At 44.2% G+C, this 70,865-nt stretch overlaps 5 protein-coding genes and 1 long non-coding RNA gene across 9 annotated transcripts; 4 read left to right on the top strand and 2 right to left on the bottom strand.

Annotated features, from left to right (window-relative positions):
* The first annotated feature begins 31,261 nt into the window (after positions 1 to 31,261).
* On the top strand, positions 31,262 to 38,465 carry LOC125525976 (type 2 DNA topoisomerase 6 subunit B-like). Its single transcript, XM_087537553.1, has 12 exons — positions 31,262 to 31,920; positions 32,012 to 32,123; positions 32,211 to 32,294; positions 32,751 to 32,777; positions 33,046 to 33,157; positions 33,238 to 33,319; positions 33,586 to 33,606; positions 34,517 to 34,710; positions 36,074 to 36,215; positions 36,361 to 36,556; positions 36,672 to 36,793; positions 37,985 to 38,465. Exons 1-12 carry the CDS (start codon positions 31,870 to 31,872, stop codon positions 38,285 to 38,287), a joined length of 1,446 nt encoding a protein of 481 aa, XP_087393679.1. The 5' UTR covers positions 31,262 to 31,869; the 3' UTR covers positions 38,288 to 38,465.
* On the bottom strand, positions 34,717 to 37,976 carry LOC147960629 (uncharacterized). Its single transcript, XR_015612151.1, has 3 exons — positions 37,093 to 37,976; positions 36,547 to 36,745; positions 34,717 to 35,446 (listed from the first exon to the last, which is right to left on the bottom strand). It is a non-coding gene; the product is annotated as an uncharacterized LOC147960629 (long non-coding RNA).
* Positions 38,466 to 38,680: 215 nt separating the features above from the next.
* On the top strand, positions 38,681 to 41,238 carry LOC125525977 (protein RER1A). The gene is made up of 3 exons (XM_048690983.2): positions 38,681 to 39,132; positions 40,298 to 40,478; positions 40,937 to 41,238. Exons 1-3 carry the CDS (start codon positions 38,780 to 38,782, stop codon positions 40,982 to 40,984), a joined length of 582 nt encoding a protein of 193 aa, XP_048546940.2. The 5' UTR covers positions 38,681 to 38,779; the 3' UTR covers positions 40,985 to 41,238.
* A 12,399-nt stretch (positions 41,239 to 53,637) lies between these two features.
* Positions 53,638 to 56,210, top strand: LOC125525974 (peptidyl-prolyl cis-trans isomerase CYP19-4). Of its 2 annotated transcripts, none has more exons than XM_048690978.2 (7): positions 53,638 to 53,858; positions 54,092 to 54,164; positions 54,485 to 54,532; positions 54,624 to 54,647; positions 55,469 to 55,651; positions 55,747 to 55,822; positions 55,919 to 56,210. In XM_048690978.2, the coding sequence occupies exons 1-7, from the start codon at positions 53,760 to 53,762 to the stop codon at positions 56,055 to 56,057; spliced, it is 642 nt and encodes a 213-aa protein (XP_048546935.1). In that variant the 5' UTR covers positions 53,638 to 53,759; the 3' UTR covers positions 56,058 to 56,210. The 2 variants fall into 2 exon arrangements, with proteins under 2 accessions (XP_048546935.1, XP_048546934.1); XM_048690977.2 differs by having other exon boundaries at positions 53,667 to 53,873.
* Positions 56,211 to 56,977: 767 nt separating this feature from the next.
* On the top strand, positions 56,978 to 58,459 carry LOC125525975 (protein METHYLENE BLUE SENSITIVITY 2-like). Of its 2 annotated transcripts, XM_048690980.2 has the most exons (2): positions 56,979 to 57,473; positions 58,158 to 58,459. In XM_048690980.2, exons 1-2 carry the CDS (start codon positions 57,130 to 57,132, stop codon positions 58,171 to 58,173), a joined length of 360 nt encoding a protein of 119 aa, XP_048546937.1. In that variant the 5' UTR covers positions 56,979 to 57,129; the 3' UTR covers positions 58,174 to 58,459. The 2 variants fall into 2 exon arrangements, with proteins under 2 accessions (XP_087390258.1, XP_048546937.1); XM_087534132.1 differs by lacking the exon at positions 58,158 to 58,459 and having other exon boundaries at positions 56,978 to 57,776.
* Positions 58,460 to 59,136: 677 nt separating this feature from the next.
* LOC125525972 (WAT1-related protein At3g45870) lies at positions 59,137 to 62,131 on the bottom strand. 2 transcript variants are annotated; one of them, XM_048690976.2, is made up of 8 exons: positions 61,623 to 62,131; positions 61,447 to 61,509; positions 61,239 to 61,355; positions 60,787 to 61,072; positions 60,553 to 60,708; positions 60,309 to 60,460; positions 59,603 to 60,038; positions 59,137 to 59,484 (listed from the first exon to the last, which is right to left on the bottom strand). In XM_048690976.2, exons 1-7 carry the CDS (start codon positions 61,877 to 61,879, stop codon positions 59,870 to 59,872), a joined length of 1,200 nt encoding a protein of 399 aa, XP_048546933.1. In that variant the 5' UTR covers positions 61,880 to 62,131; the 3' UTR covers positions 59,137 to 59,484; positions 59,603 to 59,869. The 2 variants fall into 2 exon arrangements, with proteins under 2 accessions (XP_048546933.1, XP_048546932.1); XM_048690975.2 differs by having other exon boundaries at positions 59,137 to 59,481; positions 61,623 to 62,130.
* Positions 62,132 to 70,865: the final 8,734 nt, after the last annotated feature.

Below are 70,865 nucleotides of genomic sequence, written 5' to 3'. Positions count from 1 at the left end.
ACTCATGGCATCGTATCGTCGTGAGGTGGATATTGTTGCAGGTCACTTTAAATGCTATCAGGTGGACCACGTGGACCGATGGAAGAATGAAGCGGCAGACGCTCTAAGCCGGCTGGGCTCTCAGCGCAAACCGGTTCCGCCCAATGTTTTTTTGGATGTGCTGCACAACCCATCGGTCAAGCTCCCTAGTGAAGCGGATTTGGCTATTCCTGATCCGGAGGCTCAATTGGTGGCAGCTCTTCATGTCATTCCGGATTGGACGCTTCCTTATCTGGCGTACATGAACCGGGGCGAGTTACCAGAGGATGAGACTCTGGCTCGACAGATAATCCGGCGGTCCAAGTCCATGACTATTGTCAATGGCGAGTTGCATCATTGCAGTGTATCAGGGGCATTTCAACGTTGTGTGTCTCCTGAAGAAGGCTGTGAAATTTTATGTGAGATCCACGAAGGAGATTGTGGTCACCACTCCGGTTCGAAATCTTTGGTACCTAAAGCGTTTTGCCATGGCTTCTATTGGTTAACTGCTCATGCTGATGCGGAGGATCTGGTCAGACGATGTGACGGTTGCCAAAAGTTTTCAAGATGTGCTCATGTGCCAGCTCAAGAATTGAGAATGATTCCAATTACTTGGCCGTTTGCAACTTGGGGGCTGGATATGGTCGGGCCTTTCAAAAGTTCCAAAGATAAGAAGACTCACCTCTTGGTGGCGGTTGACAAGTTTACAAAGTGGGTGGAGGCAGAACCTGTTAGCAAGTGTGACGCAGCCACGGCGGTTCAGCTCATCAAAAACGTGATTTTCCGGTTTGGCTTTCCACAAAGTATCATCACAGATAATGGTACCAACTTGTCCAAGGGTGCCATGAAGGAGTTGTGCGACCGGGAGCACATCCGGCTTGACGTTTCATCCGTAGCACACCCACAGTCCAATGGTCAAGCAGAAAGGGCTAATCAAGAGATTTTGAGAGGCATCAAGCCCCGGCTTATGGTTCCTTTGCAGAGAACACCGGGTTGTTGGGTAGAAGAATTACCATCTGTGTTATGGAGCATCAATACCACACCCAACAGATCAACATGATACACACCATTCTTCATGGTCTATGGAGCGGAGGCGGTTCTCCCCAGTGATATCCGTCATGATTCACCTCGTGTGACGGCTTATGTTGAAGCGGACAACGAGATAGCACGGCAAGATGCTTTGGACCGGTTGGATGAAGAGCGTGACATAGCAGCTGCTCGCTCAGCGATTTACCAACAGGATCATCGTCGTTATCACAGTCGCCGAGTTAAAACCAGAACCTTTCAAGAGGGAGATTTGGTGCTTCGGCTCATCCAAGACCAGACTGATATGCATAAGCTATCCCCACATTGGGAGGGACCTTTTGTGGTTAGCAAGAATCTGCACAACGGGTCATACTATCTGATCGATATTCAAGAGCATAAAGACTCACGTACATCAGAGGAAGAGACCAACAGGCCGTGGAACATAGCTCATCTTCGGCCTTACTATACCTGAGCCATTGGCTACACTTATGTACATATTACGATGATGTATATATTATGATTAAATATAATAAACCGGAACCTCAGCTAAAGCGGGGTATCTGTTCTTTTACATCATGCGTGGTTACACGGAGTTGTTCTAAAGCGGCCTCCGGTTTACCCCTTGAGTTAGCTTTTCAAAAGCATCATGTTATATCACTTGGGGGCTTAGTCATGTCCAAACCAATGCAATACCTCTTGATAGGCGAGAGCCACCAGATCACTTGGGGACTTGGTCACGTCTGAACCAGTCATGCCTCTTGATCGGCCTAAGGCCACAGAATCACTTGGGGGCTTGGTCGAACCCGAACCATTGCCATGCCACTTGATCGGCATAAATGCCACGGTTTAATTTGGGGACCTAGCTGACTTGAACCATAGCTACACCTATCGGGAGCTTGGTCGTGTCCGACCATGGTAACGCCATCTGATCAGCTCAAATAAGTCTCTTTTTGCAAACGGTTTTGTCATTGCCTTTGCTTCACATTTTTCTTTGAAAGATATTTCTTTCTTTTTATTGCATTTTTTAAACCGACAAAGTTTTAAGCCGGTTCAAACTGTCAATTGACGGAACACGGTCCATTTTAATCCGGAGACTATTTGCTCGGTTTGATTTTTTGTTAACATCCTATTATGGAGTAACACAGTGTTTATTATAACCCGGCACGGTCTACATGGTAAACCGGCATCATATATATACAGGAGCTGCTATCTCCTCTGTAACACCCTCGATGCGACTATAGCTCCCACGTGTCGAGGCACGACTTAGAGACATAATCGCATTGAAGGCATATGTCGCAAGTTAGGCAATCTTCGCAAACATCCCATGTAATATAATAATAAAAGGGGAGATAACATAGTTGGCTTACACTCGCCACGTCAATCAAGTGCATAAATAACATTACATCATCCAAACACTCATGGCCCGACTACAGTGCCAAAATAAAAGAGAGCCCAACATGCGACACCGGTCCCAATCACCCCCAACTGGGCACCACTACTGATCATCGGGAATGGAAACATAGTAACGTTGTGAGTCTTCGTCGAACTCCCACTTGAGCTCATACGCGTCTCCTGGAGCGGAATCATCAGGCCCTGCATCTGGTATAATAGTAATCCGTGAGCCACAGGGACTCAGCAATCTCGCACCCTCGTGATCAAGACTATTTAAGCTTATAGGTAAAGCAAGGTAAAATATGAGTGGAGCTGCAGCAAGCGACTAGCAAGTATGGTGGCTAACTTATTCGCAAAGGAGAGCGAGAAGAGGAGGCAAAGCGCGAGCGCGAAACTAGAGAGCAACCTACGCAAACATTACTCCAACACCGTGTCCACTTCCCGGACTCCACCGAGAAGAGGCCATCACGGTAACACACTCAGTTGATTCATTTTAATTAATTAAGGTTCAAGTTATCTACAACCGGACATTAACAAATTCCCATCTGCCCATAACCACGGGCACGGCTTTCGAAAGTTCAAATCCCTGCAGGGGAGTCCCAACTTAGCCCATGACAAGCTCTCACGGTCAACGAAGGAATAGACCTCCTCCCAAGACATTCCGATCAGACTCGGTATCTCGGTAATTCAAGACACTTCGACAGGTTAAAACAAGACCAGCAACACCGCCCAAATGTGCCGACAAATCCCGATAGGAGCTGCACATATCTCGTTCTCAGGGCACACTCAGATGAGACTAGCTACGAGTAAAACCAACCCTCAAGTTTCCCCGAGGTGGCCCCGCAGGCAGCTCAGTTCGGACCAACACTAAGAGGAGCACTGGCCCGAGGGGGGGTTAAAATAAGATGATCCTTGGGCTCCGGTAACCCAAGGGAAAAAAAGGCTAGGTGGCGAATGGTAAAACCAAGGTTGGGCATTGCTGGAAAATATTTAATCAAGGCGAAATATCAAGGGGTTCCCATTATAACCCAACCGCGTAAGGAACGCAAAATCCGGGAACATAACACCGATATGACGGAAACTAGGGCGGCAAGAGTGGAACAAAACACTAGGCGAGAGGCCGAGCCTTCCACCCTTTACCAAGTGTATAGATGCATTAAGATAACAAGATAATATGATGATATCCCAACAAGAAAATAAATATTCCAATAAGGAACGGCCTCCGATCTTCACCTGCAACTAGTAACGCTATAAGAGGGGCTGAGCAAAGCGGTAACATAGCCAATCAACGGTTTGCTAGGACAATGGTGGGTTAGAGGTTTGACATGGAAATTTGGGAGGCTTGCAAGCAAGTGGTAGGCATCGTAGCAATGGCATAGCAAAAGAGCGAGCAAACTAGCATAGCAAAGATAGTAGTGATTTCGAGGGTATGATCATCTTGCCTGCACGGTTGTCAGAGTTGACTGGATCCTCGAAAGCAAACTCAACAGGCTCCTCGTTAGCTAACTCATCTCCCGGATCTACCCAAACAAGACAAACAAGCAACAAGGATACAATCAACCACGTGCAAACTCAAACAACACGATGCAAAGATGATATGCTATGCGGGATGCGATGCGGGATGCAAAATGCAAGATATGACAGGAAATGCATAAACCTGGCCTCAACTTGGAAATCCAAGTGTGCCACTAGAAATATGAGACGAAATCGCTTGAAAACGATATAAAGAACGCCGGAATCGGAGTTACGGTTTGGAAATGGCAAGCGATTCAAAAATGACACCGGTCTGCGATTTACAGCAAGTAGGCATTTAAATGTAAAGAAATGAACATGCTACAGCAACCAAACATGACAACAAAATACATGGAAGGGATGCACACAAGATGCTTAACAAAATTCTAGCACTGAGCTATGGCCAATTCATCCATTAACAGGTTCAAACAAGCATGGCAAAAATGCATATGACAAACAGATCTCAGACTTAGGGAAATTAACACTTGTCTGAAATTTCAGATCAGGTAGCTTTCTTCGAAGCAACAAAACTACATGCTACAGGATCTGAACATGGCAACGTAAAGCATGGCATTGAGCTACTCAAAGAGCTTCAAAAAAGTCCCTAAGTGACCTTGAGCCAAAAGGGATCAGAAAATACAATTGCAAGCATGTGAACATAGCAAAAACATAATCAGTTTTCAGACTTAGTGAAAAACTGACACATGCTGAAATATAACTCAAGTAGGCATGTTTACGAGCTCGATGCACTCACTACGGTGCAATTCATGGCAAGACAAGAATACATCCATCAAGAAGGCACAAAATTCAAGCTAGACATGGCAAAAACAATAACATAACATGCACGGATCAACTACAACATCACCGGCAAAATTGCAAACAAGTTGACAATCTGCCCAGATGAACAAAGTAGCAAAAGTAGAGCTCGATTGATTCAAGCTAGGGTGATTCATAATTGCAAACAAAGACATGGATGGATAGAGCACTACAAGATTAACAAAACTCCCTTACTGATCATCCTCAAAAGAGGCACAGATCACTAGGAAACAACAAGAACATAAGGCATCATGAGATAAACAGCTCCAGGACTTAGTGAAATCACTAAGTCCCTGAAAACAGAATTAGCAAGTGCACCACTTTGCAAGCTTGCACAAGTCACCACACACATCACAAAAATACATGGGTTGCACCTCTGGAAAGATGACAAAACCCTTAAAAAACATATGTAGAACTCACAGGCATATCATGCAGACAATAATCATGGCAAAAATGACAAAAGTGCTAAACGGAGTAACAGATCTGACAATTAACTCAAGTAGCCCTCTTCTAACAGCATTTCGGGCATCAAGATGAGCTCAAATGAAAATGACGCAATGGAATGAAATGATGTACTCTTTGAGATGAACATTTTGATATGATATATGCATGAATCGGAGCTACGGATGCAAAGTTACGGGGCTACGAACATGTGCACTTGGATCTGAGAATTTCGGGACTTAGGAAAAATTCAACCTCCGGATTAGGGTTTCCAGATCTGCACGCTTCCCGAGGCGGCGGCGCGAGCACTGTAGCAGCCGGGGTTCGGTTCGCCGGCGGGAGAGAAGGCGGCGGCGGTGGAGCTTGCCGGCGTCGAGGAGGCGGCGGCTCCGGGCGGCGGACACGGCGTGGCGGCGGCGGGGACCCGCGGCGGCTGCGGCGGCCGGAGAAGGAGGCAGCGGGCGGCGGCTCGCAGTAGCGGCGGGGCGGCGGCGCGCGCCGGCCGGGCGGGCCAAGCGCGAGGAGGCGGGGCGCGGTGGTGATGCGGGCCGGGGGGGCCTGGCCTGGGCCGCGCGGGCCCGCGGGGAGGCGGCGATGTGCTCCGGGACGCCCACGTGGCGGCTCCCGGTTGGCGGAGGCGGATCCGTACGTTGTCCGGCCTGTGCGGACACGTCCGGCGGCGGCGGAGATGTTTTTTTTAGGGTTTGATGAGGGGATCCGAGATTTGGAATTGGGGAGGTATATATAGGCATAGAGGGAGCTAGGAGAGTCCAAATGAGGTGCGGTTTTCGGCCACGCGATCGTGATCGAACGCTCTAGGTGATGGAGCAGAGTTAGGTGGGTTTTGGGCCAAAATGGAGGGGTGTTGGGCTGCAACACACACGAGGCCTTTTCGGTCCCTCGGTTAACCGTTGGAGTATCAAACGAAGTCCAAATGATACGAAACTTGACAGGCGGTCTACCGGCAGTAAACCAAGGACGCTTGGCAAGTCTCGGTCCAATCCGGAAATGTTTAATCCCCACACATGAAACAAAGCTAGAAATGACCACCGGAGGAGAACGAAGCGCCGGAATGCAAAACGGACAACGGGGAAAATGCTCGAATGCATGAGACGAGCACGTATGCAAATGCAATGCACATGATGACATGATATGAGATGCATGACAATGACAACAACACACGGAGACAAAGACCCGAACCCGAGGAAATAAAATATCTTAACGCCGGAAACGGCAAGAGTTAGAGTACAAATTGGGAAAGTTACATCCGGGGTGTTACAACACTCCACCACTACGAAAGGATCTCGTCCCGAGATCTAGGACTGAAAGAACGCCGGGTACTCAGAATGGAGGTGATCCTCGCGTTCCCAGGTAGCTTCACGGTCGGAATGGTGTGACCACTTGACTTTGAGAAATTTGATTGACTTGTTGCGAGTCTTGCGTTCCGTCTCTTCAAGAATAGCAACTGGGTGCTCACGATAGGAGAGATCTTCTTGGAGCTCAATGTCCTCGAAGTTGACGGTGCGGTCAGGAGTCTTGAAGCACTTTCGAAGCTGAGAGACATGGAACACGTCACGAACATTTGCAAAGTTTGAAGGAAGCTCGAGTTGATAGGCGAGGTCGCCTCTCTTGCTGACAATCTTGAAAGGTCCCACGTATCTAGGGCAAGCTTCCCTTTGATACCGAAGCGACGAGTACCTTTCATGGGAGAGACGCGGAGGTAAACATGATCTCCGATCTTAAAAGCCACGGTGCTTACTATCATAGTAGCTCTTCTGACGGGATTGGGCTGCTTTGAGGTTATCACGAATGACTTTGCACATTTCTTCTGCTTCTGTGATTAAGTCATTACCCAAAAGCTGATGTTCACCGGTTTCAGACCAGTTGAGAGGGGTACGGCACTTCCTGCCATACAGAATTTCAAATGGGGCCTTGCCCGAACTTGCTTGAAAACTGTTGTTGTAGGAGAATTCAGCATAAGGAAGACAATCCTCCCACTTCATGCCGAAGGACATCACACAAGCCCTGAGCATATCTTCAAGAATCTGGTTGACACGCTCGACTTGACCGCTTGTTTGAGGATGGAAAGCTGTGTTGAAGCGGATGTTGGTGCCCATGGCCTTCTGAAAAGAATCCCAAAACATTGAGGTAAAGATGCTGCCACGGTCTAAAGAGATCACTTGTGGAATACCGTGCAGAGAGACAATACGAGAGGTATAGAGTTCCGCCAATTGAGCTGCAGTGATCGACTCTTTGATAGGCAGAAAGTGAGCCACTTTGGTGAGTTTGTCGATGACAGCGAATATAGCATCATTGCCACGCTTGGACTTATGAAACCCAGTCACGAAGTCCACTTCAATGTGGTCAAACTTCCATTCTGGAATGGCAAGAGGTTGGAGGAGACCTGCTGGCCTTCGGTGTTCTGCCTTCACTCTTCTGCAGACATCACATTCATTCACGAATTGAGCGATCTCGCGCTTCATTCGAGTCCACCAATACGCTTGCTTGAGGTCCTGATACATCTTCGTGCTCCCAGGGTGGATGGAGAGGAGAGAATTGTGAGCCTCATTCATGATCGCTTTACGGAGATCACCTTTGGGTACAACAATACGATCCTCGAAGAAGAGAGTGTCCTTGTCATCAAGGCGGTAGCACTTGTACTTGGACTGACTCTTGGCAATCCCAATCTTCACCTTTTTCACCATAGCATCAAGAAGCCGGGCTTGGCGAATCTGGTCTTCTAAGGTAGGAGAGACTTGAAGGTTGGCAAGGAAACCTTGAGGAACAACTTGCAGATTAAGTTTGCGGAAAGCTTCACAAAGCTCGGGTTGATAAGGCTTGAGAATCAGACTGTTACAATAAGCTTTTCTGCTCAATGCGTCAGCAATCACATTGGCCTTGCCTAGAGTATACTCAATACTCGGATTATACTCTTGAATCATTTCGACCCATCGAGTTTGCCTGAGGTTGAGATTAGGCTGAGTGAAGATGTACTTGAGACTCTTGTGATCAGTGAAAATGTCCACTTTTCTTCCCAATAGAAGATGTCTCCAAGTCAAAAGAGCATGCACAACTGCCGCCAACTCGAGATCATGAGTGAGGTAGTTCTTCTCATTAGGCATCAACTGGCGAGATGTATAAGCAACAACTTTATTTTCTTATATCAATACTACGCCAAGACCTTGGATAGAGGCATCACAAAAGACCTCGTATGGCTTGGATTCATCAGGCGGAGTCAGAACTGGAGCAGTGATCAATTTCTCTTTCAAAGTGTTCCCCCTAACTGTGCACCGTTGCGACAGTTCGTTGTTTCGAAGCACCACGTGATGATCGGGTGTTAGATTCTAACGTTCACATACAACGGGTGTAAGACAGATTTACACACGCGAAACACTTAGGTTGACTTGACGAGCCTAGCATGTGTACAGACATGGCCTCGGAACACAGAAGACCGAAAGGTCGAGCATGAGTCGTATGGTAGATACGATCAACATGAAGATGTTCACCGATGATGACTAGTCCATCTCACGTGATGATCGGACACGGCCTAGTTGACTCGGATCATGTAATCACTTAGATGACTAGAGGGATGTCTATCTGAGTGGGAGTTCATAAGATGAACTTAATTATCCTGAACATAGTCAAAAGATCTTCGCAAATTATGTCGTAGCTCGCGCTTCAGTTCTACTGTTTAGATATGTTCCTAGAGAAAATTTAGTTGAAAGTTGATAGTAGTAATTATGCGGACTAGGTCCGTAAACTGAGGTTTGTCCTCATTGCTTCATAGAAGGCTTATGTCCTTAATGCACCGCTCAGTGTGCTGAACCTCGAACGTTGTCTGTGGATGTTGCGAACATCTGACATACACATTTTTGATAACTACATGATAGTTCAGTTAAACGGTTTAGAGTTGAGGCACCGAAGACGGTTTTGAAACGTCGCAAAACATATGAGATGTTTCGAGGGCTGAAATTGGGATTTCAGGCTCGTGCCCACGTCAAGAGGTATAAGACCTCCGACGATTTTCTTAGCCTGCAAACTAAGGGAGAAAAGCTCAATTGTTGAACTTGTGCTCAGATTGTCTGAGTACAACAATCGCTTGAATCAAGTGGGAGTTGATCTTCCAGATGAAATAGTGATGGTTCTCCGAAGTCATTACCACCAAGATGCTTGAGCTTCGTGATGAACTATAATATATCAGGGACATATATGATGATCCTTGAGATATTCGCGATGTTTGACACCACAAAAGTAGAAATCAAGAAGGAGCATCAATTGTTGATGGTTGGTGAAACCACTAGTTTCAAGAAGGGCAAGGGCAAAAAGGGATGCTTCATGAAATGGCAAATCAGCTGCTGCTCTAGTGAAGAAACCCAAGGTTGAACCCAAACCCGAGACTAAGTGCTTCTGTAACAAGGGGAACAGCCACTGGAGCAGAATTACCCTAGATACTTGGTAGATGAGAAGGCTGGCAAAGTCGATAGAAGTATATTGGATATACATTGTGTTAATGTGTACTTTACTAGTACTCCTAGTAGCACCAGGGTATTAGATACCGGTTCGGTTGCTAAGTGTTAGTAACTCGAAATAAAAGCTACGGAATAAACGGAGACTAGCTAAAGGTGAGCTGACGATATGTGTTGGAAGTGTTTCCAAGGTTGATATGATCAAGCATCGCATGCTCCCTCTACCATCGAGATTGGTATTAAAACCTAAATAATTGTTATTTGGTGTTTGCGTTGAGCATAGACATGATTGGATTATGTCTATCGCAATACGGTTATTCATTTAAGGAGAATAATGGTTACTCTGTTTATTTGAATAATACCTTCAATGGTCTTGCACCTAAAATGAATGGTTCATTGAATCTCGATCGTAGTGATACACATGTTCATGCCAAAAGATAGAAATGATAGTACCACCTACTTGTGGCATTGCCACGTAAGTCATATCGGTATAAAACGCATGAAGAAGCTCCATGTTGATGGATCTTTGGGCTCACTCGTTTTTGAAAAGTTTGAGACATGCGAACCATGTCTATTGGTGTATATGCATGAAGAAACTCCATGCAAATGGACCGTTTGGACTCACTTGATTTTGAATCACTTGAGACATGCAAATCATACCACATGGGCAAGATGACTGAAAGCCTCGTTTTCAGTAAAATGGAACTAGAAAGCAACTTGTTGGAAGTAATACATTTTGATGTGTGCAGTCCAATGAGTGCTGAGGCATGTAGTGGATATCGTTATGTTCTTACTTCACAGATGATTTGAGTAGATGTTGAGTATATTTACTTGATGAATCACGAGTTTGGATTATTGAAAGGTTCAAGTAATTTCAGGGTGAAGTTGAAAGATCGTCGTGACAAGAGGATAAAATATCTATGATATGATCATAGAGATAAACATCTGAATTACGAGTTTGGCACAGAATTAAGACATTGTGGAAATTGTTTCACAACCAATACAGCCAGGAACACCATGGTGTGATGGTGTGTCCGAACATCATAACTGCACCCTATTGGATATGATGCATACCATGATGTCTCTTATCGAATTACCACGATAGTTTATGGGTTAGGCATTAAAGACAACCACATTCACTTTAAATAGGGCACCACGTAATTCCGATGAGATGACACCGTATGAACTATGGTTTAGAGAAACCTAAGCTGTCATTTCTTGAAAGTTTGGGGCTGCGACGCTTATGTGAAAAAGTTTCAGGCTGATAAGCTCGAACCCAAAGCGGATAAATGCATCTTCATAGGACACCCAAAACAGTTGGGTATACCTCCTGTCTCAGACTCGAAAGCAATAAGGGATTGTTTCTAGAATCGGGTCCTTTCTCGAGGAAAAGTTTCTCTCGAAAGAATTGAGTGGGAGGATGGTGGAGACTTGATGAGGTTATTGAACCGTCTCTTCAACTAGTGTGTGGTAGGGCACAGGAAGTTGTTCCTGTGGCACCTACACCAATTGAAGTGGAAGCTTATGATAGTGATCATGAAACTTCAGATCAAGTCACTACCAAACCTCGTGGGATGACAAGGATGCGTACTACTTCAGAGTGGTACGTAATCCTATCTTGGAAGTCATGTTTCTAGACAACAATGAACCTACGAGCCATGGAGAAGCGATGGTGGGCCCGGATTCTGATAAATGGCTCGAGGCCATAAAATCCGAGAGAGGATCCATGTATGAAAACAAAGTGTAGACTTTGGCAGAACGGCTCGATGGCCGTAAGGCTATTGAGTATAGATGGATTTTAAAAGGAAGACGGACAATGATGGTAGGTATCACCATCAAGAAAGCTCGACTTGTCGTTAAGATGTTTTCCGACAAGTTCAAGGAGTTGACTATGATGAGACTTTCTCACTCGTAGCGATGCTAAGAGTCTGTTGGAATTATATTAGCGATTACTGCATTATTTATGAAATCTTGCAGATAGGATGTCAAAACATTGTTTCCTCGATGATTTTCTTGAGGAAAGGTTGTATGTGATACAACCGGAAGGTTTTGTCAATCCTGAAAGATGCTAATAAGTATGCAAAGCTCCAGCGATCCTTCTAAGGACTGGAGTAAGCATCTCGGAGTTGGAATGTATGCTTTGATGAGATGATCAAAGATTTTGGGTTTATACAAAGTTTATGAGAAACTTGTATTTCCAAAGAAGTGAGTGGGAGCACTATAGAATTTCTGATGAGTATATGTTGTTGACATATTGTGGATCAGAAATGACGTAGAATTTCTGGAAAGCATATAGGGTTATTTGGAAAGTGTTTTTCAATGGAAAGCCTGGATTAAGCTACTTGAACATTGAGCATCAAGATCTATAAGGATAGATCAAAACGCTTAATGGTACTTTCAAATGAGCACATTCCTTGACATGATCTTGAAAGGTGTTCAAGATGAATCAGTCAAAGAAGGAGTTCTTGCCTGAGTTGTAAGGTATGAAGTTAAGACTTAAAGCTCGACCACGGCAGAATAGAGAGAAAGGACGAAGGTCGTCCCCTATGCTTAAGACATAGGCTCTACAGTATGCTATGCTGTGTACCGCACCTGAAGTGTGCCTTGCCATGAGTCAGTCAAGGGGTACAAGAGTGATCCAAGAATGGATCACAGGACAGCGGTCAAAGTTATCCTTAGTAACTAGTGGACTAAGGAAATTTTCTCGATTATGGAGGTGGTAAAAGAGTTCGTCGTAAAGGGTTACGTCGATGCAAGCTTAACACCTATCCGGATATCTCTGAGTAGAGATACAGGATACGTATAATGGAGCAACAATTTAGAATAGCTCCAAGTAGAATAGTTATTTGGAATAGCTCCAAATAGAACGTGGTAGCTGCATCTAGGAGATGACATAGAGATTTGTGAAGTACATACGGATCTGAAATATTCAGACCCGTTGACTATAACATCTCTCACAAGCATAACATGTTCAAACCCAGAACTCATCGAGTGTTAATCACATGGTAATGTGAACTAGATTATTGACTCTAGTAAACTCTTTGGGTGTTAGTCACATGGGGATGTGACCTTGAGTGTTAATCACATATCGATGTGAACTAGATTATTGACTCTAGTGCAAGTGGGAGACTGTTGGAAATATGCCCTAGAGGCAATAATAAATTGATTATTATTATATTTCCTTGTTCATGATAATCGTTTATTATCCATGCTATAATTGTATTGATAGGAAACTCAGATACATGTGTGGATACATAGACAACACCATGTCCCTAGTAAGCCTCTAGTTGACTAGCTCGTTGATCAATAGATGGTTACGGTTTCCTGACCATGGACATTGGATGTCATTGATAACGGGATCGCATCATTAGGAGAATGATGTGATGGAAAAAGACCCAATCCTAAGCCTAGCACAAGATCATGTAGTTCGTATGCTAAAGCTTTTCTAATGTCAAGTATCATTTCCTTAGACCATGAGATTGTGCAACTCCCGGATACCGTAGGAGTGCTTTGGGTGTACCAAATGTCACAACGTAACTGGGTGGCTATAAAGATACACTACAGGTATCTCCGGAAGTGTCTGTTGGGTTGGCACGAATCGAGACTGGGATTTGTCACTCTGTGTGACGAAGAGGTATCTCTGGGCCCACTCGGTAGGACATCATCATAATGTGCACAATGTGATCAAGGAGTTGATCACGGGATGATGTGTTACGGAACGAGTAAAGAGACTTGCCGGTAACGAGATTGAACAAGGTATCGGGATACCGACGATCGAATCTCGGGCAAGTATCGTACCGCTAGACAAAGGGAATTGTATACGGGATTGATTAAGTCCTCGACATCGTGGTTCATCCGATGAGATCATCGTGGAACATGTGGGAGCCAACATGGGTATCCAGATCCGGCTGTTGGTTATTGACCGGAGAGTCATCTCGGTCATGTCTGCATGTCTCCCGAACCCGTAGGGTCTACACACTTAAGGTTCAGTGACGCTAGGGTTATAGAGATATTAGTATGCGGTAACCCGAAAGTTGTTCGGAGTCCCGGATGAGATCCCGGACGTCACGAGGAGTTCCGGAATGGTCCGGAGGTAAAGAATTATATATAGGAAGTGCTATTTCGGCCATCGGGACAAGTTTCGGGGTCACCGGTATTGTACCGGGACCAGCGGAAGGGTCCCGGGGGTCCACCGGGTGGGCCACCTGCCCCGGGGGGGCACATGGGCTGTAGGGGGTGCGCCTTGGCCTATATGGGCCAAGGGCACTAGCCCCAAGAGGCCCATGCGCCAAGAATCAAGGGGGAGGAAGAGTCCTAAAGGGGGAAGGCACCTCCGAGGTGCCTTGGGGAGGAGGGACTCCTCCCTTGGCCGCACCCTTCCTTGGAGGAAGGGCCAAGGCTGCGCCCCCCTCCCCTCTCCCTTGGCCCTATATATAGTGGGGGAAAAGGGAGGGCAATCAACCCTGAGCCCTGGCGCCTCCCTCTCCCTCCCATGACACATCTCCCTCCTCCCGCAACGCTTGGCGAAGCCCTGTTGGAATCCCGCTACTTCCACCACCACGCCATTGTGTTGTTGGATCTCCATCAACCTCTCCTCCCCCCTTGCTGGATCAAGAAGGAGGAGACATCACTGCTCCGTACGTGTGTTGAACGCGGAGGTGTCGTCCGTTCGGCGCTAGGATCATCGGTGATTTGGATCACGACGAGTACGACTCCATCAACCCCGTTCTCTTGAATGCTTCCGCGCGCAATCTACAAGGGTATGTAGATCCACTCCTCCCTCGTTGCTAGATGACTCCATAGATTGATCTTGGTGACACGTAGGAAAATTTTGAATTTATGCTACGTTCCCCAACACGCTTTACATCATATAAGAGTTTGTCTAGGCTTGTCCTTTGCTACAAAAAGGATTGGGCCACCTTGATGCACCTTATTTACTTTCGTTACTTGTTGCTCGTTACAAATTATCCTATCACAAAACTATCTGTTACCCCTTATTTCAGTACTTGCAGGGAATACCTTGCTGGAAACCGCTTATCATTTCCTTCTGCTCCTCGTTGGGTTCGACACTCTTACTTAGCGAAAGGACTACGATAGATCCCCTATACTTGTGGCTCATCAAGACTCTTTTCTGGCCTCGTTGCCAGGGAGTGAAGCGCCTTTGGTAGGTGGAATTTGGTAAGGAAAAATTTATATAGTGTGCTAAAATTTACTGTCACTTGTTACTATGGAAAGTAATCCTCTGAGGGGCTTGTTCGGGGTATCTTCACCCCGACCAGTAGAGCAAAGAGTTGCTCCTCAACCTACTGAACCTACTGAAAATGAAAATGCTTGCTTTGAAATTCCTTTGGGTATGGTAGAAAATCTGCTAGCTAATCCTTTTCTGGGAGATGGAACAAAACATCCTGATGAGCATCTAATATATGTGGATGAAGTTTGTGGATTATTTAAGCTTGCAGGTGTACCCGGAGATGTTGTTAAGAAGAAGTTCTTCCCTTTATCTTTGAGGGGAGATGCATCGACATGGTATAGGCTATGTGATGATATGGAGTCTTGGAACTACAAACGATTGAAATTGGAATTTCATCAAAAGTTTTATCCTATGCATCTTGTTCATCATGATCGCAATTATATATATAATTTTTGGCCTCGCGAAGGAGAAAGCATCGCTCAAGCTTGGGGAGGATTAAATCAATGTTATATTCATGCCCCAATCATGAGCTCTCAAGAGAAATGATTATTCAAAATTTTTATGCTCGGCTTTCTGGTAACAATCGCACCATACTTGATACTTCTTGTGCTGGCTCTTTTATGACGGAGACTATTGAATTCAAATGGGATTTATTGGAAAGAATTAAACGCAACTCCAAAGATTGGGACCTCTACAATGGTAAGGAGTCAGGTATGACACCTAGTTTTGATTGTGTTAAATATTTTATGGATACCGATATTTTTCGTAAATTTAGCACTAAATATGGACTTGACTCTGAGATAGTAGCTTCTTTCTGTGAATCTTTTGCTGCTTATGTTGATCTCCCCAAGGAGAAGTGGTTTAAATATCATCCTCCCATAGAAGTAAAATTAGATGCACCTATTAAAGTTGAAGAAAAGACTATTACTTATAATGATCCTATTGTTCCTACTTCTTATGTTGAGAAACCACCTTTCCCTGTTAGGATAAAGGATCATGCTAAAGCTTCAACGGTGGTTCGTAAAAGCAATATTAAAACATATACACCTCCTGAGCAAGTTAAAGTTGAACCTAATATTGCTATTGTTAAAGATCTCTTGTCTGATAATATAGATGGGCATGTTATTTATTTCTGTAATGAAACTGCTAGAATTGCTAAACCCTGTGATACAGATAAACCTAGACCCGTGGTAGGCATGTCTGTTATTTCTGTTAAAATAGGAGATCATTGCTATCATGGCTTATGTGATATGGGTTCTAGTGCTAGTGCAATACCTATTGACTTATACAAAGAAATTATGCATGACATTGCACCTATTGAGTTAGAAGAAATTGATGTCACAATTAAACTTGCCAATAGAGATACTATTTCACCAATGGGAATTGTTAGAGATGTTGAAGTCTTGTGTGGGAAAACTAAATATCCTGCTGATTTTCTTGTTCTTGGTTCCCCACAAGATAGTTTTTGTCCCATTATATTTGGTAGACCCTTCTTAAATACTATTAATGCTACCATAGATTGCAAAAGGGATGTTGTTACTGTCGGTTTGGATGATATGACTCATGAATTTAATTTTTCTAAATTTAGTAGACAACACCGTGAAGAAGAATTACCTAGTAAGGATGAAATCATTGGTCTTGCTTCTATTGCCGTACCTCCTAGTGATCCTTTAGAACAATATTTGCTAGACCATGAAAATGATATGGTTATGAATGAAAGAAGGGAATTAGATGAAGTATTCTTTAAACAGGAACCTATTCTTAAAAACAATTTACCTGTTGAAATCCTAGGGGATCCTCCTCCACCCAAGGGTGATCCCGTGTTTGAGCTTAAACCGTTACCTGATACTCTTAAATATGCTTATCTCGATGAGAAAAGGATATACCATGTTATTATTAGTGCTAACCTTTCAGAACATGAAGAAGAGAGATTATTGAAAACTCTGAAGAAGCACCGTGCTGCTATTGGGTATACTCTTGATGATCTTAAGGGCATTAGTCCCACTCTATGTCAACATAAAATTAATTTGGAAGAAGATGCTAAACCAGTTCGTGATCATCAACGTCGTCTGAATCCTAAAATGAAAGAAGTGGCAAGAAAGGAGATACTAAAGCTCCTTGAGGCAGGTATAATTTATCCCGTTGCTGATAGCAAGTGGGTAAGTCATGTCCATTGTGTCCCTAAGAAGGGAGGTATTACTGTTGTTCCTAATGGTAAAGATGAATTGATCCCTCAAAGAATTATTACTGGTTATAGGATGGTAATTGATTTCCGCAAATTAAATAAGGCTACTAAAAAAGATCATTAACCGTTACCTTTTATCGATCAAATGCTAGAAAGATTATCCAAACATACACATTTTTGCTTTCTAGATGGTTATTCTGGTTTCTCTCAAATACCTGTGTCAGCCAAAGATCAATCAAAGACTACTTTTACATGCCCTCTTGGTACTTTTGCTTATAGACGTATGCCTTTTGGTTTATGTAATGCACCTGCTACCTTTCAAAGATGCATGATGGCTATATTCTCTGACTTTTGTGAAAAGATTTGTGAGGTTTTCATGGACGACTTTTCCATATATGGATCTTCTTTTGATGATTGCTTGAGCAACCTTGATCGAGTTTTGCAGAGATGTGAAGAAACTAATCTTGTCTTGAATTGGGAAAAGTGCCACTTTATGGTTAATGAAGGTATTGTCTTGGGGCATAAAGTTTCTGAAAGAGGTATTGAAGTTGATAAAGCCAAGGTTGATCCTATTGAAAAGATGCCATGTCCCAAGGGCATCAAAGGTATAAGAAGTTTTCTTGGTCATGCCGGTTTTTATAGGAGGTTCATCAAGGACTTCTCAAAAATCTCTCGGCCTCTGACTAATTTATTACAAAAAGATATACCATTTGTCTTTGATGATGATTGTGTAGAAGAATTTGAAATACTTAAGAAAGCATTGATCTCTGCACCTATTGTTCAGCCACCTGATTGGAATTTACCCTTTGAAATTATGTGTGATGCTAGTGATTATGCTGTGGGTGCTGTTCTAGGACAAAGAGTTGATAAGAAACTAAATGTTATCCAATATGCTAGTAAAACTCTAGACAATGCTCAAAGAAATTATGCTACTACTAGAAAAGAATTCTTAGAAGTTGTATTTGCTTGTGATAAGTTTAGACCTTATATTGTTGATTTTAAAGTAACTATTCACACTGATCATGCTGCTATTAAATATCTTATGAAAAAGAAAGATGCTAAACCTAGACTTATTAGATGGGTTCTCTTGCTACAAGAATTTGATTTGCATATTGTTGATAGAAAAGGAGCTGAGAACCCCGTTGCAGACAACTTGTCTAGGTTAGAAAATGTGCTTGATGACCCACTACCTATTGATGATAGCTTTCCTGATGAGCAATTAAATGTCATAAATACTTCTCATACTGCTCCATGGTATGCTGATTATGCTAATTACATTGTTGCTAAGTTTATACCACCTAGTTTCACATACCAGCAAAAGAAAAAGTTCTTTTATGATTTGTGGCATTACTTTTGGGATGACCCACATCTTTATAAAGAAGGAGTAGATGGTGTTATTAGACGTTGTGTACCTGATCATGAACAGGAACAGATCCTATGCAAGTGTCACTCCGAAGCTTATGGAGGACACCATGCTAGAGATAGAACTGCACATAAGGTACTACAATCTAGTTTTTATTGGCTTACTCTCTTCAAGGATGCCCGTAAGTTTGTCTTATCTTGTGATGAATGTCAAAGAATTGGTAATATTAGTAGACGTCAAGAAATGCCTATGAATTATTCACTTGTTATTGAACCATTTGATGTTTGGGGCTTTGACTATATGGGACCTTTTCCTTCCTCTAATGGTTATACACATATTTTAGTTGTTGTTGATTACGTTACTAAGTGGGTAGAAGCTATTCCAACTAGTAGTTTTGATCATAACACTTCTATTAAAATGCTTAAAGAAGTTATTTTTCCAAGGTTTGGAGTCCCTAGATATTTAATGACTGATGGTGGTTCACATTTTATTCATGGTGCTTTCCGTAAAATGCTTACTAAGTATGATGTTAATCATAGAATTGCATCTCCTTATCACCCTCAATCTAGTGGTTAAGTAGAATTGAGTAATAGAGAACTCAAATTAATTTTGCAAAAGACGGTTAATAGGTCTAGAAAGAATTGGTCCAAGAAACTTGATGATGCATTATGGGCCTATAGAACTGCATATAAAAATCCTATGGGTATGTCTCCGTATAAAATGGTCTATGGCAAAGCATGTCACTTACCTCTCGAACTAGAACAGAAGGCTTATTGGGCTATTAAAGAACTTAATTATGATTTTAAACTTGCCGGTGAGAAGAGGTTATTTGATATTAGCTCACTTGATGAATGGAGAACCCAAGCCTATGAAAATGCCAAGTTGTTTAAAGAAAAAGTTAAAAGATGGCATGACAAAAGGATACAAAAGTGTGAGTTTAACGTAGGTGATTATGTATTGCTATACAACTCTCGTTTAAGATTTTTTGCAGGAAAACTTCTCTCTAAGTGGGAAGGCCCTTACGTTATCGAGGAGGTCTACCGTTCCGGTGCCATAAAAATCAACAACTTCGAGGGCACAAATCCGAAGGTGGTGAACGGTCAAAGAATCAAACACTATATCTCAGGCAATCCTATAAATGTTGAAACCAATGTTATTGAAACCGTAACCCCGGAGGAGTACATAAAGGACACTTTCCGGGACGTTTCAGACTCCGAAAAAGAATAGATATGTGGTACGGTAAGTAAACCGACTCCAAAATAGTTTTTAAGGCAATATTTCTCCGTTTTAGAATATGTAGAAAAATAGAAAAATAAGCAGCATTCCGGAAAGGACACGAGGGCTCCACGAGGGTGGAGGGCACGCCCTACCCCGTTGGGCGCGCCCCTACCTCGTGGGCACCTCATGTGCTCTCCGGACTCCTTTTCTTACAGGACACGTATTTTGGTCGGTAAAAATTCATTATATAACCTCCCGTGGGTTTTGACTCCCGTATCACGCAAAAATCTCCTGTCTTTGTTTCGAGCTGTTTTCTGTCAGGGTTCTCAAGGCCAGGCACTATGTCGTCTCCCTCCTCCTCCAACCATGAGGGCAATGATGCTTGGCTAATGAAGATAGAGCTGAAGAGAGAAGAACCTATGGATATCAACAAGGATGAAGGGATCAAGAAGGCCATGGAGGACCAAGTTCCAGCAACAGAGGACACCCTTCAACTGGATCACAATCTTCTTACCCCAACAGAAATCGAAGCTTTCAAGATGATTGAGTTGGCTTGTATACAAAATAAGTATCTCACAGGTGAAAAATATTTTGTTGAAGGAGCATATCATCGCACTCAAGGGCATTATCCGCAAGCTAGAAGACCTCCTACGCTCGATGTGCGACTATCCATCATCAACAACTCCACCGTCTCATCCAACAAAGAAGAATTGAGTATCTGGTATGGGCACTCCACTTGGCAATTGCCAAGCTTGGGGGAGTGCCCCGGTATCGTATCACCATCACTTTTATCTTTACCGTTTTTCTTAGTTCGATCCTTTTGATAATATCTTGATCTAGTAGAATAAAAGTTCTTAGTATGATCTAGTTGTGAGTTTTGCTTTATTATCCTTCTATGTAATCGAGTCCATGAGCTATATAATAAAGATTAGTGTTGAGTCAATGGCTTGATTATTTTGCCATGATCCTAAAGGAATAAAAGAAAACAGAAAGAAATAAAAAGAAACAAAGAGATCGTGTGACTCTTATGGAGAGTAATGAGCTCACATAGAAAGAGTATGATGAATAAAAGTTATTGAGGGTTGACAAACATAGTTTTGGTCATCGTTGCAATTAATAGGAAGTAATAAAGAAAGATAGGTCTTCACATATAAATATACTATCTTGGGCATCTTTTATGATTGTGAGCACTCATTAAAATATGACATGCTAAAGAGTTGACATTGGGCAAGGAAGACAACGTAATGGGTTATGTTTTCTTACATCTGAGATAAACTATATTGTCTTGGATCCTCCAACATGTTGAGCTTGCCTTTCTCCCTCATGCTAGCCAAATTCCTTGCACCAAGTAGAAATACTACTTGTGCTTCCAAACACCCTTAAACCAGTTTTGCCATGAGAGTCCACCATACCTACCTATGGATTGAGTAAGATCCATCAAGTAAGTTGTCATCGGTGCAAGCAATAAAAATTGCTCTTTAAATATGTATGATTTATGGGTGTGGAAGGAATAAGCTTTATATGATCGTGTGATATGGAAGTAATAAAAGTGACAGACTGCATAATAAAGGTCCATATCACATGTGGCAATATAAAGTGATGTTCTTTTGCATTAGGATTTTGTGCATCCAACCATAAAAGCGCATGACAACCTCTGCTTCCCTCTACTGAGGGCCTATCTTTTACTTTTATCTCCTATACTGCAAAAGAGTCAAGGTGATCTTCACCCTTCCTTTTTACATTTTATCCTTTGGCAAGCGCAATATGTTGGAAAGATCCTGGTATATATGGCTAATTGGATGTGGGTTTTCATGAACTATTACTGTTGACATTACCCTTGAGGTAAAACGTTGGGAGGCAAAACTATAAGCCCCTATCTTTCTCTGTGTCCGATTAAAACTCCATACCCATAAGTATTGCGTGAGTGTCAGCAATTGTGAAAGACTATATGATAGTTGAGTATGTGGACTTGCTGGAAAGCTCTTATACATTGACTCTTTCCTATGTTATGATAAATTGCAATTGCTTCAATGACTGAGATTATAGTTTGTCAGTTTTCAATGAAGTTTACGATTCATACTTGATATTGTGATTGAATTATTACTCTAGCATAAGATATCATATGACAAGAATTATATAAGTTGCTGCTCTAAGAATGATCATGATGCCCTCATGTCCGTATTTTATTTTTATTGACACCTTCATCTCTAAACATGTGGACATATTTTTCGATTTCGGCTTTTTGCTTGAGGACAAGTGAGGTCTAAGCTTGGGGGAGTTGATACGTCCATTTTGCATCATGCTTTTATATCAATATTTATTGCATTATGGGCTGTTATTACACATTATGTCACAAGACTTATGCCTATTCTCTCTTATTTTACAAGGTTTACATAAAGAGGGAGAATGCCGGCAGTTGGGATTCTGGCTGGAAAAGGAGCAAATATTAGAGACCTATTCTGCACAGCTCCAAAAGTCCTGAAACTTCACGGATGATGTTTTCCAAATATATAAAAAAACATTGAGCACAAGAACTTCACCAGGGGGCCACACCCTGTCCACGAGGGTGGGGGCGCGCCCTACCCCCCTAGGCGCCCCCCTACCTCATGGGCCCCCTGGTGGCCCTCCGGTGACCATCTTATGCTATATGGACTCTTTCGATGGGAAAAAATCATAAGCCATCTTCTTGGACGAAACTCTGCCGCCACGAAGCGGAACCTTGGCGGAGCCAATCTAGGGTTCTGGCGGGGCTGTTCTGCCGAGGAAACTTCCCTCCCGGAGGGGGAAATCATCGCCATCGTCATCACCAACGCTCCTCTCATCGGGAGAGGGCAATCTCCATCAACATCTTCATCAGCACCATCTCATCTCAAAATCCTAGTTCATCTCTTGTATCCAATTCTTGTCTCCAAGTCCGGGATTGGTGCTAGTAGGTTGCTAGTAGTGTTAATTACTCCTTGTAGTTGATGCTAGTTGGTTTAATTGGTGGAAGATCATATGTTCAGATCCTATATGCACATTAATACCCCTCTGATTATGAACATGTTTATGCTTTGTGAGTAGTTAATTTTGTTCCTGAGGACATGGGAGAAGTCTTGCTATTAGTAGTCATGTGAATTTGGTATTCGTTCGATATTTTGACGAGATGTATGTTGTCTCTCCTCTAGTGGTGTTATGTGAACGTCGACTACATGACACTTCACCATTATTTGGGCCTAGAGGAAGGCATTGGGAAGTAATAAGTAGATGATGGGTTGCTAGAGTGACAGAAGCTTAAACCCTAGTTTATGCATTGCTTCGTAAGGGGCTGATTTGGATCCATATGTTTCATGCTATGGTTAGGTTTACCTTAATACTTTTGTTGTATTTGCGGATGCTTGCAATAGAGGTTAATCATAAGTGGGATGCTTGTCCAAGTAAGGGCAGCACCCAAGCACTGGTCCACCCACATACCAAATTATCAAAGTACCAAACGCAAATCATATGAGCGTGATGAAAAACTAGCTTGACGATATTCTCATGTGTCCTCGAGAGCGCTTTACATCATATAAGAGTTTGTCCAGGCTTGTCCTTTGCTACAAAAAGGATTGGGCCACCTTGCTGTACCTTATTTACTTTTGTTACTTGTTGTTCGTTACAAATTACCCTATCACAAAACTATATGTTACCCCTTATTTCAGTACTTGCAGAGAATACCTTGCTGGAAACCGCTTATCATTTCCTTTTGCTCCCCGTTGGGTTCGACACTCTTACTTATCGAAAGGACTACGATAGATCCCCTATACTTGTGTGTCATCAGTCAACGGGTCTGCAACATTCAGATCCGTATGTATCTTGCAAATTTCTATGTCTCCCACTTGGACTAGATCCCGGATGGAATTGAAGCGTCTCTTGATGTGCTTGGTTCTGTTGTGAAATCTGGATTCCTTCGCCAAGGCAATTACACCAGTATTGTCACAAAAGATTTTCATTGGACTCGATGCACTAGGTATGACACCTAGATCGGATATGAAATCCTTCATCCAGACTCCTTCATTAGCTGCTTCCGAAGCAGCTATGTACTCCGCTTCACACATAGATCCCGCCATGACGCTTTGTTTAGAACTGCACCAACTGACAACTCCACCGTTCAATGTAAACACGTATCCGGTTTGCGATTTAGAATTGTTCGGATCAGTGTCAAAGCTTGCATCGACGTAACCATTTACGACTAGCTCTTTGTCACCTCCATAAACAAGAAACATATCCTTAGTCCTTTTCAGGTATTTCAGGATGTTCTTGACCACTGTCCAGTGATCCACTCCTGGATTACTTTGGTACCTCCTTGCTAGACTTATAGCAAGGCACACATCAGGTCTGGTACATAGCATTGCATATATGATAGAGCCTATGGCTGAAGCATAGGGAACATCTTTCATCTTCTCTCTATCTTCTGAAGTGGTCGGGCATTGAGTCTTACTTAACTTCACACCTTGTAACACAGACAAGAACCCTTTCTTTGCTTGATCCATTTTGAACTTCTTCAAAACTTTGTCAAGGTATGTGCTTTGTGAAAGTCCAATTAAGCGTCTTGATCTATCTCTATAGATATTGATGCCCAATATATAAGCAGCTTCACCGAGGTCTTTCATTGAAAAACTCTTATTCAAGTATCCCTTTATGCTATCCAGAAATTCTATATCATTTCCAATCAACAATATGTCATCCACATATAATATCAGAAATGCTATAGAGCTCCCACTCACTTTCTTGTAAATACAGGCTTCTCCAAAAGTCTGTATAAAACCAAATGCTTTGATCACACTATCAAAACGTTTATTCCAACTCTGAGAGGCTTGCACCAGTCCATAAATGGATTGCTGGAGCTTGCACACTTTGTTAGCTCCCTTTGGATCGACAAAACCTTCTGGTTGCATCATATACAACTCTTCTTCCAGAAATCCATTCAGGAATGCAGTTTTGACATCCATTTGCCAAATTTCATAATCATAAAATGCGGCAATTGCTAACATGATTCGGACAGACTTAAGCATCGCTACGGGTGAGAAAGTCTCATCGTAGTCAATCCCTTGAACTTGTCAAAAACCTTTCGCAACAAGTCGAGCTTTATAGACAGTAACATTACCGTCAGCGTCAGTCTTCTTCTTGAAGATCCATTTATTCTCAATGGCTTGCCGATCATCGGGCAAGTCAACCAAAGTCCACACTTTGTTCTCATACATGGATCCAATCTCAGATTTCATGGCCTCAAGCCATTTTGCGGAATCTGGGCTCACCATCGCTTCTTCATAGTTCGTAGGTTCATCATGGTCTAGTAACATAACCTCCAGAACAGGATTACCGTACCACTCTGGTGCGGATCTTACTCTGGTTGACCTACGAGGTTCAGTAACAACTTGATCTGAAGTTCCATGATCATCATCATTAACTTCCTCACTAATTGGTGTAGGTGTCACAGGAACCGGTTTCTGTGATGAACTACTTTCCAATAAGGGAGCAGGTACAATTACCTCATCAAGTTCTACTTTCCTCCCACTCACTTCTTTCGAGAGAAACTCCTTCTCTAGAAAGGATCCATTCTTAGAAACAAATGTCTTGCCTTCGGATCTGTGATAGAAGGTGTACCCAACAGTCTCCTTTGGGTATCCTATGAAGACACATTTCTCCGATTTGGGTTCGAGCTTATCAGGTTGAAGCTTTTTCACATAAGTATCGCAGCCCCAAACTTTAATAAACGACAACTTTGGTTTCTTGCCAAACCATAGTTCATAAGGTGTCGTCTCAACGGATTTTGATGGTGCCCTATTTAACGTGAATGCAGGCGTCTCTAAAGCATAACCCCAAAACGATAGCGGTAAATCAGTAAGAGACATCATAGATCGCACCATATCTAGTGAAGTACGATTACGACGTTCGGACACACCATTACGCTGTGGTGTTCCGGGTGGCGTGAGTTGCGAAACTATTCCGCATTGTTTCAAATGTAGACCAAACTCGTAACTCAAATATTCTCCTCCACGATCTGATCGTAGATACTTTATTTTCTTGTTACGATGATTTTCAACTTCACTTTGAAATTCTTTGAACTTTTCAAATGTTTCAGACTTATGTTTCATTAAGTAGATATACCCATATCTGCTTAAATCATTTGTGAAGGTGAGAAAATAACGATATCCGCCACGAGCCTCAATATTCATTGGACCACATACATCTATATGTATGATTTCCAAAAAATCTGTTGCTCTCTCCATAGTTTCGCAGAACGGCGTTTTAGTCATCTTACCCATGAGGCACGGTTCGCAAGTACCAAGTGATTCATAATCAAGTGGTTCCAAAAGTCCATCAGTATGGAGTTTTTTCATGCGCTTTACACCGATATGACCTAAACGGCAGTGCCATAAATAAGTTGCACTATCATTATCAACTCTGCATCTTTTGGTTTCAACATTATGAATATGTGTATCACTACTATTGAGATTCATCAAAAATAGACCACTCTTTAAGGGTGCATGACCATAAAAGATATTACTCATATAAATAGAACAACCATTATTCTCTGATTTAAATGAATAACCGTCTCGCATCTAACAAGATCCAGATATAATGTTCATGCTCAATGCTGGCACCAAATAACAATTATTTAGGTCTAATACTAATCCCAAAGGTAGATGTAGAGGTAGCGTGCCGACGGCGATCACATCGACTTTGGAACCGTTTCCCACGCGCATCGTCACCTCCTCCTTGGCCAGTGTTCGCTTAATCCGTAGTCCCTGTTTCGAGTTGCAAATATTAGCAGCAGAACCAGTATCAAATACCCAGGTGCTACTGCGAGCTCTAGTAAGGTACACATCAATAACATGTATATCACATATACCTTTGTTCACCTTGCCATCCTTATTATCCGCTAAATACTTGGGGCAGTTCCGCTTCTAGTGACCAGTCTGCTTCTAGTAGAAGCACTCAGTCTCAGGCTTAGGTCCAGACGTGGGTTTCTTCTCTTGAGCAGCAACTTGCTTGCTGTTCTTCTTGAAGTTCCCCTTCTTCTTCCCTTTGCCCTTTTTCTTGAAACTGGTGGTCTTATTCACCATCAACACTTGATGCTCCTTCTTGATTTCTACCTCCGCAGCCTTTAGCATTGCGAAGAGCTCGGGAATCGTCTTATCCATCCCTTGCATGTTATAGTTCATCATGAAGCTCTTGTAGCTTGGTGGCAGTGATTGAAGAATTCTGTCAATGACACTATCATACGGAAGATTAACTCCCAGTTGAATCAAGTGATTGTTATATCCAGACATTTTGAGTATATGCTCACTGACAGAACTATTCTCCTCCATCTTGCAGCTGTAGAACTTATTGGAGACTTCATATCTCTCAATCCGGGCATTTGCTTGAAATATTGACTTCAACTCCTGGAACATCTCATATGCTCCATGACGTTCAAAACGTTGTTGAAGTTCCAGTTCTAAGCCGTAAAGCATGGCACACTGAGCTATCGAGTAGTCATCAGCTTTGCTTTGCCAGACGTTCTTAACGTCTTCAGTTGCATCTGCAGCAGGCCTAGCACCCAGCGGTGCTTCCAGGACGCAATTCTTCTCTGCAGCAATGAGGATAATCCTGAAGTTACGGACCCAGTCCGTGTAATTGCTACCATCATCTTTCAACTTTGCTTTCTCAAGGAACGCATTAAAATTCAACGGAACAACAGCACGGGCCATCTGTCTACAATCAACATAGACAAGCAAGATACTATCAGGTACTAAGTTCATGATAAATTGAAGTTCAATTAATCATATTACTTAAGAACTCCCACTTAGATAGACATCCCTCTAATCTTCTAAGTGAACACGTGAGCCAAATCAACTAAACCATAACCGATCATCACGTGAAATGGAGTAGCTTTCAATGGTGAACATCACTTTGTTGATCATATCTACTATATGATTCACGCTCGACCTTTCGGTCTCAATGTTCCGAGGCCATATCTGCATATGTTAGGCTCGTCAAGTTTAACCTAAGTATTATGCGTGTGCGAAACTGGCTTGCACCTGTTGTAGATGGACGTAGAGCTTATCACACCTGATCATCACGTGGTGTCTTCGCACGACGAACTTTGGCAACTGTGCATACTCAGGGAGAACACTTTTATCTTGAAATTTAGTGAGAGATCATCTTATAATGCTACCGTCAATCAAAGTAAGATAAGATGCATAAAAGATAAACATCACATGCAATCAATATAAGTGATATGATATGGCCATCATCATCTTGTGCTTGTGATCTCCATCTCCGAAGCACCGTCATGATCACCATCGTCACCGACGCGACACCTTGATTTCCATCGTAGCATCATTGTCGTCTCGCCAATCTTATGCTTCTACGACTATCGCTACCGCTTAGTGATAAAGTAAAGCATTACAGGGTGATTGCATTGCATACAATAAAGCGACAACCATATGGCTCCTGCCAGTTGCCGATAACTCGGTTACAAAACATGATCATCTCATACAAAAAAATTTAGCATCATGTCTTGACCATATCACATCACAACATGCCCTGCAAAAACAAGTTCGACGTCCTCTACTTTGTTGTTGCAAGTTTTACGTGGCCGCTACTGGGCTTAGCAAGAACTGTTTTTACATACGCATCAAAACCACAACGATAGTTTGTCAAGTTGGTGCTGTTTTAACCTTCGCAAGGACCGGGCGTAGCCACACTCGGTTCAACTAAAGTTGGAGAAACTGACACCTGCCAGCCACCTGTGTGCAAATCACGTCGGTAGAACCAGTCTCGCGTAAGCGTACGCGTAATGTCGGTCCGGGCCACTTCATCCAACAATACCGCCGAACCAAAGTATGACATGCTGGTAAGCAGTATGACTTATATCGTCCACAACTCACTTGTGTTCTACTCGTGCATATAACATCAATGCATAAAACATGGCTCTGATACCACTGTTGGGGAACGTAGTAATTTCAAAAAAAATCCTACGCACACGCAAGATCATGGTGATGCATAGCAACGAGAGGGGAGAGTGTTTTCCACGTACCCTTGTAGACCGAAAGCAGAAGCGTTAGCACAACGCGGTTGATGTAGTCGTACGTCTTCACAATCCGACCGATCAAGTACAGAACGCACGACACCTCCGAGTTCAGCACACGTTCAACCCGATGACGTCCCTCGAGCTCCGATCCAGCCGAGTGTTGAAGGAGAGTTTCGTCAGCACGACGGCGTGGTGACGATGATGATGTTCTACCGACGCAGGGCTTTGCCTAAGCACTGCTACTGTATTATCGAGGTGGACTATGATGGAGGGGGCACCGCACACGTCTAAAAGATCAAACGATCAATTGTTGTGTCTCTAGGGTGCCCCCTGCCCCCGTATATAAAGGAGCAAGGGGGGAGGTGCGGCCGGCCAGGAGGGGCGCACCAGGAGACGTCCTACTCCCACTGGGAGTAGGACTCCCTCCCTTTTCCTTGTTGGATTAGGAGAAGAGGGGGAAAGAGGTGGAGGAGAAGAAGGAAAGGGGGGCGCCGCCCCCCTCTCCTTGTCCTATTCGGACTAGGGGGGAGGGGCGCGCGGCCCTTGCCCTGGTCGCCTCTCCTCTTCTCCACTAAGGCCCACTATGACCCATTAACCCCCAGGGGGGTCCGGTAACCCCTCTAGTACTCCGGTAAAATCCCGATTTCACCCGGAACACTTCCGATATCCAAATACAGGCTTCCAATATATCAATCTTCATGTCTCGACCATTTCGAGACTCCTCGTCATGTCCGTGATCACATCCGGGACTCCGAACAATCTTGGGTATATCAAAACATATAAACTCATAATATAATTGTCATCGAAACGTTAAGCGTGTGGACCCTACGGGTTCGAGAACTATGTAGACATGACCGAGACACGTCTCCGGTCAATAACCAATAGCGGAACCTAGATGCTCATATTGGCTCCCACATATTCTACGAAGATCTTTATTGGTCAGACCGCATAACAACATATGTTGTTCCCTTTGTCATCGGTATGTTACTTGCCCGAGATTCGATCGTCGGTATCTCAATACCTAGTTCAATCTCGTTACCGGCAAGTCTCTTTAGTTGCAATGCTTGCAAGGCTTAAGTGATGTGCATTACCGAGAAGGCTCAGAGATACCTCTCCGACGATCGGAGTGACAAATCCTAATCTCGAAATACGCCAACCCAACAAGTACCTTCGGAGACACATGTAGAGAACCTTTATAATCACCCAGTTACGTTGTGACGTTTGGTAGCACACAAAGTGTTCCTCCGATAAACGGGAGTTGCATAATCTCATAGTCATAGGAACATGTATAAGTCATGAAGAAAGCAATAGCAACATACTAAACGATCGAGTGCTAAGCTAACGGAATGGGTCAAGTCAATCACATCATTCTCCTAATGATGCGATCCCGTTAATCAAATGACAACTCATGTCAATGGCTAGGAAACATAACCATCTTTGATCAACGAGCTAGTCAATTAGAGGCATACTAGTGACACTCTGTTTGTCTTGTATTCACACGAGTATTATGTTTTCGGTTAATACAATTCTAGCATGAATAATAAACATTTACCATGATATAAGGAAATAAATAATAACTTTATTATTGCCTCTAGGGCATATTTTCTTCAGAGAGCCCCTCTGAGATTGGATCTAATCTCTATATGTTTCTCTCTATTTCGATACTTGTTTGAGGCCGGTCACCGGTTCTTTTATAGCCGGGGATCCATAACTCCAATTGGACTGATTTTGTTACACGGTTTTTATTATTTTAGGATCTTCTCTTGCGGAAAAAGTAGAGCATTAACCGACTTAAGGAGCACCCAGACGGGTCCACCATGTGGCCGGAGGGAGTCTGTGTGGGCTGGTCGTCTGGAGCCTGTGGGACTCCCCTTTGGTCCATCTTCTAGCTGTGGAAGTTTTTTGGTTCATTCAAAATTCACAAAAAAATCAACGCAATCTGACTTTGTGATTTTTTGACCTATAATTCAAAAACCACTAGAAAATATGAACTGCCCTTTGACGCTGGATTAATAGGCTAGTCCAAATAAAAATGAAATAAATTATTGCCAAAAGTATGTATAAATGATATAAATGTAGCATGAAACAAATCAAAATTACAAATGCGTTGGAGACGTATCACCTCACCTTCCAAGCGAAACACCATCTCACCTCATCTTTGCAGAAATCTACAGCTTGCCCCTATCTCCTAGTTGTGGCACACGACACAATAGTAGAGCGAGGCCAGGTGTTGGTGTGGCTGAAGGGATTCGGGTGTGGGGTAGCTTGAAGGGGTAGTTGGGGCGTGGTGGCGACAAGCCGCCGGTGGTAGCAGTGGAAGCCGAGAAAAAGAAAAGGCGATAAGAAGATGAGTCGATGGGGGTTTTCTATGGCTGGCTTTTGCTTTGGTCTTGAAAAGATAAGGTCAGCGAGATAACGATAGAGAGGTTGGAAAGCGATGACGCATGGGACTACATGGAAAGCGAGTTGCTCGCACCAAATGAGCGGCCAAAATCTTAGCCGCCTGTTAAGAATCATTTACCTTTAAAACTTACTATTAAAACATGCAGATATGATAAGTACACGATCGTCGGGTACGTACGCATGAAAAAAGGATCATTTTTATGGCATTTTAGTTGATGCAAAGATGATGATATTTTTCATAAGTATGGCAATTTTCGGGCAAAAAAAGTACTAAGACGGATTTTGCCATGCTTGCTCATTAAATTTGCCATTCTCAAGAAATATAAATTGCTACAGAAAATGTTTGTTTTGCTATGGTCACTTATCTGGCGTTTGGTAGTTATCAGCGTTCTAAAATACATTACTTTCTCTGTTTCATGTTTTTTATTGTGGTTTTAGTTATTTTCATGGTAATCAGATGTACTAGTAGTAATTTGTTACTTTCTCCGTCCCAAAATATAAGAGCGGTTTTGACACTACACTTATCCCGTTTTCTATGTAGGCCCTTATACCTTGCCCCATATTACTATCGCGTACCACCATCTCAGTCCCATACGCTCGGGAAAAAGAGGCGGGGCGAACGTCGACGGCGGCGGAGCTCCGGCGAGCGGCGGCTGGCATTGTCCTTGCGATCCACGCGCTCACCGTGAAAATTTCATAACCCACGCCCTTCCGCTCCCCAGCAGCAGCGCGGCACCACAATTCACAAACCCCTAGTCTACACCCCCAGAGCAGGCGGCGTCTTCCACCTCCGCCTCCATGGCGTCCCCGTCCTCCTCCTCCTCCCCCCACCGGAAGCTCCTCCACTCCGTAATCCCCTCTCCCAACTCAAAACCCACCCCGGTTCCGCCCTACCCCATCTACTCCCCTCCTCACAGCTCGTCTCCCGTCTCCCTTTCAGTTGATTTGCTGGGCGGTGCAGCGGTGCCGGATGTCGGAGTCGCCGTGCCGGCTCGCGGTCTCCCTCAAGGGCCCCTCGGACCCCACCGCGTCCTCGGCCCTGCGTGTGTCCAGTAACGTAGCTGTCCCCCGGCACTGTTCCTACCTTCCTTTCTCCGGCTTACATTTGGTTCGGTCCCCAATTGTGTGAACTGATGCAGTTTCGGACACTGGAGTCGGGAGCAAGCTGGAGGAGTTCCTGGAGCTGGATGCCCTGGCGCGCGAGACCCCCGTGGAGAAATGGGGTATGTGGTCATCTGCTCGTGCACAAGAATTTTGTCTCATGATGCTAATCTAATCAACTTGCATGAAAAGTTCGGTTCTAAGGTACTGGAAATGCCCCTAGTTAGTAACAATGTCAGTAAGTTCCCTCCTGGGTTCCATCTTCACTTATAGCCGGTTAAAGCATGCGTGAGAGATATGCAGATGATCAGGTGCTCATGCGGTCATGCCATCAACATTTGTTTGTTAGACGCCACCTTTTCCTATAAAAATTATCACTACCTTTGAAATGAATAGACAGATGAATCTAGAAATGAACAGTGGCATCCACGCTTCCAACTTTCAGATCAGTATTCTGATGTACCAACTGCGATGTGACATGTGATTTCTTTCAGATATTCATTTGGTTTAGTCGTGGCAATATTTTTTGTTCTTAGGTTCAGCTTTCTCTGTCTGACACAGCCTCTCTTTATCTGCAGATGGTACCCTCTTAATCACAACTACTGGTACGCTATCTGTTTCCTTGATGCATTACACCTCTTCACTGTTCCATTTGACTTATACACCATTTCCTGCTGCATGTTAGAATCTCAGTTCTTTTGTGTACATTGGTGATTGGTGGTCACTGGTCGGTTGTTTTGTAAATACTCGTTGCACACATTCTAAAATGGCGTCCAAAAGGGAATGGAAGAGGCACAAATGTGTTTTGCAGAGAAGGTTTTATTTGGTTAGTGATATCAGGAAAGCCGCTGATGGGTTCTTGCCTTTCTCTAGGAATCAATGACAAAGCTATTTATCATTACCGATTTAATCTTCATGAAAACGCATCTTCAAGTACAAGATGCAGCAAGATGGCTACCACATACAAGAATAATGCAAAATTCAGGCAGGCCATCTCTTGTCAGTTTGATATCATCCATCATATACTGGGGTCAGTTGAATCATATATGCCTTTTGTCAAAGCAGTGGAACTGAAGTATGTCTTTGCCTTTCAAATGACGCTGATATTGATGACTTCATATTATGGCTGGTTGGTTTTGCACGCAAGGTATGTCTTGCTTAATGTTTATGTTTCTCTCTTTTTTACCACATTTATGGTCAATGTTAGCCAATAGTTTAGCCTTGTGATATGTAATCCCTGTCAATATTAGAATCCCGATCATGAATTTCTAATAAATACTTCCTGAAGAAAGTAACTCAAATATGGCATAATTGTTAACATGTGTGGTACTGTGGTATTGTGATTAACATTCATTTCTTTGATGATGGCTCATATATTATCCGACTTACCCATTTTCACATTCACCTATGCAGATACATGTGCTAAGAGCAGCTGTAAGTATTCTGAACTGCTATATTTTCACAACATATATTTATACATTTCATATGATTTCCTTGCCACTGTTAGTATCCATCTTCTCATCAATCACATCCCAATTCTTTTGCTTCCGCATTCCCTTTAATCTTAAGTCATTGCATCCACAACTAAAAGTGCCCAGTGCCTACATATTGCAGTGACTATATGGATACATGTATATAGTAGCAGTAATAATGCTGTTTATTACCAAAATGCTGTTTATTATGGGCATGTTAAATTTTAGTCTTTCTTGTTCAAAGGACTATCTTACTCGAATTGCATTCTGGTTTATGAGTCATATGTGGTCTTTTATTTGTTGAAAATGTCATGTTCTATATGGTACAATGAGAAACACCAAGAGTACATAACCCTAGCATTAGGAGGTTCCTGTAGATGTAGAAAGTTCTTAACAGGCTTCAGGTGAAAAAGTATGGATACATTTGCCAAAATTCACATACGTTTGATCTTGGTAATGACAAGACATAATCAATGAAAATTGGATTGACCACACACAGATTTGTAATGTGTATACTGATGTCCATGCTTTTTACATATGTGGAACCTGCTCGTATGAAGATCTACTGATTTCCGCACTGAAACCGATATCCCTGCTGATTCAGTAGAGATATACTTATACCATTATTCCAGTAATGATTCCATTTTTTTCCAAGTATGTGTTCTTGTTTAACTGAAGAATAAGTTTATAATAGATAAGCATATGTGATGTCTTTAGCCTGACCTCTTGAGTGGTTGTGGCATACTTTCAGTTTTTATTGTTGAACATCCAGTAGGCATGAAATTGTAGCATCTCTCTGTTCTTGCCTCTTCCTTTCTTCTTAGCCTGACCTCTTGATTGCTTGTTTGATTATCTTATGTGTACTTACTCAGAACTTAGCAATTGAGCTCTCTATCGAGCAAACAATAGGTGCTGGATCAAGAAATGTTCGTCTGCCAAATGAATCTGATGATACCCATCTTTCTATTGCCACACCAAGTATTGAGCGGCTAGTTTCTGGTCTTGAAGATTATGCACTCTCACATGGGAACACATGTGACAAGTGTGATGCATGTTGTATGAATAGGTAAAACTTTCACTGTTCAATTTGATATGGCTGCTAGACATATTTTCATGTAGGATGCCAACATTGTTTTGCTCAAACTGCCCATACATGATCCACAATTGGCATTCTGAAATCACCCTACTATTACCTAAACGTGTCTAGAGCAGAATTGTGCGATTTTTGTTCTTTTTCTCCTAAAAAGAGCATACCTCTGTTATATTCTGTTTGTAATTATTTTAAGACTCCTTCATCCTTTTTTCAGTTTCATAGTTAATATGTGTATATGTGATATCTTGGCTTTCAGTAGTACTTATTTATCACTAGAACACATCTTTATTTATTTTTCTCGCACTTATATCTAGACGGAATGATATGCTTGGAGATCTTTCATTTGCTTTATATTTGCATTTTGTATTTGATCCACCTTGTTAACCAGATCACCCAGTTTCTTCATCGTGAATTCATGCTCATGTACATTTTTTTTCAGTGTCAGATAGAAATAGGAAAAACAATTGAGAATTGGTACTGAAAATTGTCTTACAGTAACTGATTCTTACATGTATGTGTCAAACATATTTACAGTTGAAGGCATGCATATTTTTACACTGGAAGTCATCAAAACTTTGCGTTTGAGCTATATTTACTGATGTATGCCTTATCGTTTTCAGTTGTGTATGAGAGAAAACCATTTATGTTGGCCCACAACATCCGTCACTTGACTGGATTATTCAGGGCCGTGCCAGAGAAATCGGAGGCCCTGTGCAAATCAAAATTAGGCCCTATTTTTGAAAGAAAAACAATAATATTTTTGTCAACCAGTGCAGTTTTTCACAAAAAATTACACCAGTTGGAAGCAGAAGTTTGAAAGACATGTAGATATCACATACCTAATCTGCTTTTTTAGCTGTACTATGCTATTTTGGAAGAGCTGTGAGATTGAAAGAGCTGAGAGGAACTGATGGATCGTGATTAGGGAGAGATGCGCAGGGTGGCTTGTTGTAAAATATTTCAAACAGTTCTTTACTCTAGTACCTAATACTTCAATTAACACCTTGATTAACAAAAAAAATGGGGCCCCTCTGGTGTTGGGGGCCCTGTTCGGTTGCTCCTGTTGCACATGCTCATATACGGCCGTGGGATTATTACATTCGTTGCCCACACCCAAGCACGGTCACTTTCAGGCTTCTGCTATGCATGTGCTTGGCTCCTAATTCCTAACCTTGCTGTTACCTAGTCTGTAGTCATTATATTCAACCCTTGGCATACTAATGGATAGCACATGCATATTATATAATTCTGGTATGATGAATTCTTCATATTGCTGTTCTGACATATTAGACATAATCTCTAAGTTTATTCTTCTGCTTTCTGATTCTCATGTCAGAGATCGTCTGAAGGTTGGAACTGGATCTGCCAAGAATTCGGACAGAAGAAGAGATAAAGGGCTGCTTGTTGAAATAGCCATAATGGTTGCGCATACTGCATCTGATTTGAGTTGTTGGATGGTTAATTGTTCATCTAGTCAGGTTTACATCAAACCATTGAACTAGAGAATCTGACTTCGTAGTTACATACTTTCATTTTACTACTCATATGCATCTCATGTTTGTGGTGACATCGTGATTCAACTGAGCTCATTGCTTCTGATGGACGGTGAATGGCCTATTGCAGGTTTTGCATTTTCAAGACTTCGTACCCTGCCCCATTTCACAGTCATCCTTCAATGTGCTCATGAGTATGGACTGGCAAAGCTTCGGTTTCAAGTTAAAAGGAGGTTTCATGGATGATGAAGGAAATGCTGTGCTTGAGTGGGATAACCTGACATTTGCTCGTGTTGATATTGCCATTCACACTTACCATGGAATATATCCAGCTCTTGTTTTGTGCATACTTTCATTTTCTATTGATTGTTCGGGCGTGGATATTCACCATGGGTTCTTCCCAAGTGTTTTTCCCTAGCTATCCTTGACTTGCTTTAGCTACAGTGCAAGAATGGCAGAGATCTGAACCAGATAAATATGTTGTGAGGAAGGCACTTAAGCTTGCATTGCATAACCTGAAAGCAGATCATGCAGGAGAGTTTATCAGTTGTCATGGAAAGAAGGTATGTGTTACATGTTTTCTGCTAACCAACATATTTGTGAAGACTTCATTTCTCATGTACTTTCAGCCTGTTATAATTTTCTAACTGAAGAAATATTATTGTAGTTAGACGAGAGCATTTAATGTTCAAATTGTATAAACATGCTATACTGTCATCAGATATCTAAGGTGCAAATTGTCTTAACCTGTGCAAATAACAATGCAAACCAGCCTCGTATTCTTTCAGAGGAGCAAACTGATCTTATGGTTACAGTTTTTAACAGAAACAAAAAAACCTTAGTAAGCATTATATATTCATACATTACATGGTCTGGAAAATATGCAGCACCATAAGCTCTGCTTCTCCAACATGTTTCATTGCAATTGTTCAGCTCCACTGCTACAGCACCACATAACTTCAGCGCTGCAATTTTCCACGCAAAAGAATAGTATTTAAGCGGGCCTTGTAGGTAGAACAGTATTGTTCCTAACTTTATTGTAGAGCATCTCCAATAGCATGTGTATATTTGGATGTCTATATATTCATATAGACAATGGTCTAAGAAGATTCTCTTATATACACGTCCAGTTTTGCATCAGAACGTCTATATATAGGGACCATGACAGGCGGGCCGTCGCTGGGGAGAGGAAGAAATCATGACTGCAGCTGAGTTTAGACAACGCCTTCACAATGTCCATGTGTGGACATTGTCGAGGTCGATTTAGAGGATGTGTATATTTGGACGACCATATAGACAAGCTGTTGGGCGCCTGTTTTGGGCTCACGTCGTGGAAAACAAGTATAGACATCCATATAGACAAGCTATTGGAGATGCTCGACTTCCCTTTGGACCCTTTCCATGAAAATAAGCGTAAGCACCAGTCTGTTTCATCTTGATAATGAGCTCTGTAAAATAGAACCACGTTCGACAACTTCCAAGTATGTCCTCGGCTACTCTTGCAGTAGGTATCACCAGGACACAGTTGGAACTTTGGTTGGTTTACAGTGGCAGCTAACTACAGTCCCCTTCATACTGATGATGTATTTCATCCATCCGCGAAACAAATTGTTAATGCCATTCCGGTTCATCTTGGTAATGAGCTCTCTACCTACAACTTCCTAGTACTGTTCACTAACCACCACTGTTTGCTGCACCTTGCTACCTGAACTGACAAGAAGCATTGTGGTAACACGCTGTTCATGCCATTCCAGATCCTCGAGTACGTCCCCGACCTCGCGCAGTCGATCGCCGGCCTGATCTCGTCGTCCAACGACCGAGAGTTCCGAGACGAATGCGCCGCGCTCCTCGGGCTGGGCTCCGGTCAGGACGTCTCGGAAGGGGCGGTCAGGTCCTGCATCGGCGACAAGATGGCCCGCATCATAGAGATGGGCGACGGCAAGGAGAAGGCCGAGGACAGCGCGCCGCCCTACCTGTTCGAGTGCGAGAAGCTGGATGAAGACAGTCCGCTGCTCGACGAAGAGGATGGAGACGAGGACATGATTTTTGATTTCTAGCATCGTAGTCAACTAGGAGTATGATACGACAGCCTTGCTAGATAAGTTTATGTACGCTGACAAGTGTCGCTGCTTCCTTCTCCCGTATGCAAAATTTATTAAACATCACGTATATGTCGTACTAGATGTTACCATGTTTTGCATGAATTTGGTTAAATTCAAACAGATTTGACCTGGATCCAAGCCAAAATTTGGCACAAATCTCCCATTGTTTTAGATGGAAAAAACACGGAATCTTCCCGGAAATTCCACGGAGATTATTCCCCCGTGGGAAGGCAGCGGTGGGCGGATGCGTGTGGGTGTGCCCGAGCCGAACCCGCGTTTCGCTTTACAGCATGTGAAGAAGGCTCCGCTCGCGCACCGCTTGACCGGTCCTCCTCCCACACCCACGCACGCACGGAACCTAGCCATCAGCCCAGCCCACCCCACCGACCGGGTCGCTCCCCCCTCCCCCCACCCAGAAATCCCCAACCCAGGCGGCGAGCGACGACCATGGAGCCCGTCGGCGGCGGCGGGGGCGCGTCCTCGGCGGCGGAGCGGTACCGCGCGGAGGCAGCGCGGGCGTTCCAGCACTACCTGGACCGGGCGGCGCCGCACACGGCGGGGCGGTGGGCGGGCACGCTGCTGGCCGCCGCCGTCTACGCGCTGCGGGTCTACTACGTGCAGGGCTTCTACGTCGTCTCCTACGGCCTCGGCATCTACCTCCTCAACCTCCTCATCGGCTTCCTCTCCCCCATGGTCGACCCGGAGCTCGAGGCGCTCGACCAGGCCGGCCCCGCGCTCCCCACCCGCGGCAACGACGAGTTCAAGCCATTCATCCGCCGCCTCCCCGAGTTCAAGTTCTGGTATACCCGTCTCTTCTGCTGCCCCCTTCTCGTCTCCGGCCCCCTTTGATTTGATTGCGTGAAATTGGTGCTGAATTCGAGATCAGATGCAATATCCTTCTCGAGACCCAGATTTGATCGAGCAGCACGCTTTTTTTTTCCGGCAGTTTCGCAAGATTCGCCTGCCAGCAAGTGGGCTCACCAACAACCCATTTGTAAATGGGTGGATAGCTGGAACATGTATACAGCCTTGCTAATTCATGTGCCCTGCCAGCTCCTACGTTCTCTTAGAAATGCGATGCACTCATTTTGTTGACCTGCTTGAGGGGTTTCTTTTCATAGTCGGAGCCACTTGCTGACAAAATTTTGTAGTGCAATGGCTTAGGACTGCATAGTCTCTAGGTGAACTCTTGCATTTATGTGCAATTGAACCTTTGTAGTGCAGCGACTCAAGGTTGCATATTCTGGAAAGGATATGTTGCATTTTCTAGGCCATCTCTTGCACTTTTGTTCAAGTTCCATCTTGCTAACTGCTGTTACTTCCCTATGAAGAGCTGTTAACCTTCCGTTTTGTAAAAAGAAAAAAGAAAAAAAAAACTCCTTGTCAAGTCATTGTGTTGTTCTTTCGGTGGTAGCCTCAGTGTTGTATGCATGGTTCAGAAGTTCAGATGGGATTCTACAATCAATCTCTTTCCAATTTGCAAATAGCATATGTTAACTCCGTCTGCCGCATTGCTTTTCAAGCCACTGTGATGTTCTTTCAGTGGCATTTAGTCTGCTGTTGTATGGGTCAGAAGCTCGGATGGGATTGTACAGACAATCTCTTTCCAGTTACTTTGCAAACGTAGTACAGATTAAGTTTAAGAACTGCTTCTGTAGCATCATTGCTTTTCCCCAGCAAGCTCAGTGAAAAGATGCATTGGCTGCTATTGGTGCACATGGAGTAACATTTTTCTATGAAATAACTATTCTGTAGTGAATTGTACTGCTAGAGTAACATTTTTCTATGAAATAACTATTGTGTAGTGAATTTTACTACTGTAGATCAGATGGCATGGAATAAGCACTAGTCTAAAAAAGATTTTTGTTTTCGGGTGCCTATGGGTTCTTGGCCTTTGTTTATCTGTTATGTTGTGTGCTGTGCAGATGTACAAAAACCACACTAACCTACTGCTGCTATTTTCAGGTATGCCATCACAAAAGCCTTCTGTGTTGCTTTTGTGATGACATTCTTCTCGGTATTCGATGTTCCTGTCTTCTGGCCAATCCTACTCTGCTACTGGATTGTGCTCTTTGTCCTGACAATGAAGCGGCAAATTTTACATATGGTCAAATACAAGTATGTCCCATTCAGCATGGGGAAGCAGGTACGAGTCTGCTGCATGTTGGAAGAGAATTAGTTTTTCAGCGGTTTTAAACTTAAGTAGATCGTGCTTTCTGCAATATCTCTGCAAAATTAGTGCAAAATTCTTTCCATGCCCCATCAGTCATTACAGGTTCAATGCCGATTGATCATTGATGCACAGTTGCAAGTGTCACATGTACTACTTGGTGCCGTGAGCCCGTGAGGAAGTCAGAATAGAACCCTGTGAATGCTTCCTGATTGAACTTTCCTACTTTGGTCTGGATTAAACTATATCTGTTTAGGAGCTCAGGAGCTAGCATGTCATTCTTGGCTGGTCATATGATGCATTGTATTGGTCCACCATGGATTAGCAAGCTTTTAACATCATACCATCATATTCTCCCTAGGATCTGCACCTCAAAAGTTAGCGAATTTACCATATTTCGGATTACTAATCTTCGCTTGCAATTTCCAATGCAGAAGTACGGAGGAAAGAAAGGCCCATCAACCAGTGGATCCAAAGATTGAGGCGCGGATGCCAAATCCCTGTGTCGCTCTTCTGCGTGGCGACAGATAATCAGATGATGGTGCTGGCATGGTGGTTTTATTAGTACAACTACTGACAGTGAATGTACAAACTAGTAACTCTTTCATTGGTTGGTGATACCTTGTTCTGCGTAGTAGATCAGTAGTAGCTTCTTTACGCTGATCATTTGTCACGTCTTCTGTTGTAGTACTGTGAGAGTGTGCAATGCAAATCAAAACCATTGGGACAAGTGCAACTCTTGTTGCTACCACCTACACCTAGTACTCCATTTCCGGAGGATCTCTGCAATTTGCTTCTGCAACACTTGATTTCAGCGACTTTTCTTATATGTTCATATTTTTGCTGTTCAAATATATGCAAAGTTCAGATTTGGTCCATCAGCTCCAATAATACCGGGCGACTTCTCTTTTTTCTTGAGGCCCAATACCAGACAACACCATTGATTGTTGAAAAACTGGGCAATGTTGGTCGCGCTCCTGGTGCGAAGTGATTTCATGGATGAAATTTGGCACGGCTACTTTGATTCAAAGGCATTTAGCAGAATTTGTGGAGGATTTGGATCCTTAGAATTTTCCCTATGTTTGTCGTTATTTGATTCGCTGGATTGAAATCCAAGGGGCTTTTACTTGGGATTCTTTTGCACTCGTATCTTGGAGAAAAATTTCCATCCACTCAAACCACTTGGTGGAATTTCCTTTGCTTTTCCTGTGCTATCAAACGTTCATCTGAATTCATGTAGTTTTATTATTTCATAGGATTCAAAAGGACAAGACACTCTAATCCTACTTTATTTTTCCTATTCATGTGTTTTTGAGAATTCTTCCGAGCCCTACTCTTTTATGCTTCCTCACGTGTCAGTTGACAATCCAAACGGGCATATCCAAGCTGATTTGTCCTACTAGATCGTGTGCAATGCATATATCAAAACCGATGCGCCTTTTTTTTAGGGAAGGCCTTCATGGCTGCTTTATTAACTCATAATAAACTTGCATCGTTTGCTAAAACATTCAGAATGAAAAAGGGAGGTGTATCCGACCACACCATCAGCGGATTACCCCTCCTAAAACTAGCTCGCTCATGAGCAACCATGTTCGGCTCTTTATTACAATGTTTGATAATGGCCTTCTCGAAATATTTAAGCAAATTACAGCAATCCTCAAGAATTGGCGCTGCCGCCAAAGCATACCCTTCATTCATCCTCAAAGCATCCATGACGATCAAATTGTCAGATTGGACCAAAATGCTATCACTCCCAAGATCGCGTATGAACATGAAACCTTGGTGCATCGCCTCGTCCTCTGCCGCCACTGCATCAGCCACATGTGACATTTGAGTCACTGCAGCAGCTATAAATCCGCTGTCATGGTCCCGCACCACCATTCCACAGGAGCCAGAATGATCTTCTTCAAAGAATGAAGCATCCACGTTTAACGCTTGCATCCCTGACAATGGTTTCTTCCGAGCACTTTGACGAGGCATTGGATTGGTTTTCCCGGCCGCTCAGACAAAATTCAAAGATAGGGCCTGGATGGCCATAGCTGTGCGGACCGGGTCTTGAACTTGCTCTCCTCTGGCTAACTCCCTTCGCTGCCACCAAAGATACCAGCTAGTAGAGGCTATGACTTCAGGTATATCAACAATATCCATGTACTAATGCTGAAAGTTGTCATCGCACAGAAGAGATTCCACCCCCCTCGCACCTGATCGGTCAACTAGGAGCGCCTCATCTATGACATTTTGCAAGCCCAACTCATACCATATCAACTTAGCACGGGAACATGTGAAGAGCGCATGCTTGGTATCCTCCGCCCCCTGCTGACATATAGGGCATTGTCCGCTAGTAGGGATATGCTTGTTGGCGAGTGTACATTTAAATGGGATGGTGTTATGCAGGAATCTCCATATGAAGATTTTAACTTTACCCTGTAGTTTTAATTTCCACAGCCTCTTCCAAACCGGGTGATCTGGTGTACTTGACTGTCCAGGCTCACAATCAATTTTCGGACCATACTGATCTTCCCATTCTTTTTAATAATCAAAACGAACACCGCATACTCCATTCTTTGTGAAGTGCCATGCAACATTTGTTACCACTTCTCCATTTCAGAGGTTGGCTGGTGCAACAATCGTTGGTACTCCATCATTTTCATGGCGTTTCTATGCTATTATTCACATTTGTTATGCTTGACTAATGATGACATCTTGCTGAAAAAACGCAGTATGTGTTGTAGTATATCTGAAAATCGTAGATCAACCACTCTATATAGCTTATTGGCTCACGTAACAAACAAGAACATAAGATCGTGAATAAAAGGAAAACAATGGAGCTACTGATTGGTTAGTAAACCAGAAGAAAATCCAGTTCCTTGTTTCTTGGAGCGCTTTTTTCCTATGACACAGGCGGAGAAGTAACCCTGGCTGACATGTCTATCCGTCTCGTCGCCGAGCAAAGCCCGTGCGACACCGACGGGGGCGGGGAGGCCTAGATCGAGGGCCTTCTCTGAGACGTTGGAGGGTTGTTGTAAAACGGCAAATGAGATGTGTGCTCGAGTGTCAGCCTTTGTCAGGCAGTGTGTTGGGTAACGTAGCAGAAATTCAAAATTTTCCTACGTATCACCAAGATCTATCTATGGAGAGACCAGCAACGAGGGGAAGGAGAGTGCATCTACATACCCTTGTAGATCGCTAAGCGGAAGCGTTCAAGTGAACGGGGTTGATGGAGTCGTACTCGTCGTGATTCAGATCACCGATGATCCTAGTGCCGAACGGACGGCACCTCCGCGTTCAACACACGTACAGCCCGGTGACGTCTTCCATGCCTTGATCCAGCAAGGAGAGAGGGAGAGGTTGAGGAAGACTCCATCCAACAGCAGCACAACGGCGTGGTGGTGATGGAGGAGCGTGGCAATCCTGCAGGGCTTCGCCAAGCACCACAGAAGAGGAGGGAGAGAGATGCAGGGCTGCACCAACGAGAGATCGAATCGCATGTGTTTTGGGCAGCCCCCTAGGCCTCATATATATAGGGGAAGGGGTGGAGGCTGCGCCTCCTCTAGGGTTCCCATATATAACTCTTTACCTCCGGACCATTCCGGAACTCCTCGTGACGTCCGGGATCTCATCCGGGACTCCGAACAACATTCGGTAACCACATACAAGCTTCCTTTATAACCCTAGCGTCATCGAACCTTAAGTGTGTAGACCCTACGGGTTCGGGAGACATGCAGACATGACCGAGACGTTCTCCGGTCAATAACCAACAGCGGGATCTGGATACCCATGTTGGCTCCCACATGTTCCACGATGATCTCATCGGATGAACCACGATGTCAAGGACTTAATCAATCCCGTATACAATTCCCTTTGTCTATCGGTACGACACTTGCCCGAGATTCGATCGTCGGTATTCCGATACCTTGTTCAATCTCGTTACCGGCAAGTCTCTTTACTCGTTCCGTAACACATCATCCCGTGATCAACTCCTTGGTCACATTGCGCATATGATGATGTCCTACCGAGTGGGCCCAGAGATACCTCTCCGTTTACACGGAGTGACAAATCCCAGTCTCGATTCGTGCCAACCCAACAGACACTTTCGGAGATACCTGTAATGTACCTTTATAGCCACCCAGTTACGTTGTGACGTTTGATACACCCAAAGCACTCCTATGGTATTCGGGAGTTGCACAATCTCATGGTCTAAGGAAATGATACTTGACATTAGAAAAGCTTTAGCATACGAACTACACGATCTAGTGCTATGCTTAGGATTGGGTCTTGTCCATCACATCATTCTCCTAATGATGTGATCCCGTTATCAACGACATCCAATGTCCATGGTCAGGAAACCGTAACCATCTATTGATCAACGAGCTAGTCAACTAGAGGCTTACTAGGGACATGGTGTTGTCTATGTATCCACACATGTATCTGAGTTTCCTATCAATACAATTATAGCATGGATAATAAACGATTATCATGAACAAGGAAATATAATAATAATCAATTTATTATTGCCTCTAGGGCATATTTCCAACAGTCTCCCACTTGCACTAGAGTCAATAATCTAGTTCACATCGCCATGTGATTAACACTCACAGGTCACATCGCCATGTGACTAACACCCAAGAGTTTACTAGAGTCAGTAATCTAGTTCACATCACTATGTGATTAACACTCAATGAGTTCTGGGTTTGATCATGTTGCTTGTGAGAGAAGTTTTAGTCAACGGGTCTGAACCTTTCAGATCCGTGTGTGCTTTACAAATCTCTATGTCATCTCCTAGATGTAGCTACCACGTTCTATTTGGAGCTATTCCAAATAACTGTTCTACTTGGAGCTGTTCTAAATTGTTGCTCCATTATACGTATCCGGTGTCTCTACTCAGAGCTATCCGGATAGGTGTTAAGCTTGCATCGACGTAACCCTTTACGACGAACTCTTTTACCACCTCCATAATCGAGAAAATTCCTTAGTCCACTAGTTACTAAGGATAACTTTGACCGCTGTCTTGTGATCCATTCTTGGATCACTCTTGTACCCCTTGACTGACTCATGGCAAGGCACACTTCAGGTGCGGTACACAGCATAGCATACTGTAGAGCCAATGTCTTAAGCATAGGGGACGACCTTCGTCCTTTCTCTCTATTCTGCCGTGGTCGAGCTTTAAGTCTTAACTTCATACCTTACAACTCAGGCAAGAACTCCTTCTTTGACTGATCCATCTTGAACAACTTCAAGATCATGTCAAGGTATGTGCTCATTTGAAAGTACCATTAAGCGTTTTGATCTATCCTTATAGATCTTGATGCTCAATGCTCAAAGTAGCTTAATCCAGGTTTTCCATTGAAAACACTTTCCAAATAACCCTATATGCTTTCCAGAAATTCTACGTCATTTCCGATCAACAATATGTTAAAACATATACTCATCAGAAATTCTATAGTGCTCCCACTCACTTCTTTGGAAACACAAGTTTCTCATAAACTTTGTATAAACCCAAAATCTTTGATCATCTCATCAAAGCATACATTCCAACTCCGAGATGCTTACTCCAGTCCTCAGAAGGATTGCTGGAGCTTTGCATCCTTATTAGCATCTTTTCAGGATTGACAAAACCTTTCAGTTGTATCACATACAACCTTTCCTCAAGAAAATCGTCGAGGAAACAATGTTTTGACATCCTATCTGCAAGATTTCATAAATAATGCAGTAATCGCTAATATAATTCCAACAGACTCTTAGCATCGCTACGAGTGAGAAAGTCTCACCGTAGTCAACTCCTTGAACTTGTCGGAAAAACATCTTAACGACAAGTCGAGCTTTCTTAATGGTGACATTTACCATCATTGTTCGTCTTCCTTTTAAAATCCATCTGCACTCAATAGCCTTACGACCATCGAGCCGTTCTGCCAAAGTCTACACTTTGTTTTCATACATGGATCCTCTCTCTGATTTTATGGCCTCAAGCCATTTATCGGAATCCAGGCCCACCATCGCTTCTCCATAGCTCGTAGGTTCATTGTTGTCTAGCAACATGACTTCCAAGATAGGATTACGTACCACTCTGAAGTAGTACGCATCCTTGTCATCCCACGAGGTTTGGGAGTGACTTGATCCGAAGTCTCATGATCAATATCATAAGCTTCCACTTCAATTGGTGTAGGTGCCACAGGAACAACTCTTTGTGCCCTGCTATACACTAGTTGAAGTGACGGTTCAATAACCTCATCAAGTCTCCACCATCCTCCCACTCAATTCTTTCGAGAGAAACTTTTCCTCGAGAAAGGACCCGATTCTAGAAACAATCCCTTATTGCTTTCGAGTCTGAGACAGGAGGTATACCCAACTGTTTTGGGTGTCCTATGAAGATGCATTTATCCGCTTTGGGTTCGAGCTTATCAGCCTGAAACTTTTTCACATAAGCGTCGCAGCCCCAAACTTTCAAGAAATGACAGCTTAGGTTTTTCTAAACCATAGTTCATACGGTGTCATCTCATCGGAATTACGTGGTGCCCTATTTAAAGTGAATGTGGTTGTCTTTAATGCCTAACCCATAAACTATCGTGGTAATTCGATAAGAGACATCATGGTATGCATCATATCCAATAGGGTGCAGTTATGATGTTCGGACACACCATCACACCATGGTGTTCCTGGCTGTATTGGTTGTGAAACAATTTCCACAATGTCTTAATTCTGTGCCAAACTCGTAATTCAGATGTTTATCTCTATGATCATATCATAGATATTTTATCCTCTTGTCACGACGATCTTTCAACTTCACCCTGAAATTACTTGAACCTTTCAATAATTCAGACTCGTGATTCATCAAGTAAATATACTCAACATCTACTCAAATCATCTGTGAAGTAAGAACATAACAATATCCACTACATGCCTCAGCACTCATTGGACTGCACACATCAAAAATGTATTACTTCCAACAAGTTGCTTTCTAGTTCCATTTTACTGAAAACGAGGCTTTCAGTCATCTTGCCCATGTGGTATGATTTGCATGTCTCAAGTGATTCAAAATCAAGTGAGTCCAAACGGTCCATTTGCATGGAGTTTCTTCATGCATACACACCAATAGACATGGTTCGCATGTCTCAAACTTTTCAAAAATGAGTGAGTCCAAAGATCCATCAACATGGAGCTTCTTCATGCGGTTTTTACCGATATGACTTACGTGGCTGTGCCACAAGTAGGTGGTACTATCATTACTATCTTTTGGCATGAACATGTGTATCACTACGATCGAGATTCAATGAACCATTCATTTTAGGTGCAAGACCATTGAAGGTATTATTCAAATAAACAGAGTAACCGTTATTCTCCTTAAATGAATAACCGTATTGCGATAGACATAATCCAATCATGTCTATGCTCAACGCAAACACCAATCTCGATGGTAGAGGGAGCTTGCGATGCTTGATCATATCAACATTGGAAACACTTCCAACACATATCGTCAGCTCACCTTTAGCTAGTCTCCGTTTTATTCCGTAGCTTTTATTTCGAGTTACTAACACTTAGCAACCGAACTGGTATCTAATACCCTGGTGCTACTAGGAGTACTAGTAAAGTACACATCAACACAATGTATATCCAATATACTTCTATCGACCTTGCCAGCCTTCTAATCTACCAAGTATCTAGGGTAATTCTGCTCCAGTGGTTGTTCCCCTTATTACAGAAGCACTTAGTCTCGGGTTTGGGTTCAACCTCGGGTTTCTTCACTAGAGCAGCAGCTGAATTGCCGTGTCATGAAGTATCCCTTCTTGCCCTTGGCCTTCTTGAAACTAGTGGTTTCACTAACCATCAACAATTGATGCTCCTTCTTGATTTCTACTTTCTTGTGTCAAACATCGTGAATATCTCAAGGATCATCATATATGTCCCTGATATATTATAGTTCATCACGAAGCTCTAGCAGCTTGGTGGTAATGACTTCGGAGAAACATCACTATCTTATCTGGAAGATCAACTCCCACTTGATTCAAATGATTGTTGTACTCAGACAATCTGAGCACAAGCTCAACAATTGAGCTTTTCTCCTTAGTTTGCTGGTTAAGAAAATCGTCGGAGGTCTTATACCTCTTGACGTGGGCACGAGCCTGAAATTCCAATTTCAGCCCTCAAAACATCTCATATGTTTCGCGTCGTTTCAAAACGTCTTTGGTGCCTCAACTCTAAACCGTTTAACTGAACTATCACGTAGTTATCAAAATGTGTATGTCAGATGTTCGCAACATCCACAGACAACGTTCGAGGTTCAGCACACTGAGCGGTGCATTAAGGACATAAGCCTTCTAAGAAGCAATGAGGACAATCCTCAGTTTACGGACCTAGTCCGCATAATTGCTACTATCAACTTTCAACTAAATTTTCTCTAGGAACGTATCTAAACAGTAGAACTGAAGCGCGAGCTATGACATAATTTGCGAAGATCTTTTGACTATGTTCAGGATAATTAAGTTCATCTTATGAACTCCCACTCAGATAGACATCCCTCTAGTCATCTAAGTGATTACATGATCCGAGTCAACTAGGCCGTGTCCGATCATCACGTGAGACGGACTAGCTAACGTCGGTGAACATCTTCATGTTGATCGTATCTACCATACGGCTCATGCTCGACCTTTCGGTCTTCTGTGTTCCGAGGCCATGTCTGTACATGCTAGGCTCGTCAAGTCAACCTAAGTGTTTGCATGTGTTCCGAGGCCATGTCTGTACATGCTAGGCTCGTCAACACACGTTGTATGTGAACGTAAGGATCCATCACACCCGATCATCACGACGTGCTTAGAAACGACGAACTGTGGCAACGGTGCACAGTTAGGGGAGAACACTTCTTGAAATTTTAATGAGAGATCATCTTATTTACTACCGTCGTTCTAAGCAAATAAGATGTATAAACATGATAAACATCACATGCAATCAAATAGTGACATGATATGGCCATCATCACTTTGCTCCTTTTGATCTCCATCTTCGGGGCTCCATGATCATCATCGTCACCGGCATGACACCATGATCTCCATCATCATGATCTCCATCATCGTGTCTTCTTGAAGTTGTCACGTCATCTATTACTTCTACTACTACAGCTAACTGTTAGCAATAAAGTAAAGTAATTACATGACGTTTATGTTGACTCGCAGGTCATAAATAAATTAAGACAACTCCTATGGCTCCTGCCGGTTGTCATACTCATCGACATGCAAGTCGTGATTCCTATTACAAGAACATGATCAATCTCATACATCACATATATCATTCATCACATCCTTTGGCCATATCACATCACATAGCATACCCTGCAAAAACAAGTTAGACGTCCTCTAATTGTTGTTTGCATGTTTTACGTGGCTGCTATGGGTTTCTAGCAAGAACGTTTCTTACCTACGCAAAGACCACAACGTGATATGCCAATTGCTATTTACCCTTCATAAGGACCCTTTTCATCGAATCCGATCCGACTAAAGTAGGAGAGACAGACACCCGCTAGCCACCTTATGCAACTAGTGCATGTCAGTCGGTGGAACCAGTCTCACGTAAGAGTACGTGTAAGGTCGGTCCGGGCCGCTTCATCCCACGATGCCGCCGAATCAAGATAAGACTAGTAACGGTAAGCATATTGAACAAAATCAACGCCCACAACTACTTTGTGTTCTACTCGTGCATAGAATCTACGCAATAGACCTAGCTCATCATGCCACTGTGGGTAACGTAGCAGAAATTCAAAATTTTCCTACGTGTCACCAAGATCTATCTATGGAGAGACCAGCAACGAGGGGAAGGAGAGTGCATCTACATACCCTTGTAGATCGCTAAGCGGAAGCGTTCAAGTGAACGGGGTTGATGGAGTCATACTCGTCGTGATTCAGATCACCGATGATCCTAGTGCCGAACGGACGGCACCTCCGCGTTCAACACACGTACAGCCCGGTGACGTCTCCCATGCCTTGATCCAGCAAGGAGAGAGGGAGAGGTTGAGGAAGACTCCATCCAACAGCAGCACAACGGCGTGGTGGTGATGGAGGAGCGTGGCAATCCTGCAGGGCTTCGCCAAGCACCACAGAAGAGGAGGGAGAGAGATGCAGGGCTGCACCAACGAGAGATCGAATCGCATGTGTTTTGGGCAGCCCCCTAGGCCTCATATATATAGGGAAGGGGTGGAGGCTGCGCCCCCTCTAGGGTTCCCATATATAAATCTTTACCTCCGGACCATTCCGGAACTCCTCGTGACGTCCGGGATCTCATCCGGGACTCCGAACAACATTCGGTAACCACATACAAGCTTCCTTTATAACCCTAGCGTCATCGAACCTTAAGTGTGTAGACCCTACGGGTTCGGGAGACATGCAGACATGACCGAGACGTTCTCCGGTCAATAACCAACAGCGGGATCTGGATACCCATGTTGGCTCCCACATGTTCCACGATGATCTCATCGGATGAACCACGATGTCAAGGACTTAATCAATCCCGTATACAATTCCCTTTGTCTATCGGTACGACACTTGCCCGAGATTCGATCGTCGGTATCCCGATACCTTGTTCAATCTCGTTACCGGCAAGTCTCTTTACTCGTTCCGTAACACATCATCCCGTGATCAACTCCTTGGTCACATTGCGCATATGATGATGTCCTACCGAGTGGGCCCAGAGATACCTCTCCGTTTACACGGAGTGACAAATCCCAGTCTCGATTCGTGCCAACCCAACAGACACTTTCGGAGATACCTGTAATGTACCTTTATAGCCACCCAGTTACGTTGTGACGTTTGATACACTCAAAGCACTCCTACGGTATCCGGGAGTTGCACAATCTCATGGTCTAAGGAAATGATACTTGACATTAGAAAAGCTTTAGCATACGAACTACACGATCTAGTGCTATGCTTAGGATTGGGTCTTGTCCATCACATCATTCTCCTAATGATGTGATCCCGTTATCAACGACATCCAATGTCCATGGTCAGGAAACCGTAACCATCTATTGATCAACGAGCTAATCAACTAGAGGCTTACTAGGGACATGGTGTTGTCTATGTATCCACACATGCATCTGAGTTTCCTATCAATACAATTATAGCATGGATAATAAACGATTATCATGAACAAGGAAATATAATAATAATCAATTTATTATTGCCTCTAGGGCATATTTCCAACACGGTGCACGACATCAGCGTTGGTGAAGCCGACGTCGGTCGGAGGAATCCAGCGTGAAGGTTTTCATCAGTGACCCAACCTGGTCGGATCATCATAGAAGAGGGCTTCGTTGCATAGTTTTGAACAACGGCGAGTTCAACATCAGATCCAGACCTATCGTACAACGGCATGGGTGTTTTGTTTCAGATCTTCTTTAGAGAATCTTCGTATGTGGTTTAGGGCAGTGAAGCGACAACATTGCCCCAGGGTAGGAATGATGTTCTCTATGCGGGTGGAGGGCATGTTTTTTCGCTGGAGGAGGTCCCTATTCCCCGTTTCATTGGTGTGTTTTTTCGCTGGTGGAGCGTGTGTGTAGCTATATACTTGGCGGGTCTTTTGAGTTCCAGACGGTTTAGGTATTCGGTGGATCTATCTGGATTTGGCCAGCTTCCGTGGTACTCTCGTCAGCATTTCCTAGTCTGTATCAATGATTTCCCGATCGCTACTTCTACATGCTCACGGATATCAAAAAGTTAGGATCGTCGATACGGAGGCCCAGAGGCAGCATCAAGCTATGCTCACGACACGCCGCCGATGGATGCGGGACGAATAAGACTTCGTCTCCCCCAAGATTTTGCAAGGGTGTCTTTTTATAAAGACCGATGATACTTAATATATGATTTTATGTCTTTTCTCAAACTAATAATAATATAGAACCATATATGTATTATAAAATACTTTCTCCGTTCCAAAATAAACGTCATGATTTTAGTTCAAAAAACTAAAACCACGACACTTATTTTAGAAGGAAGGGAGTAGTGATCACAGCAAACGTGTGATACACCTACTTACTAGACGACCAACATGATAGAGTTGTAACAAACCCTAGTTGTTAATTAATCGCAAGACCTAAATGTAATTACTTTCGATCCATGAATCACATAATTCTTGTTTACCCCCATGTGTCCCAAAATAAGTGTCATGGTTTTAGTTCAAAACCACGACACTTATTTTTGAACGGTGGGAGTAGTCATTACAAGGTAGAAAAGGAGTCATCAACTCTCTTAAAAAAAGAGTCAAATACTTGATGAAATTGGATTGGATGAATTGGTAATGTTTCTTTGTCTTGTGAGAGAGAGTCACTTGCTGTATTGAGAGTGAGCGGGTGACATGCATTAAGCGAAATCAGTTGTTATGTTTCTGGTCTTATTTGCGCGAGATACTTGTGTGCTTCTTTGTGAAGGGTGAAATAGTGTTAGAAAAGAGAGAAATAGTTTTTTTTTGGCATAACAGGGAAAAAGAGTTAGGGTGTGTTCTGATCTCCTCCAACTTCATATATCCAGCTTCTTTCCGTGAATTCTTGCTTCACCCGGCGATCCAGAATCATTCTGCTTCGATCGCCAGCTTCTCATATTACTACAACCCAACTTGGAGGGTTCGGGCCTGTTTGGCGGAAGGGAGGGTTAGCGATTCGTTGGGATCGCTACTGTAGGACTATTTCGAGGAGGGGCAGCGAACCGTTTTCTTTGGCAGTGGCAACTCCTTGTAAATATGGGTGAACTTCTGATTCTCTAATCGGTGGAGCTGGGCCGATGGAGCTCCAAATTTTTGCACTGTGGTTTCGTTTGGCTTCCAGAAGTTAGCTTCTTAGTGTAAAAGCGTTCGGCTCAAAAACTTTTCTGAAATTTGTGAAGTTAGAATCTGGAGGAGATCAGAACACGCCCTTAGTAGTAGGGTTTGTATTTTGGTACCCACTGAAATTAGCGAAATTTCAGTTTGGTGATTTTTTAATCATTTTTTGTAGTTATAAGAAATTGATAGAATATAAAGTGAGTGGAATTTGGTGTTCCGTATGTGAGGAGGAGTGGAATTTGGTGCTAGGAGTTGCTGTTGCAAAGCAAAAGAGCAGTCATGAGTGCGGTCGGGGGCGAGCAGCCTGTGATGTGAGGCCGTAGTCTGACAGCTCGACCCCACCTGTCAACCAAACGACCGGCTCTGTTTATCTCGCCCGTGGACTCTCCCTCTCGGAGGCTGCGTAGTGGAACGACTAAACAGATCTGCCCTCTCTCTCTCTCGTCCTCGGCGATACGATCCGAGATGGCGATGAGGGCGTGGAGGCGGAGCGCGGCGGCGAGGGCCCCGGCGCACCTGTGCCTGTGGCTCGCGCTCGTCGCCGCCACCCTGGTGCTCGCCCAGGTGCTCATCCACCTCGTCCGTCTCCCGCGAACCCCTCCTCTTTACTTTCCGCCGCTCCCCCCCTCTCGCTCTTCCGTGCGCCGATCTGATCGTTCCTCTGCTACGATTGCTCGCTGATATCTGTTTGCCGCGGATCGGGGCGGATTAGATGTGTTTGGGGTTGCTGGTCTGTTAGGGTTTGATCTGGTGTCTGTGTATGGATGCGTGCTTACAATTTTCTTTGTGGTTTCCAGGGTAAGAAGTCGAACCTGTCGGAGGTGACGCACAAGGTCTACTTCGACATTGAGATCGACGGCAAGCCCGCAGGTCTGTGCTGAACCCGTGGCAACAGATTTATTTTCAGATCAGCGCGATGTATCATCTCAGTATGGGGCGGACAGTAGACTGCTACTGATACAACTGATATCGCATGCCTGATTCCTGGCCCTAGCCTAGAAAGCCCGGTTTGTAGTTACGCGTCGAGTGATTACTTTTGCTTAGGATCGTTTAGAGGCTGAATTTTCATGTTTAGATGCCTGCACTGCACCTAATCATGTTTTATGTTTAGTGAGAAAAATATTCACTGGTGTGCTTCTTAATAGTTTGATTGATCCGTTGGCATTTAAATTGATTCTGAATTGTCATAGGTCGGGTTGTCATGGGACTTTTTGGCAAGGCTGTTCCTAAAACCGCAGGTATCATCTCCTTGCTGTTCGAGTTAAAAACCATGTACTCATCTATTGGATGACAGAAATGCTAATTGGCTTGATATCTTTTGTCCTACAGAGAACTTCAGAGCACTCTGCACAGGTATGCTTCCCTACCACTTATGCTGTTTTTTGTATGTTACAAGCGTTATGCTGTCTACTTGTTTAAGTTTTTGGATGATTAGTCTGATGGCAAGGCTGGTCATTGGAATAAAAAATTGCTCTATTTAATCACAGTTGCTTTGTTACTTTGGCTCACATCTTCAAGTAATTTAGCCTATCAAATATGATTGGCTTCCTCAGAAAGTCAAAACATAACTGCACAGTGAAATTATATAACTAATTTGATGCATGCTATGCTTGTAACATGGCAAAGCTGTGCTTACCTTTTTCCTTGAAGAGAAGGAAGCTACCTGTATTGTTTCCTCATTATTTCAAATCCAAGTTTACCATTCTAGACACAAGAACGTAGAGAGAATGGTGACGTTTGCCTGCAAAGTTTTGGGGATGATCTGTTTAAATTCCAAGCTCCCTCGAGCATAATTGAAGTGTTCTATGTTGTAAGCTCAAGGAGTAGCCCTGTGTGCATAATTTTGATTGTTCATCCCTTGCTCTACCATACAAGTGCTAAATATGATGTCTATATGAAAAAAAGAGAAGAAATGAAGTAACTGGTTGAATTCGTAGTTGTCTAGTGCCTAGTCTAATATGTCAAAGTATATTTTGCTTCATGAACAAAAAGGTGGATAACTGTCGTTACACTAAATATTCCACCATAGAGTATTACGAAGGCCTATCATTATTTACTGCATATATCATTGTATTCAGAATATCTGCTTTACTAGTACTACAGTCTGTATTGTAGCTTCTCTCTATGATATCTGCTAGTGGTTGCTGACCATGCCCCACTTAATTGTCATACAGGAGAGAAAGGCATGGGCAACAGCGGCAAGCCTCTCCACTACAAGGGGAGTTCGTTCCACAGAATTATCCCCAGCTTCATGATCCAAGGAGGTGACTTCACTCTTGGCGATGGAAGGGGCGGTGAATCAATCTACGGCACAAAGTTCGCCGATGAGAACTTCAAGCTCAAGCACACTGGACCAGGTAATGATCCGTGTTTCTTGAAATCCAGTTCCAACGGTAGAAAGATAGGCCGGGTTAAGATGTCCTCCTTTTTCATTGACTGGTTGTCGGTGCAGGCTACCTTTCCATGGCCAATGCTGGGAGAGATACCAATGGATCCCAGTTCTTCATCACCACTGTAACCACGAGCTGGTAATTTTCATGATTCTTTGTGATTGCAGCATTTTGCGCTGAATCTTTCTGTTCTGCTGGAACTCTATTGTTGATGATATACACTCTGTATTCTAGGTTGGATGGCAAGCACGTCGTGTTCGGCAAGGTGTTGTCTGGAATGGACGTGGTCTACAAGGTTGAGGCCGAGGGCAAGCAGAACGGGACGCCAAAGAGCAAGGTTGTCATCGCCGACAGCGGAGAAGTGCCGCTGTGATGAGACCTGAAATGGTCTCTGGTGGAAAGCTACGGTGACTAGTTTTCATTGTAGAACCGTTATTGTCGGGACTGTTTTCGTGTACTTCCGTGTTAATTTAGACGGCAAAGTTTTTTCTCTTACTATAAAAAAGTATAATGACTTGCGTACTCATGATATGGTTGGCAACTTTGAAGTCCTCTTATTATTTTTTTCTTGGATGTTTTGCTGGGTTATTTGCCTTGGAGAAAGTGCTGATATGCGCCTTTTGATTTGAACGATTATCGATCGTCAGCAAACAAATATTCTCGCTTAGTACTGCAAGTGTAGCGGCCGATACCTCCCGCCTGGTGATTGTTTTTTTATGAGGACCAATCTCACAGTAGTTTTATACTTGAAAATCTTTAAAGAAACATTTCTGGCTTTACGCTTTAAAAGGTCTGAAAACTGTTGGAAACACTACCCTATGACCTTTGTGTCGATGAAGCTCCACCACTGCCCGGTAGAGGAGAATCTCCAACAAACCTCCACCACCATAGACCACAGTAGTATTCTTTTTCCCTGGCAGAAAAAGAAATATTCTTTGTTAAAAAAAGAGAAAGAAATATTCTCTTACAATCCTATTTATTTTTCTTATACGATAATAATCTACGGTCCGCATCTTCTTCTCATACGATTGGTACTATGAATATACGTATATAAAAAGTAAACAGAGTCCGTGGTTTTAAGAAATAGGAAAAGAAAAGGAGTTATGCAAAGACACGGAGAGCAACCCTAGAAGCCGCATCTTCCACTCAACCAATATATTTTTCTTTCATCTAGTATATCATATATAAAAAAAAGGAGGAATCCTACAATCAGCATCAGGGCCGCTGGCTCCAGATCGGACGGTGGAGCGGGCAGAGCCGCGCGCCCAGGGGGCCTAATAATTGGCGTCCCCCCATCCGCCCCCGAGCCGCCCCCAACCCCCGTCCCGTCAAACGCAAAGAAGACAAGCGCAGCAAGTAGGGTTAGGAGAGCCGGCGGCGGCGGCGGCGGCGGAAAGCGAGAGCTCCAGCGGGCCGTCGGGAGGGAACCACCCTCTTCGTCGGAGATGACGGGCAAGGCGAAGCCGAAGAAGCACACGGCCAAGGAGATCGCGGCTAAGATCGACGCGGCGACGACCAACCGCGGCGGGGGCAAGGCCGGGCAGAAGGACCGGCTCGGGCAGGAGAAGGGCGGCCACGCCAAGATGGAGTGCCCGCTCTGCAAGGTGACGGCCCCCGACGTCAAGTCGATGCAGATCCATCACGAGGCGCGCCACCCCAAGCTCCCCTTCGACCCCGAGAAGATCAACAACCTGCACGGCTCCACCGCCGCGGCTCCCGCGGCGGCGGCCGCCGTCGCCTCCACCTCCAAGCCCAAGCCCGGCGTCCGCGGCAGCCTCAAGAAGACGGGGTAATCTAAACCCCCCATACCCTACCTTGCATCCAAACCCCTCTATGGTCGGTCGTCCGCTCCGATCTACTATGGTCGTCGCCTGCATCTGCTGTCTTAAGTTTACTATATGCTGCCGCTGATGCTGCTGCTGCTCTAAAATATTGATGCTGTTGCTGCTGCTGCTGCTGATGCGTGTGGTGTGTCGTGTGCTAGACGCGTGATTTTTTTTTTACCTGTACACATGAGGCCGTGTGGCCTCATTGCCATGTTTAATTACCTGTCGCTACTCTAAGATGCTGGCAAATTGTTTGCTGATGTTAATGTCTAGTGGCGCTCGAGAGATCTGAAAGATCTGCTGTCGATCCAGTTCCTCCAATTGGCGGCTAAAGTGCATGAATCGGGGATTTGCGCTTGAGTTTCTTATCCCGCCGTAAGAAGTATTTTACCTCGTCGATTCTCGGCTATTGATGAAGCTGTCCCTTTTTAGCAAGGGAGCAACATCGTTTCCATACACAACTCCATGCTTTAGAATGCTCAACTCTCCTTTTTCTTCCTGCCATTCGGTTACTTATGCCATGTTCATTAAGCATCATGGATCGATCGGTCAGAATTGGTCTCCTGGGAGTATTCTCAATATTCCTGGTGGTATCACTGGCAGCCTTGCTGCCCCCAGTTTGATGATGAATGAATTTGCCATTGCAGCGATGAACAGAAATGAGGCCTCCACAGCTTCAAGCGCCTCTTCTAAGTCTCTGTTTGCCGTCGCAATGGATTGTTATGACTACTGTCTCGTTTGATCGGTCGATCGTTTTAAGATATTTGGTTGTCTTGTAATCGGATATATTATGCGCTCCGGAACATCTGAGATGAACTAAACTGAGCCTAAATAACTGGTTGCTGTCAATTTGCTTGGTACCGTCTTAGAGTGTGGCAACTGATGTTGGGGGATAATCACCTCAACTGAACGCTGCCCTTTATAACAATGAATAGTATGGTTTTGTCGATGCACTTTTGTTATTGCATTGCCCCACTGAAGAGGCATTGCAATGATGTGATATTATGATATGCTTGAAGCACGCCTAGTGACTTTGATGGCATGGAATCTTTGATGCTTCAAGCAATGGTGAGAAGTACTTTATTAACATTCCCGCAGTTCATTTTGATTGCATGGAATTGATGCTGAAATTATTGTCAGCCATGAAACTAGTAAATTGTTACCTGGAGGTCGAAGGTCCATTCATTGGTGTGACTTTTCTTCTCTAAGTTTGGTTTTGGCTTTTTAAAATGAGCTTAATATTCAGTGTTAACCTCACTGTAACTGCATCATAGCTCACTTATGTTTTGTATAGTATGTCCGTTTAACTGGAATCAGTACGCCGGAATTCCCTTTGGCGTAACCAGTGCTGCTTAAGGGCCATGTTTGTAGAGCATAAATATTGTAGGAATTGTGTAAGTGCAATTGCATATGCATTAGGTGGCTGAAAACATTTTACGTTTCAGCTGCCTTTGGCATCCAATGGCTGCGTTTTCTTCTCCCTCACCACGCCGCCGCTTCCTCCCTCACGCACCCCATTTCTTGTGAGGTTATGGCGAGCCCTTGCCGGTGTTGCCGCAGCCTGTCGCTAGAAACTGTAGGTAAAATAACATGGCCAAGTACTACCAAACTGTAGGAAAAATAACATGTCCAAGTACTACCACCGTTCACAAATATATGGAAGAACAAACACACTAAAATTTGTCTATATACAAGCAAAGGGGGTAAAACATAAGCAGTTGGGCAACACAAGATTGTTTTGTAACCGTGCCAACAATTTACACAACAGTGGAAGGCAGATACAACAGAAGCAAAGTAAGAACACTCCAGCGGCCTGATGTGCCAAAGAATTTGGAACTCCTCCTTTGATTTTTCCCACTTATGCACTGAGCTCCAGACATAATTGCTTCGCAAGTATGGCATTACGAAAATCAACGAAGAACAGTTTGTTTGTACTGTATTGCAGAGTCGGATCCCAGACAGTAATAGAGGCTGCTGAAGCAGAAGATAAAATGCAAGTTAACACCAGCAATCATGGCAGCCATATGCCAATTAAGCAATTACGATGATAACTAATGAACTATTAACAAGTTGGGTTCGATGAAGTAATTACCTTTGATCACTGAAGCTGTTCCTTGACCCATGAAGACAACTGTTGAAACTGAACTATCATCGCACATCGTTAGCATCTTCTGCGGCTGCTAGGAGAACGATAATTGCGACACATTTCCATTCCAGCTTATGTTGAGGGTATTTGGGTATGAGATGTAACTTAATCCAATGGTAGAGAAGGTAAATACAAGCTTTCTGATACTAATATACAACGTAATTCTGCTGCTGCTGTTCTGGAAAAATAACAGAGTCATCTCTCCTCCGAGTCTTAGGGATCAATTGAGCTGGAATTTTCCTGTCTCTTGGGAGCTGGCGCATCCTCCACCTCCACCAGAAGAGGATTCAGATAACCAGACATCAGTATTCTCTGCGCCTCATTGTAACGGGCCCAAGTAACCAGGTATAGACCAGCAATGATGAAGACTCCTCCAATGAGGCTGCAGGTAAGGTGGGCATTTAGTTCTGCATAAATTCGTGGGAATTCTATAGCAGGCAAACTAATAAAGAAACATCAAATTTCAGTAACGGCATCCATGGAAAACAACATCAGCTCCAAGCACCATCACCATTACGGTGGTATTGAAAGAGTACCAAGCTCAACTGATAAACACAATGCGAAATGACCAATTCGAATGACCGGAAACTAACAACTCATGATGTCACAGTGTTAAAATAGCAGATAGGGTAGAGTGTTGGTTGGTCCATACCTTCCTAGATAGATTGGGGTACCAAGAAAAAGAGTTGAGAGGATGGTAGAGCATGCTGGTTGGAGCGGATTGTAGAGGGCGACCAGAGATGGTCCAAGAATTTTGTTCGCCCAAGTCATGATTGCGTAGTTGAGACAAGATGCAACAACTCCCTGTTGGCGCAAGCAAGAAATGTGGTTAGAACAAGCACATCTTAGCATGGTCATCCACAGGCAGCAGCCATGGATATTATTCAGATACTCACAGCATATAGAACGGCTATGATTTCGGTCCCTGTCAGCGCCCACTCATGGAGCCCGTTGGTTGCAAATACCCCAGTCAACACCATGAAGATGGTGGCAAATGAATAAGAATAGGCTGTCAAGGATAAGCTCGCGGGATATTTTACTAACACCGGGGCCTGGAATCAGTCACGACAGAAAAGGACACAAATTCAGATATAGTTCTCATTAAGAGCAAACAACCCAATCTGCATTACCTGTATGACAAGATAAGCCCCCATGAGGAAGCAGTTGCCTAAGAGGCACAGGACGCCAAGGTTCCAGGTTCCAAAACTGAACTGGAGCGTGGCTGGCGTCAGCCACTGAGCAGGATAGGAACTGCCGCTCCACGACGCGTCGGCGCCGTCCAGCGCATTGGCGCCTCCGAGGCCGATCAGGGAGGGGCCTCGGTAGAAGACCATGAGGACGGCGCCGAAGACGCACACGGCCGTGCCGACCACCTTGAAGAGGCCGTCTCTGGTGAAGACGTTGATCACTTCGACACTGGAATAAGAACATTTTGGTTCAGCATTTGATCAGAATCCAGAAGTGTATCCAGGGCAATGGGACATTTCGGGGTTTGTTACGGTTCAGTTTGGCATTTTGCATCCAAGGCGATGTCAGAACTCTGAAACGTGTATGTGCATCCGTTGATTGATTGGTTGCTCACCCGACGATTGCGGCGAGGAGGAAGGTGAAGACGGGTATGGCGGGCTGGAACGCGGCGGCGTAGGAGGCGTTGGTGAAGCCGAGGCCGAGCAGGAAGAGGAGCTGGTTCCCGAAGATCCTGCACGCCGTCAGAATGTGACTCTTATTGCTCCATCGGGCATCAGCAGTAGCAGCAGCAGCATGAGGAGGAGGAGGAGTGGGGGAATTACCCGGTGAATCCAAGCAGCGCGAAGGAGCCGAGCAGCTGCGGGGTGACGGGGCGCCGCACCCTCCTGCGGGAAATTCAGAATCCGCACCCGAATAGCGTCTAGTCAAATTCGATGTCAATTGGTCTAGAACTCTAGATCAGAGCAGCCATGGGCATGGGGATGATAGTGCGACGTACCTCTCTCGGAAGTAGGCGGCGGGGGCGAGGAGGGCGAGCGCGACGAGGTCGCGGTAGACGCAGAAGACGATCTGGTTCATGCCGACGTTGAGCACGGACTTGGTGAGGACGTGGTAGCCGCCGTAGGCGAGCTGCGTGAAGGCCATGCCCGCGTGCGCCCGCCACGCCTTGTCCTCCCACAGCCGCAGCCGGTCGCGCCCGCTCATCCCCCACATCGACGACGACCACCGCTGCAGCATCGTCGGCTCCGTCCCCATCCTCTCTCCACGCCGGCCGCTAGGCGCTACTGCTACCGCGGGAGCCTAGCTGGCTGAGCTCGGAGAAAGATCTCTCTCTCTATCTCACCTGGACTTTTCTGCGATGGACGGCGATGTCACCGGCCCCTGATTGTGGTGTCTGCCTCTGCGGCTCTGCCGGCCGTCGTGTGGCGGACTTATTGGGGAAAGGCTGCGGTGGCTTCTGGCTCCACGCAACCATACGGAGTAAGGAATGTAGACACTGTGCCGGTTGGCGTGAGCTGCCCCGTTTGCTCGGGGAACGACTGAAGGAAATCCGCTGGATTTCTTGTGCTGGCTGGCTGGTTGCCGTCGCTGTGGTTTCGCCGGCGGGATGTCTCCCGTTTTGCGGTGGCTTTCGGGCACGTGCCATCACCGTTCCGTCAACGCGCGCAAGTACGTACGCAACCACCATGCACTATTCGGAGGGAGACCTCACCGGAGCTGTCGTACTGACAGTGGCGAGCCGTCACTTTGCTTCCATCTCAGGCGTACACCAGCAAAGTGAGCTGTCGTTCCGGTTCCACATCGTAGGCATGAGGAGAAACTTTAACGTGCTAACCCAAACGGACGTGTGTTTTGTTTGTTTGGATTGGTATGTCTGCCTCCTTTTGTGTTTGGGTCAGCAGTGCGTCCAACGCTCGGATTCATTTTCATCCTCACGGCCGGTTTGCAGGCATTTTAAAGTTTTTTTTTTGCAACATATCAATAAAATTGCGCTCAAGTCAGTATAATTCAAACAAAATACAAATATTTCATAGTTTCACAACCAGATAAAATCTCATAGTTTATAAGCTAAATAAAATTTACATTGTCTCAAATATATGTTGTGGTAAAAACATTATTCAATTTGGGCCAAGCTTTATTACAAACTTCTTATAAAAATTGGAGCTTCTCTCAAAAAAAGCCTCGTGGTTCTGATAGGCAAACGTGTTCCCCTTGTGGGCGAAACGTAATCACTGCCTCTTTTCGCCTTGTATTTTCTTCCACGGGCAACATGGAACCATAGGATATCCGTGTTGAAATTTAAACTTACTAGTAGAATGCCCGTGCGTTGCCACGGGCAATGGATACATTTTTTGCTGGTTGCATATATAAATATTTTAGTGGTTCAACACCTATCGTGTACTTACAATTCTTATACACATCAACTGGTATTGTCGAACTTTTTTACAACACCATATCCACACCCAGCCGCTACTATCACAGTAGGTACGTTGCTACTTAGTAAACAAATAAATAATAATCATTTTAACTCTACAACATACCGTAAATTTATTGTTAATGATGGGGAATCTACTTGGTTTTTGCTTGTTTGGTGGCATGGGGCCACCCTTTTATGTTCTTCCTTCCCTCTTCTTTTTTCCTTCTGTGGCAATTCTGAGATAACTATTTATCATCTTGCCTACTTTGGTTGCCATTTGGCCTTTCGTCGCTCCCTTTCTCATGCAGATTTGGAACAGTGGCATCAGCTTGCTTCCACCTTCCCCTCGCTCTCGGAGACTTCAGATTCGGTGGTCTAACCTCATTCCTCCTCGGGGTGTTTTATTGGTGAAGTCGCTTTACCGCAAGCTCATTTCGGGTTCTATTACTCTGAAGTTCAAGGGTGTTTGGAGGGCTTGTGTTCTGCTTGAAATCTATATCTTCCTTTGGCAAGCTATTTGTGGAAAGCTCCATGCTGCTGCGTCTTGGGATCAAATTCGGAAGCGTAATGTTCGGGTTGCGGCAACATACTCTCTTTGTTCTCAGCCAGAAGATTCTAACCATATTTTATCTTCTTATGATTTTGCGGTCCTGTCGTGGAGCTGTACTCAGCGGTCTCCGTCTAGTTTCGCTCAGTTATTACTTCTTGTCAGTTCTTTGTTTGGGCAGTTGTGGCGTGTTTTCTGGCCTGACTTTGCTGCAGTCATTTGGGCTCTCTGGATGACCCAAAATAAGTTTACCATTGAACATGTGTTCCCTTCCAAATCAGTTGACATTATTTTTAAATCTCTTAAAGCCTTTGATTAAGACCTGCGATGTGGACGCCACAGATATGCTTATCTCATGCGCCAGGGCTATGGCGATCTCTCTATCTCCAAGGGCGCAACCTTAAGCAATCGTCAGGTTGTCTTTAGCTACCTTCTAGTTTTGGTACCCGGTTGTGGCCTGTGTGCCTAAAGTTGAACTTGGTCTGTTGGGTTGTGCTTGTTGTTGTGGTGCCGTGGCATTTGATTGTATGGGTGTGACAATGTTGTGAACCTTCTATGGCTTTATTTGTAAAGTTGGGCAATGGTCTTTTCTCTAAAAAGAAGTGTTTACCATTGATTTGATAGCACCCAAACTATTCTTTTAAACGATATATCTCTGCAACCCTATACAAGAAATAAAGGCATTTCTTTGCAAATGGAACTAAATCCCAAGGAATATTTTTCTGCAAAGATACTTTTGAGATATGCTCCTTGCTTCTGTATGATTAAAATATCCACCTTTCAAATGAGAACGGGTGTCCCCACCATCATTGCTGACCACAAACTCCTATTCGTAATATTGCTAAGAGTAGTAAAGATTACATGAACCCATCCTAGCAGTTAGTAAAGAGTAGTAAAGAAATAGTCCGATGTAAAAGGAAATATTGCAGAGGGACATTGATGCATGTAACCCATTCCTTGCGCTTCCGACAACAGGAGGTGAGCCTGTGGAAACACACAGAAGGATCAACCCAAAAACATGATGCAACCCAATCCAATGTAAGGGAGAGGGAAAGTGGCACTCCAACTCTGAAAAAAGACCTCCTTTCTAGAATTCACCTACACTCGCCGTCGTCGTTCGCTCGCCAAAGGAGGGCTCGGCGTGGACTCGCCGTTTCCATTCACGCGTTCGGCACGCCCATCCCCACAGTTGTGGTCAACTACATCATACAACACCATCAAGACCGATCTCAAACAATATTGGTCTTGTCCTCTGTGATGCCACTGCCCTAGCGCATGCCAGACATGTCCTACTATCGGTTTCAGGACACCGGCGATGACCTCCAAGAGGAGGAGCACAAGTCCGGCTCCAAGGCCTCATGGCAATAACCGCCAGACCACTGGTTTCACAAGGAGAAGCAATGGTAGCACCGGCGGATGAGGTTAGAGCATCTCCAATAAACGGTTCATATGTAAAAATAACCAACTTTTGGATCTTTTGAGGCAAAAAACAGCTCTCCAACATATGGTCTATATGCAAAAAAGAATTACATCTCCGCCTTCAGGTGATGCAAAATTCAACACCTCAGGTGCAAATTTACATCTCCGAAGGCAGGAGATGTAAAAACCGCGACTGCGCGCCAACGCCCAACCGCTCTTCATTTCCTTTCCCCCCTCCCACTTCTTCCTCCCGCTCGCCGCCACCCCACCACAGCTCCCGTCACGGCCGCCACCCCGCCGCAGCTCCCCGACGCTGGCCCGCCGTATATCCAGCCACCCACCACCGATTCCACCCCGCCTGGGCCGCCGCCTACCGCCGTGCCGCCCATCGCGTCCGCCTCCGCCCCGCCCCGACCCCGTCCGCCTCCGCCTCCGGTCCGGCCTTCGCCCGGCCCCGCCCGCACCGCACGCCGCCGTCTGCCCTCGCCCACACCGCATGCCACCGCCCCGCTCCGTCCGCCTCCGCCCCGCACGACACGCCGCCGCCCCACTCCGTTCGCCTCCGCCCGCACTGCACGCCACCGTCCGCCCTCGCCCACACCGCACGCCGCCGCCCCGCTCCTTCCGCCTCCACCCCGCACAACACGCCGCCCGCTGCCCCACTGCATTTATTTGACATTATTTAGCATAAAATAATATGGCAAATTGCTGGAAGATGTCCATTTAAATTTGGCCACAGCCACAAGACAATAATGCACTGAAAGTACATCGAGTCTCTATATCTCACCATGATTGCCCGCTGTCTCACCGCTCCGTCCGCCTCTGCCCCGCACGACACGCCGCCGCCCCACTCTGCCCGCCTCCGCCCCGCGCCGCACGCCGCCACCCCGCTCCCCGCTTGGCCGCCACCCGCACCGCACACATGCCAACGCAGCAAAAAAAATCTTCTCGACAGAAGTTGTTGTACTACATATAGAAAGTGATAATCAACATCAAGGCAGGGAAGAAATTGAAAAGAAGACACATGCTACTTGCATCCAATTAGGATAAAGAACATGGCAAGTATCACCTGTGGACCCACTGGGATAGAGATACATAAAGGATCCATCAAAACCCAAGAATTTTATAATTAACTGCATTTATTTGACATTATTTAGCATAAAATAAATTGGAAAGTACTGCAGAGGGGCATTGATGCATGTAACCCATTCTTTACGCGTCCGACAACAGGAGGTAATTGCTCGTGTGTTGCCACGGGAGCACAAATATTCTAATGGTTCAAAATGAATGGTGTCGATGATATACCATATCCTCAAGCACATCAAGCAACATTGTCATCCGACAATGTTTATTCACCTCAAAACTATAGTTCATATCCACAAATAAAGCATTTACATGTAATGAAAATAAAGCATTTGCAAATAATGACAACTCCTTTGTTATGAAAACTTCCATGCAGGTTGATCTCTCAACTGTTGAAGATCGTGAACCAACCTATGGTTGCATGATTAGAGGGATAGTGGTATCCCCATCCCACAGGAGTTCAAATCCAGGTGCTCGCATTTATCCTGAATTTATTTCAGGATTTCTGGTTTAGTGGGAGGAGACATTCCCGTCGACTACGAGGCGCCTATTGTGACTTTGTAAAATTTCAAGATCACATGTCGCCTCAGTCTCTCGGAGGTGCTCATAGGAATAGGGTGTGTGTGTGTGTTCATAGGAGTGAGTGCATGCGAGTATATATGAGCGCTTGCATTTGTATTGTGTTCAAAAAAACCGTTGAAGGTACGATGATAATCTACAAATAACTTTAAGGTACTTATAAAAAATAAACAATGAAAATAATAATGATGTGATACTATCCAAGTCCGCTACAATACAACATGCCAACCTACACATCAGGAATGAGAAAAGTAGGAATAATTATGTCTGATGGTAACACACGTGAGAAGCTTCCAACCGCAACCAAACACCAAACAAGATGATTCCTACACCAGCTTGTTTTCCCTAAAGTAAAAATCTGGTTAGCCATGTCATAGAAAATTCATAGTTGGTAAATTAAAGAGAAGAAGATGTAACATACAATTATGCGATAGACATTTCCAAAAACACGAAAAGATCAAGGTAGTGCATTCTTTTGTAGATAGAAAAATGTGTTGTATTCTTTGTAGATAGATACACATGCTCTCAAATGGCCTGATATACTTCACGGCATGATAACACTTCGGGTGAAAAAGATCCGCCACCACGGAGTTAACTGCGCTAGTCTTTGTACCATGGAGAATAAGCATCTTTTTGCCTTTCTTAACCTAGAATAAATATTAGAGCAACAGTCTGATGTGGAGCCAGGGAGAGAAACACATATATGCTATTGCTAATTTCACAACATATAAGTTTCCTAAGCATCAGAGCCTTGCAATAGCAACTAAATAACCTAGAACAAATATTAGAGCAACAGTCTGATGTGGAGCCAGGGAGAGAAACACATACATGCCGTTGCTAATTTCACAACATACAAGGTTCCTAAGCATCAGAGCCTTCCAATAGCAACTAAATTAAGATTTACAGGTTGTTATATGTACAAAACATCGACTATGTGCCATCATGCCCTTTTGTGTGTGACTTGGTTCCTATTACGAAAATGCAATGTTACAATACACTACTCAAAAAGTAATATGGCAAATTGCTGGAAGATGTCCGTTTACATTTGGCCACAACCACAAGACAATAATGCACTGATAGTACATCGAGTCTCTATATCTCACCATGATTTTTCGCCGTCTCACCGCTCCATCGGCACCAACGACCGGTACAGTGGCAGCTCAAACAAATAGGTCAGCGGCAATAGCCAAGACCTCGTCAACTCGCTTCAGCTGCTCGATTGCATCTTAAATTAGACCTGATCTATTTATTAGACCTGATTATAGTGGCGGCTCGTACAGATTTCTCTTTGAACATACTGGCATGAATTAATCATAATGAGCTAGCCTGCAAGTTATCATGTATTCACGCGATTGATATACACCCATGTGAGAATTGTTTTAGCCCATCACCAATTTAGCCAGAGAAGCAAACATGCAGCTTCTGCTAATTGATAATTGTAGCAGTAAGAAGGCCTGCCAATTACCTCTTGCGATTTTTCTCTGAACAAAGAGGGAAAAACCAGTGCCACACTTTCAAGCACCGCCGTTGTCCAGATCGATGTGATCGGTTCTACACTTTCGCCCCCGTGCACAATTCACAAATTAAACACATGTTCCAGAAGACATGAATGCTTGGACATATAAGCAATGGGATGAACGCTGGTGCGAGGGGGTGTGGTCGGTGGCCGCTGACCAGGTGCGTCGAGGGGTACAGATGGCAGCGACGGACCAGGGCAGCGAGGTCCGGCAGAGGACTCCGAGTGGCGGCCAAGTAGGAGGGGCTGGGATTGGCGACGACGCTAACCCTAGTGCTCCTGTTCGAGGTTTGGAACGAGAGAAACAGAGCATGCGTGTGAGTTGAGTTGACGGGCCTGGCAGGGTTTCGATGGGCTTCACCCATGTGCTTGTCAGACGCGAGAGGTGAGGAGGCGAACGGCGGATGGACGAAGCGCAGGGCAGGACGCGGTCCGTCGGCAGGAAGATGCCAATTGCCAGTGCCGGATCAGTCGGGTGGAGACGCGAGAGGATGCAGTCCTACTGGGTGACGACCCTCTGACGCCAATAGCCGCATCACCAGGGTAAGGAGGCACTTACGCAGGCAGATGGATGGTGCCACGACCTCCACTGACCTTGAACGAAGCAGGGGAGTCGATGGCAGCCCAGAACTGGAGGGAAGGCAGGCGGCTTATGGGATGTCGCGGCCGTCGCAGCGCCGGTGGAGAGCTTGGGGCGGCAGCGACGCAAGGGAGCCGGGCGGTGCATGGAGAGAAGATCGGTGAGTTCTGGTGGGAGGCCGCGCTCCTTTTACGGTGCATCATGTCACACAATCAAATCAGATCGCGATCCGATTTTGTAGGACAGGGAAAAGGCAAAGGTGTCATGCAATCAAATCATACCGAAACTTGCCTTTCGTAAATCGGACAGAACGGGAAAAGGGGGTTGGACGAGATAAACGAACGATACAATTACCTACCACAATCTCCTTCTTTAGGAGTAGAGATAGCCTTTGGGGTAATTTAAATTTATTACCATATAATTACCATATTCGAAATTTCCTGAGTTGTGGCCTTACCATACCTGGATTGATAGCCTTTGGGGTAATTTAAATTTATTACCATATAATTACCATATTCGAAATTTCCTGAGTTGTGGCCTTACCATACCTGGATTGATTTATTACTATAATTATCATATTTGAGATTTCTGAGTTTATAGCCTTACCATACGTGGATTAATTGTGATTGATTACCATAAATACGTTGGGTATTGCCGACCAGACGAGAAAAGAGGAAAACCAGTGGGAGGGGGATGGTGGGTGATGGGACGAAAAAAAGCCAGACGAAAATAAACCAGACGAAAATGGTGGGACTATTCAACCAACTCGTCCATTAGGAGTAGAGATTCAGGGTTCGTTTGGCCTTTTTATACACTAATTGAGTTTCCTAGGCATTTAATGTCCATAATTCAAATTTGAACTACAAATACATGCTTCAGTTCACCAAAATGGCTAGAAAAATTATACATGTGTCCTTGGATGCATGTTTAGGTCTCATGCCAGGAATGGGAACGAATTACAACCGTACCAGTGTCCTGGCTCTTCCTCAAACATTTCGAATCTCGGTTTTTAAGTCCCCATAAATTCTAAACTCACCAGAAAGTCATCAAAGGTGGCAAGGTGTCATGTCATGGCACATATATGTCGTGGTAAAAACATTGCCAATTTGGGCCAAACTTTATTACAAACCTCTTACAACCGGAGCCTGTTGTAAGAACCCTCGTGGTTTCGATAGGGAAACATGTCCCCTTGTGGGCCAAACGATAATCACTCCCTCTTGTAGCCTCGTATTTTCTTCTACACGCGACACGGAACAACTGGAGATTCGGGCTGAACTTTGAAATTATTCAGGGTTCGTTTGACCCTTTTTATTCATTAATTGAGTTTTCTAGACATTTAATGTCCATCATTCAAATCCGAACTACAAATACATGCTCCAGTGTATCAAAATGGCTAGAAAAAATGTACATGTTTCCTTGGGGTGCATGTTTAGGTCCCATGGAACGAATGAGAATGAATTCAACCGTCTCGCCGTCCTGGCCTGGCCACAAACATTGCGAATCTCGATTTTTAAATGTCTGTAAATCCAAAACTCACCAGGAAATCATGAAACTTGGTATGGTGTCAGTACATGGTATATATAATTGTCCAATTTGGGCGAAGCTATATTACAAGCCTTTTACAAACCGGAGCCTGTCGCAACCCTCGTGGTTCCGGTAGGGAAACATGCCCCTTTTGTGGGCGAAACGATAATCGATGCCTCTTCTCGCCTTGAACTTTGTTTTCTACAGGCAACATAGAATAACAGGAGTGTCGGGCTGAAATTTGAAACTGTTCAGGGTTCGTTTGGCCATTGTATATATATTACTCATTATTAAGTTTTCTATGCATTTAATGTAGTCCATAATTCAAATTTGAACTACAACCACATGCTCCAGTGAAGCGAAATGATGGGAAATCGTACATGTGTCATTGGGTGCATGTTTAGGTCTCGTTTAAGGAATGAGAATGAATTACGAACTTATCGTCGTCCTGAAACAATGGGAATCTCGGTTTTTAAATCCCAGTAAATAAAAAAGTCACCGAAAAACATGAAACTTGGCATGGTTTCATGACATGGCAGATATATGCAGTGGTAAAAAAAATCATCGAGTTTAAGA

This window comes from Triticum urartu, chromosome 7A, assembly GCF_056163025.1.
Source record: "Triticum urartu cultivar PI428250 chromosome 7A, HENAU_Tu73, whole genome shotgun sequence".
In the NCBI taxonomy this organism is placed as follows: domain Eukaryota; kingdom Viridiplantae; phylum Streptophyta; class Magnoliopsida; order Poales; family Poaceae; genus Triticum; species Triticum urartu.
The sequence above is the reverse complement of the archived record's forward strand: the minus strand, read 5'-3'. Positions and strand labels throughout refer to the sequence as shown.

Bases quoted from the DNA above. Each gene is read 5' to 3' on its own strand.
- LOC125525977 (XM_048690983.2), top strand. From the start codon at position 38,780: ATGGAGCCCGTCGGCGGCGGCGGGGGCGCGTCCTCGGCGGCGGAGCGG. The intron at 39,133-40,297 runs GTATACCCGTCT...TGCTATTTTCAG, and splicing joins CTCCCCGAGTTCAAGTTCTG to GTATGCCATCACAAAAGCCT. The intron at 40,479-40,936 runs GTACGAGTCTGC...TTTCCAATGCAG, and splicing joins CATTCAGCATGGGGAAGCAG to AAGTACGGAGGAAAGAAAGG.
- LOC125525974 (XM_048690977.2), top strand. From the start codon at position 53,760: ATGGCGATGAGGGCGTGGAGGCGGAGCGCGGCGGCGAGGGCCCCGGCG. The intron at 53,874-54,091 runs GTCCGTCTCCCG...TGTGGTTTCCAG, and splicing joins CCCAGGTGCTCATCCACCTC to GGTAAGAAGTCGAACCTGTC. The intron at 54,533-54,623 runs GTATCATCTCCT...TTTGTCCTACAG, and splicing joins GGCTGTTCCTAAAACCGCAG to AGAACTTCAGAGCACTCTGC.
- LOC125525976 (XM_087537553.1), top strand. From the start codon at position 31,870: ATGGCGTCCCCGTCCTCCTCCTCCTCCCCCCACCGGAAGCTCCTCCAC. The intron at 31,921-32,011 runs GTAATCCCCTCT...TCTCCCTTTCAG, and splicing joins ACCGGAAGCTCCTCCACTCC to TTGATTTGCTGGGCGGTGCA. The intron at 32,778-33,045 runs GTACGCTATCTG...GCCTTTCTCTAG, and splicing joins CCTCTTAATCACAACTACTG to GAATCAATGACAAAGCTATT.
- LOC125525972 (XM_048690976.2), bottom strand. From the start codon at position 61,879: ATGGGGACGGAGCCGACGATGCTGCAGCGGTGGTCGTCGTCGATGTGG. The intron at 61,510-61,622 runs GTACGTCGCACT...AATTTCCCGCAG, and splicing joins GCCGCCTACTTCCGAGAGAG to GAGGGTGCGGCGCCCCGTCA. The intron at 61,356-61,446 runs GTAATTCCCCCA...GACGGCGTGCAG, and splicing joins GCGCTGCTTGGATTCACCGG to GATCTTCGGGAACCAGCTCC.
- LOC125525975 (XM_048690980.2), top strand. From the start codon at position 57,130: ATGACGGGCAAGGCGAAGCCGAAGAAGCACACGGCCAAGGAGATCGCG.